This window comes from Triticum dicoccoides, chromosome 2A (genome assembly GCF_002162155.2).
Source record: "Triticum dicoccoides isolate Atlit2015 ecotype Zavitan chromosome 2A, WEW_v2.0, whole genome shotgun sequence".
NCBI lineage: Eukaryota > Viridiplantae > Streptophyta > Magnoliopsida > Poales > Poaceae > Triticum > Triticum dicoccoides.
In genome coordinates this window covers 89,160,815-89,232,168 of record NC_041382.1, presented here as the reverse complement: position 1 = coordinate 89,232,168, position 71,354 = coordinate 89,160,815, and the positions used below count along the sequence as shown (strand labels likewise).

General features: G+C 47.5%; 4 protein-coding genes across 4 annotated transcripts; 2 read left to right on the top strand and 2 right to left on the bottom strand.

Annotated features, from left to right (window-relative positions):
• Positions 1–34,705: 34,705 nt before the first annotated feature.
• LOC119353511 (beta-glucosidase 26-like) lies at positions 34,706–37,423 on the top strand. Its single transcript, XM_037620131.1, has 10 exons — positions 34,706–35,054; positions 35,170–35,245; positions 35,377–35,448; positions 35,541–35,628; positions 35,725–35,968; positions 36,070–36,185; positions 36,280–36,497; positions 36,583–36,614; positions 36,732–36,834; positions 36,942–37,423. Exons 1-10 carry the CDS (start codon positions 34,773–34,775, stop codon positions 37,220–37,222), a joined length of 1,512 nt encoding a protein of 503 aa, XP_037476028.1. The 5' UTR covers positions 34,706–34,772; the 3' UTR covers positions 37,223–37,423.
• Positions 37,424–37,474: 51 nt separating this feature from the next.
• LOC119357673 lies at positions 37,475–39,446 on the bottom strand. Its single transcript, XM_037624540.1, has 5 exons — positions 39,322–39,446; positions 39,064–39,214; positions 38,620–38,963; positions 38,437–38,506; positions 37,475–37,962 (listed from the first exon to the last, which is right to left on the bottom strand). Exons 1-5 carry the CDS (start codon positions 39,444–39,446, stop codon positions 37,951–37,953), a joined length of 702 nt encoding a protein of 233 aa, XP_037480437.1. The 3' UTR covers positions 37,475–37,950.
• A 19,309-nt stretch (positions 39,447–58,755) lies between these two features.
• LOC119353510 (probable glycosyltransferase STELLO1) lies at positions 58,756–61,482 on the top strand. The gene is made up of 3 exons (XM_037620130.1): positions 58,756–60,493; positions 60,641–60,767; positions 60,861–61,482. Exons 1-3 carry the CDS (start codon positions 58,887–58,889, stop codon positions 61,335–61,337), a joined length of 2,211 nt encoding a protein of 736 aa, XP_037476027.1. The 5' UTR covers positions 58,756–58,886; the 3' UTR covers positions 61,338–61,482.
• A 136-nt stretch (positions 61,483–61,618) lies between these two features.
• On the bottom strand, positions 61,619–67,231 carry LOC119353509 (magnesium-chelatase subunit ChlH, chloroplastic). The gene is made up of 4 exons (XM_037620129.1): positions 65,638–67,231; positions 65,447–65,529; positions 62,823–64,625; positions 61,619–62,718 (listed from the first exon to the last, which is right to left on the bottom strand). The coding sequence occupies exons 1-4, from the start codon at positions 67,028–67,030 to the stop codon at positions 61,864–61,866; spliced, it is 4,134 nt and encodes a 1,377-aa protein (XP_037476026.1). The 5' UTR covers positions 67,031–67,231; the 3' UTR covers positions 61,619–61,863.
• Positions 67,232–71,354: the final 4,123 nt, after the last annotated feature.

The following is a 71,354-nucleotide window of genomic DNA, read 5'->3' as shown; positions in this document are numbered from 1 at the left end:
ATCCAGCCATGTACACGAGCCCTGGCCGTACGTATGCGCGAGTAGGCGTTCGAGACCCCGCCTGTATGTACACATACGTGGCCATATTTTCTTTCTTGCACCCTGGCCGTTGTACGTACGTGTACATGCTACGTGCGCGCCTCTACTATGACACGTGCGCGCCTCTACATCCACCAGTATATATGTACGTACATGTCTGTGACTAGAATGACAGCGCTACATACGCTTCGACCAGGTGGGTCCCGACTGTCAGGCACTTCCTTGTGTGCGAGGATGTAGCTAGTGGGTCCCAGCAGTCAGGGCAAATGTTTTTTTCACAAAATACGGTGGCCCATCCGGTGGGTCCCCGCTGTCAGGTGGAGGAATAATTATTTTGCATGTAATAAGGAGGCACTTCCTTGCTGCGGCCGTGGACCCAGCTATCAGCCTCTCCACATACAGTCCACGTCCGATGGAAGTCGTTCCTTGACCACGTTGACCATGCCGCGCCGAGAGCACCAGGGCGGTGGACGACGGCGAGGCCTATGAAGGGGACGACGCGGAGCCGGGGAAAACGCGGCAGTGGATGCCCACGCGTAGAGGAGTACGAGGGTTCACTGGTTCGCTGCGGTGTGAGGCTGTCGTCGCCGCTGAATAACAGGGGGTGTGGGTGAGTAGAGGGATGGCCTGGCCAGCGGTGGGAGTAGTAGGGGGCGGTGAGGCCTCTGCCGCATCGCAGCCGGCCACGGGAGTCAGGAGCACGAGGCACGACCGGCGCTGGTTTGGGCGGCTGGAGCAAGAAGACTAGAGGTTGAAGAAGCACTACGGTCGTTGGATGGACATCGTACAGTCATTGGAGCTAGAATCGTGCATATTGACTAAGTTGACAAAGCCCTCCGTCCCCGTCAACTTAGTAGGCCCACAAGTCAGCCTCCCACCAAGGTGGGTCCCAGGTAGCAGGGGGTATTCATTTTTTTGTGCGTAATAAGGAGGCACTTCCGTGGGTCCGAGTTGACAGCAGGGGAACGTTTTTTCACGAAATATGGTGGCCCGTCGAGTGGGTCCCAGCAGTCAGGGGCAAACGTTTTTTTCGCGATATACTGGTGGGCGTCTGGTGGGTCCCTACTGTTAGGTGGAGGAATAATTATTTTCTGTGTAATAAGGAGGCACTTCCTTGTGGCTGTCGTGGACCCAGCTGTCAGCCTCTCCACGTACAGTATTCTTCCGATGGAATTCGGTCTTTGACCACATTAACCACGCCGCACCGACAGCACCACGGCGGTGCACAACGGCGAGGCCTAGGAAGGGGACGACACGGAGCCGGGGAAGACGCGGCAGTGGATGCCCACGCGGAGAGGAGTACGAGGGTTCACTGGTTCGGCTGCGCTACCGTCGCCGCAGAGTAACAGGGGGTGTGGGTGAGTGGAGTGGAGGGATGGCCTGGCCAGCGGTGGGAGTAGTATGGGGGCGGTGAGGGCCTCCGCGGTAGCACAGCCGGCCACGGGAGGCAGGAGCAGGCGGCACGACCGGTGCTGCTTTGGGCGGCTGGAGCAAGAAGACCAGAGGTTGAAGAAGCACTACGGCCATTGGATGGACATCGTACGGTCAATCGAGCTAGAACCGTGCATATTGACTCAGTTGACAAAGCCCTTCGTCCCCGTCAACTTAGTAGGCCCACTATACTGGGTCCCAGCTAGCAGGGGGAGTATTCATTTTTTTGTGTGTAATAAGGAGGCACTTCCTTGCGTCCGAAGATATAGCTGGTGGGTCCGAGCTGTCAGCGGTGGTAACGTTTTTTCGTGAAATACAGAGGCCGTTTCGGTGGGTCCCATATGTCAGGTGGAGGAAATCATTATTTTGCGCGTAATAAGGAGGCATTTCCTTGCGTGCGGCCGTGGACCCAGCTGTCAGCTTCTCCACGTACATTCCACTTCAGATGCATGTCGGTCGTTGACCATGTTGACCATGCCATGCCGAGAGCACCAGGGCGGTGGACGACGGCGAGGCCTAGGAAGGAAACGACGCGGAGGCAGGGAAGACTCGGCCGTTGTTTTTGTTTCCCACGCGAAGGGGAGTACGACTGTACGAGGGTTTACTAGTTCGTCTGCCATCGCCGGAGAATAACAGCAGGTGTGGGTGAGTAGAGGGATGGCTAGGCCAGCGATGGGAGTACGGTGGGGCGGTGAGGCCTGTGCGGCAGCACAGCCGGCCGCGGGGAGGAGGGAGCAGGTAGTCCCGCCGGCGCTTGTTTGAGTAGCTGGAGCAGGAAGAGCAGAGATTGAAGAAGCACGACGGCCGCTGGATGGACATCCAACAGTATACATGCCATCTATGGAAAGCCTCAAATCTGTGGAAAACAGCATACAGCCCATTTGCTAATTCTTACGGGTTTTTTTGGAGCCCATATTCTTTATGTTAGCATTACAGCCCATATTGTGGCCACGGTTAAAAAATTATACGAAATTTTGCATATGTCGGTGCGGTCTGAACTGTTTTTAATCCCGAAATTTCGAGTCACATTCAGACTGATTTTAAAAATAAATGTATATCAATATAAAATCCAATAAATTGTCCACGCATAAAAATCAATGCAATTTAAAATCTCGAAATGAAAGAAAAGATATTTGAAAATAATTGCCGGTTTGATGTGTTTTAAAAATGTACAACCCATTTCTCATTACTGATAGGCCATTTTCTCGGCCAGCCCAATGAAGCTCTCCTCGTCTTGAAAGATTTGCAGCCCAACAGGCCTGATAAAGCGACTTACTTAACAAATCACAAAAGAACTGGGCTAGCCATTTTCAGAAAGAAAAAAAACTACTGGGCTGGTCTGTGGTAAACATAAAAGAAAATGTTGTCTAGACAGGCCAGAGTGTCCCGCACAGCCCAGTTGACACCCTACTTCCGTCTCAAAAACAAATTAGATAAATGCCACTCCAATTATGGTGATTCATAAAAATGCCACTGCAATTTCCAAACTTTGAAAAATGCCACTGCAATTTTTGCAAACTTTGAAAAATGCCACTGCAGTTTGCAAACTTTGAAAAATGCCACTACAGACTTCAAAAAATGCCACTAGAAATGGCATGAAATGGCATTTTTCAAAGTTTGGAAATTGCAGTGGCATTTCTCGGATACACCAGATTTGGTGTGGCATTTATCAAATTAACCCAAAACAAAAATAACTGGGCGAGCTGTTGGGTCCCTGGTGTCAGCCACTCGTTGTGCAATTCTCTCGTTTATTGACTACGTTGACAATGGCATGGGACCGAGATGTCAGAAATCCACTAGGAGGAGCCATTTTTTATTGGCTTGAAATAAGGAGGCACTTGCTTGCGTACTGCCATGACCTTGGTGGGTCCCTGCTATCATCCTCTCCATGTACAATACCGGTTAGTCGTGCTTCAAAACTGATCGGCACGCCATTAAAAAAATAAAGGTCGATAACTAGTGCGGCACCTCGGGCCAACGCGGCCAGATCGCATTTTGCACGAGAAATTACACACCATGTTTCGTTGACATGTGGTCCCGTTCCAACATATCAGTGAGACGACGGCGAGTAGTAGGAGTATTTCCGAATGGACGTGTAGGCTGAGGCGCCTCTTCGTGAACCGTGGCAAACTCGCAACCGTCCACCAACTCTTCGCCTTTCCCTCTTGATTTGGAACTGCTGTCGCACGCTCTTCCTCTCCCTCCTCCATTTTCCTTCAGCCCTTCACCCTTTCTTCTGCCATTGTTCGATCGTCTTCTCCATGGAGGGAACAGGCCGGAAACGACCCCATTATTCTTGCCCCGATCTGAAAGATGACGTGGTGGAGGAACTCATTGATCAGTGCGACATCGTCACCTCGGCTAGCATGGCAGGTTCGTTCAAGCCCATTCTCGACTCAACTAATAACATCATTACAAAGAACCCAAGAGTCAAGGAGCGGTTTGATCTCCCCTATCTTCTTCGCCGTGACCCTGATGACTGGCGCCGGCACGACGAAGGCCTCGCCCTATGCCAGTTGATGTCGCTTGTTAATGATACGTATGATGTTAAGATGTCATCGCTTGACGGCAAGGCTTGGGCGGGCACAAATGGAGATTGGGTTGTTTACATTGGGTCCAACTGCGAGTGGGAACTTGTGAATGTGTACACTCGTCACCGGGTTCCACTTCCAAAAATCTCAGCACACTTCCCAGAGGTTGAGCACACAGGTAATGTACGCACGTTCAAATACGATCATGGTGACTGTCTTCTATGGAAGATAGCAATTTGTCGAGTTCCCAACCACTCTTGGAATTACAACAACTATCAAGTTGTTGCTATCTTCAACAAGCTTGTTTCCGTCCTTCGTGGTTCCACTCAACGGATATTGCTCAAAAATCATTTTCTATACACGGATGCGTATTGTGATGCAATTCAATACGAGGGCCTTGTGTTTGCTTCCACCACTCGTGGCACTGTTTTTGCATGGCATCCTAGTAGTTTCGGTACGTTTGTCTTCCATCGTAATTATAATTGTTTCATCCGCATGCATGCGGGTTAGCAAGTTTCCCTTTACTAATTAACCTTCTTCTTGTGTTTCCAAGGTCCTGTGAACATCCCACCACCTATACTTGAAAAAATTTATAACCAAGGGGGAGATGCCGATGGTGATGATCACGAGCAGCGCCCATATACTCTGTGGCGCCTGGCAACTAATTCTGATGGATCACCTCTTCTTGTGTGTATACAGCCCACTGATGATGTTACTGGTAAGGAAGCAGGTGTCTCCCATGGTCGCACTCTCCGGACCTATTCCAACACCCGTTGCATGGTATTCGGGATGGATACTAGTGTGCTAGCGCCAACTCCTTCTCCCTGGCACAGAATTGATAGTCTTGGAGAAAACTCACTCTTCCTTGGACAAAACTATTCGATGATGGTGAAAGGCGATCCAACTGTTGTTAACACATTTATGAGAAGTAACTGTGTCTATACCTCGGACATTTGGGTGGTTCCCTACCCTGGTACTGATATAGTAGGCCGCTTCAGCCTGGATGATCGGTCTTGCGTTGGTCTCCAGATCGACAACGGATGGCCCGTCCCAGAGAATCACTTGTGGTTCAAAGCAAGCGTTTCCAACGCCGCGGAATGGTTGAGTTGAAGTTCATTTCATGGCTTGTTATTTGTTGTGTGGTGAAAACTTTAGTATTTATAATGTATCCTCGTTGTCGATGTGGGTTGATGACCTATTGTATGTAATAAAATGATATGCCTGTGATAAACTTACTAAATTTATGAATGGCTTTCGAGTCACTTCTCTAAATTTGTACTAGCTTCACATGCTTCGCGCGTCGGGCGGGTATTTTTACTGTAGCTATATGTTAATGTGTTCGTTGTACATAACCAGCACCTCGAATCCTCGATACTAGTATACTATATACTAGTAGGAGTAAGTAGTAGGAGTAGTAGGGTGGCATGGGCCAGAACAAGCATTCATGTCCAGGAGTACGGCACACGCCACCACCACGACATCCATCTGACACCATATTATTTCTTGGAGTCCGTGCTAGAGCAATCTCTTCAACTTTGTCTTTTCTCTAACTTCAGCCATCGCGCGGCGGGCGAGGTGGGGGTTTGCCGATAGTCGGTTTCCTTAACTGCGGTCCCACTTGTAAGGCCAACTCCAACGCAGGACCCCAAACGCACCTCCGTTTTGCACGAACTCCAATGATAATTTTGACTAGAAAAGCAAGACCAAAGAAAACAAGAACCACAAGAATACATTTTACTACTCCTGTGAGTTGGATTAGTGCCTTCTCGATTGATCTGCGGAGGCTCGATCTTGCATGCTTCTTTCTTCTTCGAGTGTAAAGAAGTAGACATTGCTTCCTCGCATCTAGTCTTATGTCTAGCCTCTATTCTAGTAGGAGTATCAACAAGTGCACTAATCTCATCTCTAGCCTCTGTGCTAGCTAAAAGTGATAGAACATCTACTAAATTGCGCTCTATCAATATATGGGTGTACTCTTCTTCCCAATACAAAAACTTCCATCCATTCTACTCCCTCCATTGCACAATACATGCCTTCTATTTGTCAAAATATATATTTATCTAGACATGTCTTAGTATATAGGTACATCCATTTTCAGACAAATGGAAGTCAAGTATTTTGGAATGGAGGGAGTACACAATAAAATTTTTAAGTTAGCACAACTAGTCTAATCCGAGAGCAGAACCGAAGATTTGGTCAGGTTCTTCCTCCTTTTGCTGACACGTGGGACATCCAGCATCCAGGTCGTGTCATGAAAGAAAATAGAGTGGTAGTTGAAGCCACGAGATGTGCATCTTGAGTTAAACTATAAATAGAATCTTACTACTCTTGAGTAACTCCAAAAGCGGCCACCGAAGATCTTTATTGGATTTGTTTTTCATCACCAGCACGTCGAGGTGAAAGATGTGCAGGTTCAGTGGGTCCTCTTGCGTTTTCATTGACATGTGGGGCCGCATGTGAGAAAACAGACGATGGGCTTCGCGCGTCCGCTGGCTGGCTGAGAAGAGAGATAGAGGAGGGCTGAGCACGGACTGCAGGAAATTTGTTCTACGTACCTCAATATAGGCTCGATATAGTGGGGTGGCATGGGCCATAGCTAGCATTCACGTCTAGTAGTACGGCACATGCCACCCACACGAGTCCCATCCGACACCAATTTTCTTGAAGTCCGTGCTACAGCCATCTCTTCTCCCTCTTGTTTTCTCAGCCATCGCGCGGTGGGCAGGGTAGGGGTTTGCCGATAGTCGATTTGCTCAACTACGGTCCCACTTGTAAGTGAAAATGCAACACCGCACGCATTCCTGCTTGAGCGGTGTGCCAGACCAACCGTGTGGGGGTGCGACGCGAACACGGTAGGCTTTTCCTTTTGAACTCGTAACTTGTAAATTTTGGTTCTGCTCCATGGCGCGACCGATAGATAGAAAATAACGATTTTGCCTAGAGTAATGAGAAGTTTGGTTCTGGCGCCGTTCATGCATGGAGTACGTACGAAAATTATGAAGTTGATGCGAAAGGTAAGATAATTACTGTAGTATCATATACTACTACATGGATTTGACGGAAAGATAAAAATACATACGGATCCATCAACGTTCAACGACATCCTCACGCCCTAGTGCGCCGGGTCACCAACCGACGTGTGAGGAGCAGCGGCGTTGGCGGCGAGCTCAACGTGCTTCTGAACAGTGCCATCCAAGGTTGCCCTGCGCTCCAAGAAGGCCAGCGTCCTATCGTCCTCCTCTTGCATGTAGCAGTCCTTGTGGACGATTTGCGCGTAGACGTGGGTGATTATGTCGATGGTGTCTTGCTGCGCCAGGCGCTGCGCGGCGAGCGCGACCTCGAGGTGGACATTCTCCGACGCAACGGCGAGCAGTCGCAGGGCCACCAGTGCGTCGAAGAGGTTGTTACCATAGTGGCCGTTGAGGGTGGCGCGCATCGCAGAGGCTGGGCGCATCGGCTGGAGGCTTACATCAAAGTCGTCCGCAAGCTTCTTGACGACGGTGAACTTGTCGAGGAAACCGACGAGGACCTCGTCGAACAAGGAGACGAAGCTGTCGTCCAAGCAGCCCCTCACCCTGGCGGCCTCAAGCAATACTACCTGGAGACGTTCCTCGGTGCCGGGCCGCAGGCCGGCGTCGTGGACCATCTGGCACAGCCGGCTGATGCTCGCGCTCATCGCCTCCATGGGTCTAGCGTAGCTTCTAGTCAACTGATCTTGCGATTCGAGTGATCACTCAGCCCTTGGTTAGCCTGCATAGGTGCGTAGGATTTCGTACTACTCCTCGGCCCTCTACTGCACCTGCCTTTGGCTGAATGATAGGTGGGCCAGCCAACCCCTAGGGCCATGTGTCATTCACCCAAAGGCAGTTGTCGTAAGTTAATGAAGCTGGATCCCCCTCCGTGCCGGTGCAGTATAGTCATCTCACCGGACCTCTAGTTGGGGCCAAACGAGAGAAGTTGGATGTTTACTGGTTTATTGGTCCCCTTTGCATTTTGCGCCAAGTTTTGACCTTTGATTTAACTAATAAAATGTTAATGCATGTAAACAAAAATGTTGTGTAAGTCACCTTACGAAAACCAAATAATCCCAAAATACTTAGGCACGGTGCATTAACTCCCTCCTTGTTTCTTATTTCGTGACATATCAACCAATGAGAGATGTGGCCCGTGCATGCTTTCAATGACTTGAGACTACCAAACATGACATGCAGTGTTCAGTTCATTGCATGTAATCCTATTAGTACTCTAGTTAGGAGTAGCAAAAAAACATTAAGTTCTCTCGCCGATAGGAATAAAACACCATGTATTTATTTACAGAGGGAGTAGTACATTTTTGGTGACATGCATTACTAGATATTGCTAGTCAAATAATAAAATTCAGATGGATGTGGTAGTACTCCTAAATCCAGACGGTGGTGCTACTAGTACTAGTAGTAGTACTACCAATGTAGTAGTAGGAGTACTAGCACTGTACTACCCGTTGGTCAAATTATTACGTGTTGCTCCTCACAGTGAAGTGACAAGACCCTGCGCCGGAGATGACACCTGAGTATAGGCGTCGTGTTCGGCATACCATATTCAGCCTCACCGTCTGCAGTCACTATCATCATGGCTGTAGAGCTAGCCTGCTTACAACTAGCCATGTTCGACATAATTTCCCGTGCGTAGATGCCCGTGCATTGCACGGAACACCAAGATTGGGGGTGGACGGCTCCGGCAGCGGCCATCACGCCAGATTTTTTCACGGCCTTCTACTCCTAGATGTGGTGGGGAGGAGATGAGGCTGATTGTGAGAGGCAAGGAGTTGTTTGTAAATAGGGAACAAGTGCGGGCATCTTTTTACAAAAATGGAGAAGCTTGGTTTGTATGCGTCGGATCTAGATCCGACGGCTATTGGTGAAAGATGGGAGGCACAACATCATCACCAACTCAGGACCTGTTTGATTCGCAGGATTTTGAAAACGCAGGAATAGGACATGGAAATATTACAAGTTTCAAACTGATAATACAAATGTTAGGAGTAATGCTGCAACTACGAAGAGGGAATTACTAGGAAGTTTACGTAAGAACTTTCGTTACTTTAGGTGGATGCAGCATTATCATACAAACTAAAATCCACCGCCCTGACAAGTCACTAATGGGAAAATAAGTTTTCGAGTCTCTGGCCACTTGATGTTTCAAAAACAAATTCAGCTTCTGCGGAGAAATGAGCTCCACCGTGTACCCGCGCGGGTGTGGCTGGGCACGAAGCGTGAGTACGTGCACGGTGCACCTATTCTATTCTTGTATACGTACACCACCTACGTGGGGTTGTGTGAGAGAGATACAAACCTAGAGAGATATAGTGTGTGGGTTCTTGAGAGTTTTTTTATGGGGGGGTCAATCAAAAAATTTAACATATGCAATGTGTGTGAAATAGAGTCCTGGATATAACATATATATAGAGGGGGCGATCCACGAGAATAGAGTGGAGGTATCATCGGCTTGAGGTGTCCATAGAATCGAAGAGAGGGATGATGTGTGTGTGTGTGCACGCGCGCGATCGATAAAGAGTGCCATCGAATTTGTGTGTGCCCACGTCAAAGATATAGAGTGGCTGGCCTACTGGAACGTGAGATGGGACATGTGCGGTTTGTCTCTGTGGCATGGATACCTACCTGCAGTGCTCGACTATCAGTGTGTGGTGGGGGAAGAGGGAGGCCCAATTAACTATAGAGGTACAATGGCTGGTATATGTGTGGAGGAGGAGAGAGGCCTACCTCATGTATTAAGGAGATCGATCTGCCTCATGTATTAAGGGAGATCGATCGGCATCCATGCATATGTGCAGGAGATGAATAAGGTTGGGAGAGAGATAGAGCTAGAGTGTTGGAGGGGGTGGTAGTGGAGTTGCTTCTAACAAATGGTGGGATAGGCTTGCTAGACAAACGGAGGGCACGCCCGCAATATCAATAAGAGAGGAGATGGTTGCTTGTTGTCCATGCACATGCGTGTGAGAGACGGGTCAGGAGGCATGCACGAATGATGAGGGGGACGATGTGGCTGTGGTAAGCAGACGTAACTACATAGGAAGATCAATCGCCCTTTGTAAGAGAAAGGAGAGTCATAACTTGTGAGGTACGTCGATCGATGGGGGGTAGTTAAAGTCGATCTAGGTATATGTTGGGAGATCGATCGGTATACATGCATGTGTGTGTTAGAAGCAAATGAGGCACGAGGAGAAGGATAGAGAGAGAGGGATGCATGTAGGAGGTGGTACGAGAGGCATACTATATCGAGGGGGAGGAGTGTGCGAGTACGAGCACGATGAAAAGAGTGGTGGGAGTGAGGCATGGACGGTGACAAGAGAAGAGGGGAAGCTTGTGTTTGTGCTAGGCACACTTGGCTAGAGAGGCATATCAATCGATGTGTGCCGTAAAGAAGGAGCTGGGGGCCTACACACACCGTGGGTGAATGACCTAAAGTGAAAAGACGAATTTGCGCGATGGAGCTAGAGAATGCTGAGGGGGGGTGAGAGGGATGCGGGCGTGTGCATGCACAAGAGAAAGTTAGCGCTAGCTACAAAGATAATAGGGTTGTGTGGGTGTAAAAGACGAATAGAGATCATATATACTTCATTATAAAAAGCGAATTCGGATATTTCAAGAATTTATCATAGTGTTTCAAACCGACGGATGTGTGAATATATATAACGGTGATACACATGGTGTGGTTATGAACATGGTATACTACATTTAATATATTTTATCTCTACTCTTATAAAAAACGGAGTTGTTGATGATGGTGTGCCTGCCATCCTGCATTATAGGCCGTCTGATTTATATCTGGCGGATAGCAAGGAAATTATGATGGTTGAAGTTGGCAACAATCATGATTGTAGATTCTTATTGAAATAGAGAAATGAATTCAAATTTAGTTCGAATTGCAGCGGTAGTATAGACATTTGGAATGCCCTAAAATGTTGGTATGAGTAGGTTACATGCATTATATAGCAAGCGAAAAAATTTAATCGGACATAACATGGATTCATACTCCCTCCTTCCATCTATATAGGGCGTAATGAGATTTTTAAGACCGCCTTTGACTATTGACAAGATTAATAGTACATGACATGCACAATGTGAAAATTATATCATTGAAAGAACCTTTCACAAACGAATTTAACGGTGTGCTTTGTGTAAGTTGCATGTCATATATCATTGCTCTAATATTTGGTCAAAGTTAGCATCGAAAAACGCATTAGGCCCTATATAGATGGAATGAGGGAGTAACTTTGAATAGCATTTGTATAGTAAAACGGGGCAAGACTCTCTTTGTGTGGTGTGAATAGTTTTATTTTTTTCGTTTTCTTTTTGGTTGAGGGAAGTGCGAATTGATTTGGTACGTACAAGTACAATATTACTACACGTTAGGCTTGTCCCTAAAATTCAACCCGCGTCTTGCTATATCCCGAAAATTCAGATATCGTGCTCCCAAAACTGGTGCCTTCACAACCCGCGCCTCGCTATCCCGAAATTACAACGCGCGCAAAAACTCCCTCCAGCTGTCAAATCCCGACATGCGAAATCCCCCTTCTAACCCTGAGCCGAAAGGGCCGCTAGTTCAAATCAGTGGGGGTACTTTTATAACACACCCTACATTTTGGACAAGCACGTTCCTAAGTCATGCTTCACCCCCTCCCATCACCCCCTTTTCGCCATTCAAAATCCCAGGCCGCCATAACCTCTCCGCTCCAGCCGCGAAACCCCACCCTCCTCCGTCCGCCACGTCATCGCTGCCCAGCCGGAGCCTCTTCCCCGATGACATCGACCACCGCAACAGCTCGACGTCCCTCATCCGCCTCCCCGGATGAGGATCCGTCGTCCATCTCATCGTCCCGCCGGTTCAGCCGCCCCGTCCTCCACCTCCAAGGAGCTACTCCGACAATCGCCTCGTCTATCGTGACTGCTCCATCCCCACAGTGCTGCCTTAACCTGCTCCACCGGAACCGTAGCATCCTCACCGACTCCTCGGACGAAGTCGAGGCCTACTCGGCACCACCAAAGAGGTTGTACACTCATCGCATCGCACCTTCTCCTTAACTCGACCTCCCAGCACTGACGGTGCTCCATCCCGCACCCCCATGGAGCGGCTACCTTGAAGTCGGTGTCGCGGGCGACATCTCCACGGCGGCTCTCCCCTAGTGCAAGGCCCCTTCGGCGGCGGCGTCCATACCAGCTGGATCTGCTGCTGCTGCTCCGGCTCTCGCTCGATCGCTCACTCGCCCAGCTGCTGCTGCTGCTCTCCCCCTCGCTCGTGTTGCTGCTCTGCTCCGATTAAGCCACACTTCAGTCGACTGAATCGACTTTTGGGTCAGTCGATATTCAGGGGTTGGGGGGCTCGCCGGAGTTAAGGAAGAAGCACCCGCAGCGGGGACGGGGGCTCGCCGGAGAGGTACCCCACTATCTATCTTAGGGTTCAGGGTGGGGCGGGGGGTCTAGAGGGCTGGCCGGGGCGGCGGTGGCGAGTTGTTTCGGGGCGGCGAGGCGGCGCTGGGGCCGGCGGTTCGGCCGGTGGTGGCTGGCGGCTCAGGGGGTGCAGGTTGAAGATGATGTTGGAAATATACCCTAGAGGCAATAATAAAATGGTTATATTTCTTTGTTCATGATAATTGTCTATTGTTCATGCTATAATTGTGTTATCCGGAAATTGTAATACATGTGTGAATACATAGACCACAACACGTCCCTAGTGAGCCTCTAGTTGACTAGCTCATTGATCAAAAGATAGTCATGGTTTCCTGACTATGGGCATTGGATGTCATTGATAACGGGATCACATCATTAGGAGAATGATGTGATGGACAAGACCTAATCCTAAGCATAGCTCAAAGATCGTGTAGTTCGTTTGCTATAGCTTTTCCAAATGTCAAGTATCATTTCCTTAGACCATGAGATTGTGCAACTCCCGGATACCGTAGGAGTGCTTTGGGTGTGCCAAACGTCACAACGTAACTGGGTGACTATAAAGGTACACTACGGATATCTCCAAAAGTGTCTGTTGGGTTGGCACAAATCGAGACTGGGATTTGTCACTCCGTATGACGGAGAGGTATCTCTGGGCCCACTCGGTAATGCATCATCATAATGAGCTCAATGTGACCAAGTGGTTGATCATGGGATCATGCATTACGGTATGAGTAAAGTGACTTTCCAGTAACGAGATTGAACGAGGTATTGGGATACCGATGATCGAGTCTCGGGCAAGTAACGTACCGATTGACAAAGGGAATTGCATACGGGATTGATCGAATCCTTGAGATCGTGGTTCATCCGATGAGATCATCGAGGAACATGTGGGAGCCAACATGGGTATCCAGATCCCGCTGTTGGTTATTGAACGGAGAGTCGTCTCGGTCATGTCTGCGTGTCTCCCGAACTCGTAGGGTCTACACACTTAAGGTTCGGTGATGCTAGGGTTGTTGAGATATTAGTATACGGTAACCCGAAAGTTGTTCGGAGTCCCGGATGAGATCCCGGACGTCACGAGGAGTCCCGAATTGGTCCGAAGGTTTTCGGGGTAATCGGTATTGTACCGGGACCACCGGAAGGGTCCAGGGGGTCCACCGGGTGGGGCCACCTATCCCGGAGGGCCCCATGGGCTGAAGTGGGGGGGAACCAGCCCCAGATGGGCTGGTGCGCCCCCCCCCCCCCATGGGCCTCCCCTGCGCCTAGGGTTGGAAACCCTAGGGGTGGGGGCGCCCCACTTGGCATGGGGGGCACTCCACCCCCCTTGGCCGCCGCCCCCCCTTGGAGATTCAATCTCCTAGGGCCGGCACCCCCTAGGGGTCCTATAAATAGTGGGGGGGAGGGCAGCCGCAACCTAGCCCCTGGCGCCTCCCTCTCCCTCCCGTGACACTCCTCCCTCACCCTGAGCTTGGCGAAGCCCTGCCGAGATCACCGTTGCTTCCACCACCACACCGTCGTGCTGCTGGATCTTCATCAACCTCTCCTTCCCCCTTGCTGGATCAAGTTGGAGGAGACGTCTTCCCAACCGTACGTGTGTTGAACACGGAGGTGTTGTCCGTTCGGTGCTAGGTCATCGGTGATTTGGATCACGACGAGTACGACTCCATCAACCCCGTTCTCTTGAACGCTTCCGCGCGCGATCTACAAGGGTATGTAGATGCACTCCCCTCTCCCTCGTTGCTAGATGACTCCATAGGTTGATCTTGGTGATGCGTAGAAAATTTTAAAATTCTGCTACGTTCCCCAACAGTGGCATCATGAGCTAGGTCTATGCATAGTTTCTATGCACGAGTAGAACACAAAGCAGTTGTGGGCGTGGATATTGTCAATTTGCTTGCCATTACTAGTCTTATCTTGATTCGGTGGCATCACGGGATGAAGCGGCCCGGACCGACCTTACACGTACGCTTACGTGAGACTGGTTCCACCGATTGACATGCACTAGTTGCATAAGGTGGCTGGCGGGTGTCTGTCTCTCCCACTTTAGTCGGATCGGATTCGATGAAAAGGGTCCTTATGAAGGGTAAACAGAAATTGGCATATCACGTTGTGGTTTTGGAATAGGTAAGAAACGTTCTTGCTAGAAACCTATAGCAGCCACGTAAAAACTTGCAACAACAATTAGAGGACGTCTAACTTGTTTTTGCAGCATGTGCTGTGTGATGTGATATGGCCAAAAGGATGTGATGAATGATATATGTGATGTATGAGATTGATCATGTTCTTGTAATAGGAATCACGACTTGCATGTCGATGAGTATGAAAACCGGTAGGAGCCATAGGAGTTGTCTTTATTTATTTATGACCTGCGTGTCAACATAAACGTCATGTAATTACTTTACTTTATTGCTAAAGCACTAGCCATAGTAGTAGAAGTAATAGATGACGAGACAACTTCAAGAAGACATGATGATGGAGATCATGATGATGGAGATCATGGTGTCATGCCGGTGACAACGATGATCATGAAGCCCTGAAGATGGAGATCAAAAGGAGCAAATGATATTGGCCATATCATGTCACTATTTGATTGCATGTGATGTTTATCATGTTTTACATCTTATTTGCTTAGAACGACGGTAGCTTAAATAAGATGATCCCCCATAATAATTTCAAGAAAGTGTTCCCCCTAACTGTGCACCGTTGTGAAGGTTCGTTGTTTCGAAGCACCACGTGATGATCGGGTGTGATAGATTCTAGCATTCGAATACAACGAGTGTAAGCCAGATTTACACACGCAATACACTTAGGTTAACTTGACGAGCCTAGCATGTACAGACATGGCCTCGGAACACGGAAGACCGAAAGGTCGAGCATGAGTAGTATAGAAGATACGATCAACATGAAGATATTCACCGATGTTGACTAGTCCGTCCCACATGATGATCGGACATGGCCTAGTTGACTCGGATCATGTTTCACTTACATGACTAGAGGGATGTCTATCTAAGTGGGAGTTCATTGAATAATTTGATTAGATGAACTTAATTATCATGAACTTAGTCTAAAATCTTTACACTATGTCTTGTAGATCAAATGGCCCACGCTAATGTTGCCCTCAACTTCAACGCGTTCCTAGAGAAAACCAAGCTGAAAGATGATGGCAGCAACTATACGGACTGGGTCCGGAACCTGAGGATCATCCTCATAGCTGCCAAGAAAGATTATGTCCTAGAAGCACCGCTAGGTGATACACCCATCCCAGAGAACCAAGACGTTATCAACGCTTGGCAGTCATGTGCTGATGATTACTCCCTCGTTCAGTGCGGCATGCTTTACAGCTTAGAACCGGGGCTCCAAAAGTGTTTTAGCGACACGGAGCATATGAGATGCTCGAAGAGCTGAAAATGGTTTTCCAAGCTCATGCCCGGGTCGAGAGATATGAAGTCTCCGACAAGTTCTTCAGTTGTAAGATGGAGGAAAACAGTTCTGTCAGTGAGCACATACTCAAAATGTCTGGGTTGCATAACCGCTTGACTCAGCTGGGAGTTAATCTCCCGGATGACGTGCTCATTGACAGAATCCTTCAGTCGCTTCCACCGAGCTACAAGAGCTTTGTGATGAACTTCAATATGCAGGGGATGGAAAAGACCATTCCTGAGGTATATTCGTTGCTGAAATCAACGGAGGTGGAAATCAAAAAGGAACATCAAGTGTTGATGGTGAATAAAACCACTAAGTTCAAGAAAGGCAAGGGTAAAAAGAACTTCAAGAAGGACGGCAAGGGAGTTGTCGTGTCCGGTAAGCAAGCTGTCGGGAAGAAGCGAAAGAATGGACCCAAGCCCGAGACTTAGTGTTTTTATTGCAAGGGAAGTGGTCACTGGAAGCGGAACTGCCCCAAATACTTAGCGGAGAAGAAGGCCGGCAACACTAAAGGTATATGTGATATACATGTAATTGATGTGTACCTTACCAGTACTCGTAGTAGCTCCTGGGTATTTGATACCAGTGCGGTTGCTCACATTTGTAACTCAAAGCAAGAGCTGCGGAATAAGCGGAGACTGGCGAAGGACGAGGTGACGATGCGCGTCGGGAATGGTTCCAAGGTCGATGTGATCGCCGTCGGCACGCTACCTCTACATTTACCGACGGGATTAGTTTTAAACCTCAATAATTGTTATTTAGTGCCAGCTTTGAGCATGAACATTGTATCAGGATCTCGTTTAATTCGAGATGGCTACTCATTTAAATCCGAGAATAATGGTTGTTCTATTTATATGAGAGATATGTTTTATGGTCATGCTCCGCTGGTGAATGGTTTAGTCTTAATGAATCTCGAGCGTAATGTTACACATATTCATAGTGTGAATACCAAAAGATGTAAGGTTGATAATGATAGTCCCACATACTTGTGGCACTGCCGTCTTGGTCACATAGGTGTCAAATGCATCAAGAAGCTCCATGTAGATGGACTTTTGGAGTCTCTTGATTACGAATCATTTGACACGTGCGAACCATGCCTCATGGGTAAAATGACCAAGACTCCGTTCTCAGGAACAATGGAGCGAGCAACCAACTTATTGGAAATCATACATACTGATGTGTGCGGTCCAATGAGTGTTGAGGCTTGCGGTGGCTATCGTTATGTTCTCACCCTCACTGATGACTTGAGTAGATATGGATATGTCTACTTAATGAAACACAAGTCTGAGACCTTTGAAAAGTTCAAGGAATTTTAGAGTGAGGTCGAGAATCAACATGACAAGAAAATCAAGTTCTCGCGATCAGATCGTGGGGGAGAATACTTGAGTCACGAATTTGGCACACACTTAAGGAAATGTGGAATAGTTTCACAACTCACGCCGCCTGGAACACCTCAGCGTAATGGTGTGTCCGAACGTCGTAATCGCACTCTATTGGATATGGTGCGATCTATGATGTCTCTTACCGATCTACCGCTGTCATTTTGGGGCTATGCTTTAGAGACTGCCGCATTCACTTTAAATAGGGCTCCGTCAAATCCGTTGAGACGACACCATATGAATTATGGTTTGGGAAGAAACCTAAGATGTCGTTTCTAAAAGTTTGGGGATGCGATGCTTATGTCAAGAAACTTCAACCAGAAAAGCTCGAACCCAAATCGGAAAAATGCGTCTTCATAGGATACCCTAAAGAAACTATTGGGTATACCTTCTACCTCAGATCCGAAGGCAAGATCTTTGTTGCCAAGAATGGGTCCTTTCTAGAGAAAGAGTCTCTCTCGAAAGAAATAAGTGGGAGGAAAGTAGAACTTGATGAAGTATTACCTCTTGAACCGGTAAGTGGCGCAGCTCAAGAAAATGTTCCTGAGGTGCCTACACCGACTAGAGAGGAAGTTAATGATGATGATCATGAAACTTCAGATCAAGTTGCTACTGAACTTCGTAGGTCCACGAGGACACGTTCCGCACGAGAGTGGTATGGCAACCCTGTCTTGGAAATCATGTTGTTAGACAATGGTGAACCTTCGAACTATGAAGAAGCGATGGCGGGCCCAGATTCTGACAAATGGCTGGAAGCCATGAAATCCGAGATAGGATCCATGTATTAAAACGAAGTATGGACTTTGACTAACTTGCCCGATGATCGGCGAGCCATAGAAAATAAATGGATCTTTAAGAAGAAGACAGACGCGGATGGTAATGTGACCATCTATAAAGCTCGGCTTGTCGCTAAGGGTCATCGACAAGTTCAAGGGGTTGACTACGATAAGACTTTCTCACCCGTAGCGAAGCTGAAGTCCGTCCGAATCATGTTAGAAATTGCCGCATTCTATGATTATGAGATATGGCAAATGGACGTCAAAACGGCATTCCTTAATGGTTTCCTTAAGGAAGAATTGTATATGATGCAGCCAGAAGGTTTTGTCGATCCTAAGAATGCTGACAAGGTGTGCAAGCTCCAACGCTCGATTTATGGGCTGGTGCAAGCATCTCAGAGTTGGAACATTCGTTTTTGATGAGATGATCAAAGCGTTTGGGTTTACGCAGACTTATGGAGAAGCCTACATTTACAAGAAAGTGAGTGGGAGCTCTGTAGCATTTCTCATATTGTATGTGGATGACATACTGTTGATGGGAAATGATATAGAATTCTTGGAAAGCATAAAGGCCTACTTGAACAAGTGTTTTTCAATGAAGGATCTTGGAGAAGCTGCTTACATATTAGGCATCAAGATCTATAGAGATAGATCGAGACGCCTCATTGGTCTTTCACAGAGTACGTACCTTGACAAGATATTGAAGAAGTTCGATATGGATCAGTCAAAGAAGGGGTTCTTGCCTGTATTGCAAGGTACGAGATTGAGCACGGCTCAATGCCCGACCACGACAGAAGATAGAGAAAAGATGAGTGTCGTCCCCTATGCCTCGGCCATAGGGTCTATCATGTATGCTATGTTGTGTACCAGACCTGATGTAAACCTTGCCATAAGTTTGGTAGGAAGGTACCAAAGTAATCCCGACATGGAGCACTGGACAGCGATCAAGAATATCCTGAAGTACCTGAAGAGGACTAAGGATATGTTTCTCGTTTATGGAGGTGACGAAGAGCTCGTCGTAAAGGGTTACGTCGATGCTAGCTTCGACACAGATCTGGATGACTCTAAGTCACAAACCGGATACATGTATATTTTGAATGGTGGGGCAGTAAGCTGGTGCAGTTGCAAGCAAAGCGTTGTGGCGGGATCTACATGTGAAGCGGAGTACATGGCAGCCTCGGAGGCAGCACAAGAGGCAATCTGGGTGAAGGAGTTCATTACCGACCTAGGAGTCATACCCAATGCGTCGGGCCCGATGACTCTCTTCTGTGACAACACTGGAGCTATTGCCCTTGCCAAGGAGCCCAGGTTTCACAAGAAGACCAGGCATATCAAGTGTCGCTTCAACTCCATTCGTGAAAGTGTTCAAAATGGAGACATAGATATTTGTAAAGTACATACGGACCTGAATGTGGCAGATCCATTGACTAAACCTCTCCCTAGAGCAAAACATGATCAACACCAGAACTGCATGGGTGTTCGATTGATCACAATGTAACTAGACTATTGACTCTAGTGCAAGTGGGAGACTGTTGGAAATATGCCCTAGAGGCAATAATAAAATGGTTATATTTCTTTGTTCGTGATAATTGTCTATTGTTCATGCTATAATTGTGTTATCCGGAAACCGTAATACATGTGTGAATACATAGACCACAACACGTCCCTAGTGAGCCTCTAGTTGACTAGCTCATTGATCAAAAGATAGTCATGGTTTCTTGACTATGGGCATTGGATGTCATTGATAACGGGATCACATCATTAGGAGAATGATGTGATGGACAAGACCCAATCCTAAGCATAGCTCAAAGATCGTGTAGTTCGTTTGCTATAGCTTTTCCGAATGTCAAGTATCATTTCCTTAGACCATGAGATTGTGCAACTCCCGGATACCGTAGGAGTGCTTTGGATGTGCCAAACGTCACAAGTAACTAGGTGACTATAAAGGTACACTACAGGTATCTCCAAAAGTGTCTGTTGGGTTGGCACGAATCGAGACTGGGATTTGTCACTCCGTATGACAGAGAGGTATCTCTGGGCCCACTCGGTAATGCATCATCATAATGAGCTCAATGTGACCAAGTGGTTGATCACGGGATCATGCATTACGGTACGAGTAAAGTGACTTGCCGGTAATGAGATTGAACGAGGTATTGGGATACCGACGATCGATTCTCGGGCAAGTAACGTACCGATTGACAAAGGGAATTGCATACAGGATTGATCGAATCCTCGACATCGTGGTTCATCCGATGAGATCATCGAGGAACATGTGGGAGCCAACATGGGTATGCATATCCCGTTGTTGGTTATTGACCGGAGAGTCGTCTCGGTCATGTCTGCGTGTCTCCCGAACCCGTAGGGTCTACACACTTAAGGTTCGGTGACGCTAGGGTTGTTGAGATATTAGTATACGGTAACCCGAAAGTTTTTCGGAGTCCCGGATGAGATCCCGGACGTCACGAGAGGTTCCAGATTGGTCCGGAGGTGAAGATTTATATATAGGAAGTCAAGTTTCAGCCATCGGGAAGGTTTTCGGGGTAATCGATATTGTACCGGGACCACCGGAAGGGTCCCGGGGGTACACCGGGTGGGGCCACCTATCCCGGAGGGACCCATGGGCTGAAGTGGGAGGGGAACCAGCCCCAGATTGGCTGGTGCGCCCCCCCATGGGCCTCCCCTGTGCCTAGGGTTGGAAACCCTAGGGGTGGGGGCGCCCCACTTGGCTTGGGGGCACTCCACCCCCCTTGGCCGCCCCCTCCCCCTTGGAATTTCAATCTCCTAGGGTCGGCGCCCCCCTAGGGGTCCTATAAATAGTGGGGGAGGGAGGGCAGCCGCACCCTAGCCCCTGGCGCCTCCCTCTCCCTCCCGTGACACTCCTCCCTCTCCCTGAGCTTGGCGAAGCCCTGCCGAGATCACCGTTGCTTCCACCACCACATCGTCGTGCTACTGGATCTTCATCTACCTCTCCTTCCCCCTTGTTGGATCAAGTTGGAGGAGACATCTTCCCAACCGTACGTGTGTTGAACACGAAGGTGCCGTCCGTTCGGCGCTAGGTCATCGGTGATTTGGATCACGACGAGTACGACTCCATCAACCCCGTTCTCTTGAACGCTTCCGCACGCGATCTACAAGGGTATGTAGATGCACTCCCCTCTCCCTCGTTGCTAGATGACTCCATAGATTGATCTTGGTGATGCGTAGAAAATTTTAAAATTCTGCTACGTTTCCCAACAGATGAACTGCAGGCCCTCCCTAAACTACATGTCAAGTGCCTCTCTGCTACCATTGCATTCAGTTTCGAAAGTAGCATTCAGATTCCACAGTAAATTTCAGTTTTGACAGTTAAGTTCAGAGTCAACAGTTTTTACCTCATCTGTTGTAGTCAGGTGGTTTTTGGTGATGTTAATTTTACATCCATTTTACATCATCTATTGGAGATGCTATTAGAATCCCACTTGAGATTGACGATGTCTGTCTTGTGCTGCTTCAGCCTTGACGTCTTACGGCTCACCGGAGCTGCTCCAACGACAGAACGATCCGTCACAACAGAGCAGTGCCCTGGACGCCGTCTACAGATTCCTTAGATCTTCCTCCACACCTCCGACAGCCACCTCTGCCTCAACTGCTTCAGCGACCAACCCAATGATGTTGAGGTCAACACGGCTACAGCAAAGAGGTTGTACACTTGTTGCATCACTTATTACTATGCATTCACGTCGATCCATTAGGGCTATTTTGGTTCAACGAAAAAACATCGATCCACTGGTTGTTACCATCACTCTAAATTTTTGCATGCTCTCCTTACATAATCTCACCATATTTTCTTCGTATGCATGTCAGATATTGTACACAGTCATGCTGAACATGTAGAGCAAAAGAGAAGAGTTTTGCACGGCAATACAATGTCATTCAGACATTGCTCCATGGTGGGTTCAATGGCAAGCCCTCCCCACCCCTCTCCAGATTGTAATCCAGAGGAAGATATCTGTTCAGAGGCAGATTCGGACGCCGCTGACCACTCCTATTTACCCCCCAAGGTGTTTTCTCTACCTTGGAATGATGATGTTAGTCATATCATGCATATGTTGCCTTGCAGTGCCTACTTTTGACATCATATATGTCATCTGCTTAGTTTAGACATGTTCTGTAATGCCACCTGTTTAGTTTCTATATCATATATGGGAATTATGCAGTCTCATGTCTTTTAGCTAGCCATAATATATGTGAAATGTGCAATGCCATCCTGTTTAACCAGGCATCATATATTTGAATGATATCTTGCCCATCCTTTTCTTCATTACATTTCCATTTGTCGACAATGTTTGTACATTAAACTACTCTTCCTGTGAATCAGCCATTTGGGTGGGAGATAGAAAATCTGGAGTGAAAACAAGGCCTTCAGAGCAGACAATGCTACATGTCGAAGCAGATCTCTTGTTGGGTCCCGATAGCTCCTCAGAGATGGATTCAGAGACAGATGACCAGTCCTATTCCCCCACTGAGGTGTATGCTCTAACTTGGCACGGTTATACTGCTCATATCATGCATACGGTGTCTTGCATTGCATAGTTTAGACATCATATACACAATATTCAACACCATGTTCTTAGTTCAGACATCATATCGAATGCCCTCTGTTTAGCATATAAGTCACATATGTGAATTAAATGATGCGATCCTGATTACTTAGATAACATGTAGGTGAATTATGTCATGCGATCCTGTTTAGTTATTCATCATATCTTTGATTTATGTTATGCTATGCTATCCAGTTTAGATAGACATCATATATGTGAAATTATGTCATGCTGTCCATTTTAGTTAAACAATATACATGTCAACTATTCCATGCCCTCTTTTTTCCACACTATCTATTGCATTTGTCTCTCATACAATGTATGTACATTCAACTATATTTCCTGTTTATCAGCCATTTGAATTGGAGCGGGTGATGCCAGTATCTAGCGGACTAAAAACACGGTCTTCAAATAAAACAGTGCTACCTCTTGGTGGAGATAGCACCCCGGTTGTACATGCACAAGAACCAGCCCTACCACACATAACACAAACTCTCGCAGATTGTACCCCTACTACGATGGACAGAGAACCAGCTTCACCCAATCTAACCCAAGCCCCAGCCGATAGTAACCCAGTTCCTGTTGACACAGCACCATCTCCACCACAGAGCTCCCAAACAAGAGCAGTTAGTAAGACGGCTCCAGTGCCCAAAGGGCCAGTACTATCACGGCGAACCCCAACTCCACCAGTTAGTACGCCTATTCCTGTGGAGGAAGCACAACCAGCTAGTCGTAGTTTAGCATCTATTGCATTTGATGTTGTTAAATCGTATGTGCGTATCTTCCCATCTTGGAAATATTATACTGAATATGAAGGAAAATGCCAGTTGCAGGTGTTTGTCCAGGAGTTATGTGTAAGTAATGTTATTCATGGCAATTACTTTGCTTCGTCCCATACATCCTACCTCCATGATGGTTATAATACAACAAATTTTCCCATTTTTCTCTATAGAGAAGGATCGATTGAAACTCAGGATGAGGTAACCTGTGCTAATACCTCTGCTATCTTCAAGAATGCTTGGTGGCAGTATCGGAATTACCTGAAGAAAATGTACTTCACTGGCAAAGAAACTCATCAAATTCCCTTACGTTCTCCTGGGAAACATTTACTGGATGATGACTGGGAACTCCTTGTTCTGTACTGGTCCCGAACCAAGAATGTGGTAAGGTCTATGAGCTCATTTTCTATTTTTTAAGTATTATATTCTTGCGTCTTACTGTACTCTGTTCATGTAGAACAAGTGCCTAAACCTGAAGAACAACTGTTCTAATTTAAGATTCCATTGCTACCATAGGACATAGATATATGTTTGTTTGATGCTTTTATTATATACTAGTACTTGGCAATAGAAGACTTGGTAGTTTAATCCTGTCCACCTTACTAATGAACTGGTTCACCGAAATGAGTTTCATATACTAGTGCATGCTAAACTTGTTATGTGTATGCTTGTTTCTTCTTTTAGAATGCTGACAGAATATTGGGGAAGAGTGCCTTATTAAGCAACGGTAAAGGAAGTAATGCAGATAAGGTTCAGGATAGTAACACATCCTGTCTTGGTTTAGTGTTGGAGTTACTGGCCACTACCGCTTGCACAAGCTATTCAAACTCACTGTCTGAATCAGTTCGGTTTCTTGAGTCTCAACTACAAGCTAAAAGACATCGTCCAGCTGTGCTGCGACAAGAAGCGGAAGGACTGCGAAAGTCCCTGGAGCATTCAGATGCATACTTTCTGGTGCAACAGCAAGCGTTGGAGGATTTTAGCGCCAAACAGGACAAAGCTAATCAGCTTGCTAAGCTTATTGCCAGCATGGTGGATACCCAGGATAACATTTCTTGAGCTCTTCTGAAGTTGTTCCAGTTATGCTCTTGTTTTGCTGCCGTGTTTATTTGCACTGGTGGCCAATTTTGACGGCCAGTGTATATGATATGCTGCTTTGTTCCCTATATTTGCACTGGTGGCGAACTTTGATGCCCAGTGGATGTAATATGTGTAATAGCCGTGATAGCCTAGCGTTAGTTGCTTGCTTATTTATTTCCTTGTTGTCTTGTTTATTTGTTTGCTTGTAGTCATTGCAGTTCTTTTTCTGCGGTTAACTAGTGGCTCCAATAACCTATTTTTTAAAACTAGGCCACAATAACCATGGGCTAATATTTACTATAGTGACACTGGGCCTCCTACGGGCCGTAGAAATAGTGGGCCTTCTACGGGCAGTAGAAACAGTAGGCCTTCTATGGGCCATAGAAACAATGGGCCTTCTACGGGCCGTATCATCAATGGGCCTTATACGGGTCGTATGATCGATTGGCCAAACATGGGCCAATAACAGGTCGCATTATGGCCGTAAATGGGCTAGAGTTGGAATCGTCCGTTCATGGGCCGACCGTAACGGGCCATCGTTAATAGGCCGTATTTGATGACGCTATGAAAACGGCCCAACGTATTAACGGACCACAAACGGGCCGACTGTAACCACGGGCTGAATTTGGCCTACTAGCAGAAAATGACAGTAACGGGCCGTAAGTAAACGAATGCTGGAAATGAGCCCAAGAATAAATGGGCTCTGAGAAGGCCGAAAGATAACATGGGCTGGAAACGGCCCAACGGAATAACCGGCCGTTAATGGGTATAAAGTGATACACTGTTCATTACGGGCCAGTTTCACCACGGGTCGTTAATAGGCCAAGAGTTACATAGGGCCTCATATGGGCCGAAAGACGTCATGGGCCAAAAGTGAAAACGGGCTGGAATCATATTGGATGGCCCAGATGATGCTACTGGGCCTAATTCGGATAGGGCGTAACGGGCCTTGGGTTAGCGGGTTGTAAATGGGCTATATGCGAACAGGTCGTTAACAGGCTTTCCATGGGCCGGCCCTCCACCTTTCAACCAAGTCAAACGGGCCGGCCTTTTCACAGGAATGGGCCTCTGTTGGGCCGTGCCACGTGTCGACGTATCATAGGTGCCTTCTGTCTAATGAGTGGATGACATCTGTCCCAACGATGAGCCCACACGTGTTTCCTCCAGGTAATGATGATTTTACACGTGGAAAATCCCCATTGGTCGGGGCTGTTAACGGGTTATCGGATCCAAAACCTGACCCGATAGCTTAACGGTGTTCCGTTACGGTGGATGCCACGTGTCAGTCACCCTTGACGAAAGCACTTCTGTGACGCGCGATTTATCGTCATGGAAGTGGACACTTCCGTGATGATAATTTTGGTAATGTCATGGAACACTTCTACGACAGCATAGGTATGACTATCTTGATTCTGTCATAAATTTGTCATGGATGTACATGCATGATAAAAAACGCGACCTACTGTGACAAACACGTATCATCACGAAAGTGTATTTTTTTGTAGTGATACTTGTGGCACTGTCGTTTAGGTCATATCGGTGTAAAACGCATGAAGAAACTCCATGCAGATGGGGTTTTGGAATCACTTGATTATGATTATGAATCATTTGATGCTTGCGAACCATGCCTCATGGACAAGATGACTAAAACTCCGTTCTCCGGAACAATGGAGCGAGCCACTGACTTATTGGAAATAATACATACCGATGTATGTGGTCCGATGAGTATAAAGGCTCACGGCGGGTATCGTTATTTTCTGACCTTCACAGATGATTTGAGCAGATATGGGTATATCTACTTGATGAAACACAAGTCTGAGAAATTTGAAAAGTTCAAAGAATTTCAGAGTGAAGTGGAGAATCATTGTAACAAGAAAATAAAGTTTCTACGGTCTCATCACGGAGGCGAATATTTGAGTTACGAGTTCGGCCTTGATTTAAAACAATATGGAATAGTTTCACAAACTCACGCCACCTGGAACACCACAGCGTACTGGTGTATCCGAACGTCGTAACCGTACTTTATTAGATATGGTACGATCTATGATGTCTCTTGCCGATTTACCACTATCGTTTTGGGGTTATGCATTAGTGTTGGAGATATGCCCTAGAGGCAATCATGTATAATGATATTTCCTATGTGTTTATGAATAAAGATAGTCCTTGGACATTATCAATGATGTGTATCAGCAAGTATGTGACTTGTTTGTGGGACTATGTATTGTATGATAACTTTCCTAAAAGGTCCCTAGTCGAAAGGGTTGTGTGGACGCGCAGCCAACTAGACAAGCATATGACACGGTCGATGGCTTGGTCTCACTAGACATGGAGTATTGGATGCTAACCAGATAATATGGACTTGGAAGGATCTAGTCGGATTCGACGTAGTCGGATCCGAGTCGAGATAAGGTCCGAGTCAGACAGACCCAACTATGAGACGCAGCGATATGTCATCTGTGAGTCTCGAGTACAACATATGTTATATGTCCTAAGACCTGAGCTGACGCATGTACTCGGGATGGTGATAGACTTGCTTTGGGCCGACCAAACGCTACTCCATAACTGGGTAGTTATAAAGGTAGGTTTCAGGTTTGTCCAGAACCATGCTGCGAGACGTGGTCGAGCAAGATGGGATTTGCCCCTTTGATCAGGAGAGATATACTCTGGGCCCCTCGTGTGATCCGACCAGGATAAGCATGGCCATGCGATGAGGATTATGAAATAATCCGGTTTGTGGTCGGCATCACTGGAACGAGAAAGAGGTCGGGCTAGCACAAGGATGACAGACTCGCCTTGAGCCCGACAACATATATCGTGTGGCAAAAAGAATGGAATTATGATGTACAGGTTCACCTAACCAGCTTCATAGTCTGTTTGGTGTTCGGCATGCCTAGAGGCCGCTACTAACTATGCAGTTCGGAGGTGATCCGAACTGCGACCAAGCCGGCTTGAACCTAAGGGGTCATGCGCTTAAGGGAAGGAACCTACGAGGTCGGATCCGAGGACACTGGTTGAATGTGATCCAAGTTGTATTCGGATTGTGGCCGAGTAGACTTATGGGCTTTACGGTCCGTGCAAGGCCCAAGTGTTGAGCCTGTGACAAACGCCTATATAAAGTGGAGGTGCTGCACACTCACGCGATTGATCGCTTCGGCGCTGTCACTAGGGTTTGCATGTGTTGCGAATAGACACCTCCACTCGCCGCCGGTTGTGTGATCGGACCTAGCAGTCCGCGCACGATGTTCCTCCTGCACGAGTGGATACCGTTAGAGGCGATGCACTTGCGCCGCTCCGGCGAACCTGTACGTGGGGACCGACTACCGGCTGTACAAGGGAGATCGGATGAGGAGGAGACGATCCACGCGGACACGCTGCCCCAACTCTTCTTCCGCTGCACGGCACTACGCGTCTAGTGGTAACGAACTATGATCCATCTCCCGTAGCATGTTCTTGGTTGTTCTGCGTGTAGGAAAATTTTAATTTGCAGTCGACGTACCCTACCGTAGAACCCAACAATTAGAGACAGCTGCATTCATGTTAAATAGGGCGCCACCTAAATCTGTTGAGATGACACTGTATGAACTATGGTTTGGCAAGAAACCTAAATTGTCGTTTCTTAAAGTTTGGCATTGCGATGCTTATGTGAAAAAGTTTCAGTCGGATAAGCTTGAACCCAAATCAGAGAAGTGCATCTTCATAGGATACCCAAAAGAATATGTTCGGTATACCTTCTATCACATATCCGAAGGCAAAATCTTTGTTGCTAAGAATGGATCATTTCTAGAGAAGGAGTTTCTCTCGAAAGAGGTGAGTGGGAGGAAAGTAGAACTTGATGAGGTAATTGTACCTTCTCTCGAATTGGAAAGTTGCTCATCATAGAAAACCATTTCTGTGATGCCTACACCAACAAGAGAGGAAGCTAATGATAATGATCATGAAACTTCAGATCAAGTTACTACTGAACCTCGTAGGTCAACCAGAGCACGTTCCGCACCAGAGTGGTATGGTAATCCTCTTCTGAAAGTCATGTTACTAGACCATGACGAACCTATGAACTATGAGGAAGTAATGATGAGCCCAGATTCCGATAAATGGATTGAGGCCATGAAGTCTGAGATAGGATCCATGTATGAGCACAAAGTGTGGACTTTGGTGGACTTGCCCGATGATCGGCAAGCCATTAAGAATAAATGGATCTTCAAGAGGAAGTTAGATGCTGATGATAGTGTTGCTATCTACAAAGCTCGACTTGTCGCAAAAAATGTTTTCAACAAGTTCAAGGTGTTGACTACGATGAGATTTTCTCAATCGTAGAGATGCTTAAATATGTCCGAATCATGTTAGAAATTGCCGCATTTTATGAAATCTGGCAAATGGATGTCAAAATTGCATTCCTTAATGGATATCTTAAAGAAAAGTTGTATATGATGCAACCAGAAGGTTTTGTCGATCCTAAAGGTGCTAACAAGGTGTATAAGCTCCAGTGATCCATTTATAGACTGGTGCAAGTATCTCGGAGTTGGAATATATGCTTTGATGAGGTGATCAAAGCATATGGTTTTATACAAACTTTCAGAGAAGCCTGTATTTACAAGAAAGTGAGTGGGAGCTCTGTAGCATTTCTGATATTATATGTGGATGACATATTGTTGATCAGGAACGATATATAATTACTGGATAGCATAAAAGGATACTTGAATAAGATTTTTTTTCAATAAAAGACCTCGGTGAAGCTGCTTATATGTTGAGCATTAAGATCTATAAAGATAGATTAAGACGCTTGATATGACTTTCACAAAGCACATACCTTGACAAGATTTTGAAGGAGTTCAAAATGGATCAGTCAAAGAAAGGGTTCTTACCTGTGTTACAAGGTGTGAAGTTGAGTAAGACTCAAAACTCGACCATGATAGAATATATAGAGAGAATGAAAGTCATTCCCTATGCCTCAGCCATAGGTTCTATAAATTATGCTATGATGTGTAGCAGACCTATTGTGTACCTTACCATGAGTTTGTCAAGGGGGTACGATAGTGATCCAGGAGTCGATCACCGGACTGCGGTCAAAGTTATCCTTAGTTACCTAAGAGGACTAAGGAAATATTTCTTCGTCGTAAAGAGTTATGTCGATGCAAGCTTTGACACTAATCCAGATGACTCCGAGTCTCGATCTGGATACATATTGAAAGTGGGAGAAATTAGCTAGAGTAACTCCATGTAGAGCACTATAGACATAGAAAATTTGCTAAATACATATGGATCTGAATGTGGTAGACCCGTTGACTAAACTTCTCTCACAAGCAAAACATGATCACACCTTGGTACTCTTTGGGTGTTAATCACATAGCGATGTGAACTAGATTATTGACTCTAGTAAACCCTTTGGGTGTTGGTCACATGGCGATGTGAACTATGGGTATTAATCACATAAAGATGTGAACTATTGGTGTTAAATCACATGGCGATGTGAACTAGATTATTGACTCTAGTGCAAGTGGGAGAGTGAAGGAAATATGCCCTAGAGGCAATAATGAAGTTGTTATTTTATATTTCCTTATATCATGATAAATTTTTATTATTCATGCTAGAATTGTATTAACCGGAAACTTGATACATGTGTGGATACATAGACAAAACACCGTGTCCCTAGTAAGCCTCTACTAAACTAGCTCGTTAATCAAAGATGATTAAGTTTCCTAACCATAGACATGTGTTGTCATTTGATGAACCAGATCACATCACTAGGAGAATGATGTGATGGACAAGACCCATTCGTTAGCTTAGCATAATGATCGTTAAGTTTTATTGCTATTGCTTTCTTCATGTCATATACATATTCCTTTGACTATGAGATTATGCAACTCCCGGATACCGGAGGAATACCCTGTGTGCTATCAAACATCACAACGTAACTGGGTGATTATAAAGATGCTCTGCAGGTATCTCCGAAGGTGTTTGTTGGGTTGGCATAGATCGAGATTAGGATTTGTCACTCCGAGTATTGGAGAGGTATCTCTGGGCCCTCTCGGTAATGCACATCATAATAAGCCTTGCAAACAATGTGACTAATGAGTTAGTTGCGGGATGATGCATTACGGAACGAGTAAAGAGACTTGCCAGTAACGAGATTGAACTAGGTATGGAGATACCGACGATCGAATTTCGGGCAAGTAACATACCGATGACAAAGGGAATACCGTATGTTGTCATTACGGTATGACCGATAAAGATCTTCGTAGAATATGTGGGAACCAATATGAGCATCCAGGTTCCGCTGTTGGTTATTGACCGAAGAGGTGTCTCGGTCATGTCTACATAGTTCTCGAACCCGTAGGGTCCGCACGCTTAACATTCGATGACGATTTTGTATTATATGAGCTATGTGATTTGGTGACTGAATGTTGTTCGGAGTCCCGGATGAGATCACGGACATGGCGAGGAGTCTCTAAATGTTCGAGAGGTAAAGATTCATATATTGGACGATGATATTCGGACACCGGAAGTGTTTCGGGGGTACCGGGTGCATATCGGGTCACCAAAAGGGGTTCCGAACATCCCCCGGCAACTACATGGGCCTTAATGGGCCAAGAGGGGGACAGACAAGCCCCTAAGGGGCTGGTGCGCCTCTCCCATATGGGCTGGCCAAATTGGAGTAGAAAAAGGGGAAGGAGGAAAGGAAAAAGGGAATAGGATCCCCCCTTCCCCCTCTTCCCTTCCTACTCCGAATAGGAATAGGAAAGGGGGGAGGCCGAATTGGGAGGACCCCAAGTAGGATTCCTCCTACTTGGGGCGCCCCCTTGGCTGCCTCTCCTCCCCTCCAACCTATATATATGAAGGGGGGCACCGCTAGAATAGACAACAAACATTTTTAGCCGTGTGTGGCGCCCCCCTCCACAGTTTACGCCTCCGGTCATATTCATGTAATGCTTAGGCGAAGCCCTACGCGGATCACTTCACCATCACCGTCACCATGCCGTCGTGCTGACGGAACTCTCCCTGACACTTTGTTGGATCAAGAGTTCGAGGGACGTCATCGAGCTGAACGTGTGCAGAACTCGGAGGTGCCGGATGTTCGGTGCTTGATCGGTTGAATCGAGAAGATGTTTGACTACATCAACCGCGTTAAGCTAAAGCTTCCGCTTTCGGTCTACGACGATACGTGGACACACTCTCCCCCTCTCGTTGCTATGCATCTCCTAGATAGATCTTGCGTGATCGTAGAAATTCTTTGAAATTGCATGCTACGTTCCCCAATAGCAGCCACGTAAAACTTGCAACAACAAAGTAGACTACGTCTAACTTGTTTTTGCAGGGCATGTTGTGATGTGATATGGTCAATACATGATGTGATATATGTTATTGTATGAGATCAAAAGCACAAGATGATGATGGCCATATCATGTCACATATTTGATTGCATGTGATGTTATCTTTTATGCATCTTATTTTGCTTCGTACGGCGGTAGCATTATAAGATGATCCCCCTTCACTAAATTTCAATGTAAAAGTATTCTCTCTGAGTATGCACCGTTGCTACAGTTCGTCGTGTTGAGACACCACGTGATGATCGGGTGTGATGGACTCTACGTTCACATATAACGGGTGCAAGACAGTTTTGCACATGCGGAATACTTGGGTTAAACTTGACAAGCCTAACATGTACAGACATGGCCTCAGAACACTGGAGACCGAAAGGTCGAACATAAATCATATAGTAGATATGATCAACATAGAGATGTTCACCATTGAAGACTACTCCATCTCACGTGATGATCGAAAATGGTTTAGTTGATTTGGATCACGTAATCATTTAGATGACTCGAGGGATGTCAATCTAAGTGGGAGTTCTTAAGTAATATGATTAATTAAGATTAATTTATCATGAACTTAGTCCTGATAGTATTTGCATATCTATGTTGTAGATCAATAGCTCGCGTATAGCTTCCCTATTTTATTTTTGATATGTTCCTAGAGAAAACTAAGTTTAAAGATGAGAGTAGCAATGATGCGGACTGGGTCCGTGACCTGAGGATTATCCTCATTGTTGCACAAAAGAATTATGTCCTTGATGCACCACTAGGTGACAGACCTATTGCAAGAGAAGATACAGACATTATGAACGTTTGACAAGCTCGGTATGATGACTACTTGATCGTTTAGTGCACCATACTTTACGGCTTAGAACCGAGACTTCAAAAATGTTTTGAACACCATGAAACATATGAGATGTTCCAAGAGCTGAAAATGATATTTCAGACTCATGCCCATGTTAAAGGTATGAAACCTCTAACAAAGTACTTTGCCTATAAAATGAAGGAGAATATCTCAGCCACTGAGCATGTGCTCAGAATATGTGGGTACTACAATCGCTTGAATCAAGTGGGAGTTAATCTTCCAGATAAGATAGTGATTGACAGAGTTCCGAAAGCCCCAAAATAAGCCCGAACAAGACATAAATTATTATTTTAAGAGAAGTATAGGTATAATGTATATTTTAGATACCTCAAAAATTATTATTTTAATAAAAAAGGCATTGTTCATGTGTTTCGGGGTGGGCCGAGCTCAAGCTTGAGATTTTGAGGTCGGGGTTTACAAAGCCCATTCCGATGAATGCCTAGGTCTAGTTTGACCTACTAGCTGATGTGGCTCGTTTCTTTGCCACATGTGCACTTACATGGGAACCCACTCATCAAAAATCACATCAACATATCTAAACAATGAATTAGACCTAGTTGTAACGAATTACGTCAATATGTGATGTTTTGTCAACTCTCTTGGTTTCAATCAGATTGAAGCGGAAGCAAATTCACTTCAAGTAATTAATTTTTGTTCCGGTCATACAGGATGGTGGGATGAAGCTGCGGCACTATTTGCAAAATGTGTGGACATAGATACTGCAATTGGGGAGGTCGTTTCTAAGCATTGTTTTCGCTCATGTAATCAAGCGGCTCATGTGGTAGCTAACTATGGTTTTTGTAATAAGCCTATTCTTACTTGGTTGGACGAGCCTCCTGATTTATTGTCAGCACGCTCGTAGACCATGTAAACGTTTCGTGATTTAATAAAACCAGCCATGATGGCCTTTTTCTCAAAATAAAAATATGTGATGTTTTGTGCAACAAGTCCGTAAAGTAGACGTTCTGTGCACCATCTGCACCGATAGTTGGTGGTTTGTGAGTCGTAATTTCCTCCGCGAACAAAACCCAACATGATGGATCGTGTCCCATCATCGCACATGCCGCTGCCGGAGGCCTTTCACCCCATCTCCCGTCACTGACAAGCGAACCGGCAGCGCGTGCAACGAAGATCTCTCCACCCAGCAGCGAATGCATCCCGGCGGAGAGATGAGGCGTACGTTCGCACCCACGGGCGTCGGTGCCCTGCCAGCGCCCGCGCCGCGAAGCCTGCCAAAACCGACGACAGGAAACCCGGCCGGCCGGCCGCGACGCCGTGCGAGCAACCGCGAGCGGCTCACCACGCACACGCCTCGTGCCGCCGTTGCCGTCGCACGGCAGCACGGCCCCGGGGAAACGAAAGGGTTTATTAGGGGGGGAGGCCCCAGGAAGCTTGCACGCGTCGGCGGTGCCGGTGGTCGCGCAAGAGACCACCATTCCACCGGAGAACGCACCCGTCGGTGCGCACGTTATCTTCTCTTCCCCTGTCGTGGCGCCCATACCGCTCCGGCCTAGGTACGTGTGCTAATCCATCCCATCTTATCTGATTATCTCCCACACGAAAATTGTTGCGTAGCGCAGTTCAAGTCCAACGAGTCACACATCCGGCCATGCGTGTGCGTAGGTACTAGGTAGGCACCGTGTACGTACTCTTGTACTCTAGCCACCAAACCAGCTGAACCAGGAGTAACTATACACCACCAAAGCTAGCACGGCAGGCATGCTCCAAGTGTAGCGCGTGCCCTACATACATTCACTCCCTTGCCTTACCGTACTATATATGCTTGCACCTTGCAACCTGTCACCGTCGCCGTTGCGTTCAGTGGCTTGGAGCCTTGGAGAATGGCATTTACGTACCACTGATAGTAACACCTGGGAACGTGTCAGCATCAAGGCCACGTCGCATCATAGTCGAGGCGGTCCATCAGAACCGTGACCAAGATACCAAGATGCGGGTTGCGATCGTGACAACCTTTGCTTCGAACCGAGCTGCACGAAAGGTGCGATGCAGTGCAGCGAAGACAACTAGTCAGTAATCCAGCAGGAGCCTCCTTCCTTTATAAAGCCCGGAAGGCAGGGCTCGTGTCGCCGTCCTTCCTCCCTCCTTCCTCCTTCCTCGGTGCACGGGCAGACATGAGGACCTCCGCGGCACTGCTGCTGGTGGTAGCTCACCTGCTGCCGCTGGCGCAATGCGACGGGCCCAACCCGGAGATCCGCAACACCGGCGGGCTGAGCCGGCAGGGCTTCCCGGCGGGGTTCGTGTTCGGGACGGCCGCGTCGGCGTACCAGGTGGAGGGCATGGCGAGGCAGGGCGGGCGCGGGCCCAGCATCTGGGACGCCTTCGCGGCCATACCGGGGACCATCGCCGGCAATGGCTCCGCCGACGTGACGGTCGACGAGTACCATAGGTACAAGGTGTGTGTATTATACTGAATGAACAATCCTCCTGACTGCTATGTGTTTTCTCTTCTGGTGTTTCTTGGTGGTGTCCTCATGTTTCACAGAGGTCTTCATTCTGAGGTGTGTGTAGGAGGATGTGGGCATAATGAAGGACATGGGATTCGACGCGTACCGGTTCTCGATCTCCTGGTCCAGGATTTTCCCAGGTATATGTGACATGTGTGTCCTGAACTCCTGATCCCTCCAACTAAAGCACTTTGCTAATTTTCGATCCAATTTTTTTTCCCCTGGATCAAATGTAGTTTATGATGTAGAGTTGTGTATGATAAAATTGTAGATGGGACTGGGAAGGTGAACCAAGAAGGAGTGGACTACTACAACAGGCTCATAGACTACATGCTCCTGCAAGGTAACTGAATTTTCTGCACCTAGGCAAGCAGCTCTCGGCATCAGGGCCCGGACTTCTGAGCTAATTAAACCTTGTATATAATGGTGGATTAGGCATCGCCCCGTATGCAAACCTCTACCACTATGACCTCCCGCTGGCGCTCCACCAGCAGTACCTAGGCTGGCTGAGCCCAAAGATTGTGTAAGCATTTCAGCATTTCAGACAGTGGTTTCCACATTTCAGAGCTGAATGTGAGCATGTCTTTGATGCAGTTTCCTTCTTTTTTGTATATAAAAGGGGCGCGTTTGCGGACTATGCCGAGTTCTGCTTCAAGGTGTTCGGAGACAGGGTGAAGAACTGGTTCACCTTCAACGAGCCGAGGGTCGTCGCCGCGCTGGGGTACGACAATGGCCTCCATGCGCCGGGGAGGTGCACCAAGTGCCCTGCAGGAGGCGACTCCAGGACGGAGCCGTACATTGCCACGCACAATATCATCCTTTCGCACGCCGCAGCGGTGCAGCTATACCGTGAGAAGTATCAGGTAGACTTAACCTTCAAGTCATTTTTCACTTGAATGCCCATAGATTCAGTGGGAGTGCCCAGGAGTGAATTTGAACTGTGTTCATTCTATTTATTTAACAGCCTCACCAAAAGGGGAGGATTGGAATTCTCTTGGATTTCGTGTGGTACGAACCTCACAGCGACAGCAATGCGGATCAAGCTGCGGCGCAGAGGGCAAGGGACTTCCACATTGGATGGTAAAACCCATTTCACCCAGGATAATTTTTTTCCTTCAGAAGTTCAGGTTGCAACACAGGGTCTACCCACCAACTGTCACTACTTCGTTTGCAGGTTCCTTGACCCCATAACCAATGGATGCTATCCATCGTCGATGCTCAAGATTGTCGGGAACAGGTTGCCGGGCTTCAGTGCCGACGAGGCCAGGATGGTGAAAGGCTCCATTGACTATGTTGGTATCAACCAATACACTTCTTACTACATGAAGGACCCTGGGGCGTGGAACCAGACGCCGGTCAGTTACCAGGATGATTGGCATGTTGGATTTGTCTGTGAGATCTTGCCCCTTCACTCCAAATCCTTCTGCTGTATACTTTACATTTTTCAGATCCTCATGATGTGTGTGTGCCTTTGCAGATGAACGAAATCGTGTGCCTATTGGACCTCGCGTAAGTGCGTTTTAGGTTTATCTTGTGTAGTATGAGTATACTGTAGTACTCCGTACATGGAGTAGTGCAGAGCCTCTGAGGAATTTTTGTAACTGTAAATTGGTTGAATCTATGCAGGCAAACTCCGACTGGCTTTACATTGTGCCATGGGGAATGAACAAGGCTGTGACCTATGTTAAAGAAAGATATGGAAATCCTACGATGATACTTTCTGAAAACGGTACTGATGATCTCAAATGATAACTGTTTCTTCCAATTAAACAACAAATTGAAACTTAGGTGTTTTCACTGACAAGGAAACGAATGATCAATGTTATGATCTGACAGGAATGGACCAGCCGGGCAACGTCAGCATCGCTGACGGTGTTCACGACACAATCAGGATCCGGTACTACAGAGACTACATAACCGAGCTCAAGAAGGCGATAGACAATGGCGCCCGAGTGGTTGGATACTTTGCTTGGTCTCTGCTTGACAACTTCGAGTGGAGACTCGGCTACACTGCCCGTTTCGGCATCGTCTACGTGGACTTCAATACTCTGAAGAGGTACCCCAAGGACTCAGCCTTGTGGTTCAAGAACATGCTCTCTGAGAAGAAGAGGAGCTAGGATTGCAAACAGGATCAGGGAGGATCAGTTGCTCACTTGCTCCAGCTTTCAGAATAAAATCATAACGTAGTGTATGTTTATCATAGCACCTCAGACTTTTAAGAAACTTAAAATAAAAGGCCATTGAGATTGTGGCTTTGCCCGCCCTTATATATAATACAGTGGGAAGCAAAGACATGTCTTCTAAGTCTTGTTTCCCAAGAGTCAAAACACCACAAGCAGATCAGTTTAGGTAAACTGAAGCACATGAAATAACTGAATATCATAATATCAAATGAGACAATTTCAACAGCATACGCATGACCTCACAGAGGAAAGCCAGATGAGCAATTCGCTGCAAACCAGTACCCCAAAACTGAACTCATCATATTTTATTATACTGATTCCAACAGTATCAATTATTTCTCGTGCTTCTTGCAAGGATTATACTGATTCTCAACATACATGAATAATGACTTCATGATCATGAAACTGCTATCTATACGACTACCCATTTATCTTTCTATCCAAGAGCTTTTCACCAGTGCTTTGCAAGCTATTGCGAATACGTAAATATCTATTCCTATCCTATATTTCTTATCTGCGGGGAGGCTAGGCAAAACTGGATCGATTAAACAGCAGGTGCCAGAAATTACTAAATACTCTTCAAAAGCTAACTTGACCTTTCCAGTAGATATATATAGGTGCCAACTCCTTCGCTATAACACGGCTTACTTAACTTCACCATTTCAGCCTGCAATCTGAAAATTCATAGAAACAATCAGTATACATGAGAAGCCTGGGAATTGGTAAGTACAGTATGCATGCAGCTAAGTTAGAAAGTCTCAGAATGTGATCAAAATAATTACTTAAGGATCTGGGCTACCAAGTTGATCGTCAGACATCAAGGTTGCCACAAAATTTGCAGTGTTCAGGGTTCAACTAATGGGGCTTCCAGGATTATAGAACTGAGGCTGTGAGTGGAACTAGGACAAGTTAATCAGATTTAACATTGCTTTCAGATTCCACTTACTCTCTACTGGGTAACTGGAAATTACTACTCCAATAAGTAACAACTCCCTAACTGCATCTAAAGGTTGCATTGTGACAGTGAGTTATACTGATTGCAAGTTTTATTCAGCTACCTTGAGCAATCATCATCCAAACATACATAGTATATTTTGAAATCCACATTTCCATTCCAACGCAAACTGTGTGGCATAAATTTCACGTACCATGTACACATACGGATCCGGGCGGCCACCAGTGCCTGCACGACGCAACCCTCTCTTCTGCTTCAGCAACCTGCGAATTCCGAACAGAGAGACGCACGGACAAACAGAGATGGGTCAGTCAGGCAACAAATTTCAGAACATCTTCAGAGATGATAGCTGGATTGGAGGAAGTGTCCTACTCACCAGCGCAGAGCCTTGCTGGTCACAGCGTTGTCGCCGACGGCGGCGCGGATGGCCGTCTCCGTGGCCGGCCCAGCCTTCGGCCGTGAGAGCCACTTCATGATCGAGTCCGCTCTCCGCAGCAGAGCGTCACCACCACCGCTCGCCAGCGGAGGTCGGCGGCATCTCCCCGACGTGGCCGTGGACCGGGAGGACGCGGCTCCCGTGATGGTGCTCCCCTCGCTGGCCACCACGCTGCCCCTCTCGCTCTCCTCCCCCTCCTCGCAGTTGCTGATCTCGATCCAAATTCCCTTCCGCCTCTTCGCCGGCTCGCCCTGGAACAGCTTGCTGGTCGCCTGCGCCAGCACCTAGAGCCACCGACCAGAACCATCGATCAGCGCTGCGCATCGCCACAGAAGACAGGCACGACGGACAAACCGCGAACTAGCAGGCGAGGAGGTTGGTTACCTTGGGGTCGACGCGGCGGAGGGAGGCGATGACGGCGAGCACGCGGAGGGGGTCGATGGGGCGGCTGCGGCGCGCCGCGTCGGACACGCACGACCTCGCCGAGGTGACGGAGTAGGAGGAAGAGGAGCCGGAGTAGGAGGGGAGCTCGTCGCTGCAATTGCGGAGACGCGCACGCGGCGGTGAGCGCCCCGCGCGGAACGGAAAGCGGGTGCGGGCAGAAACCAGAAACCAGCAGCGGTACGGCGGATTCGCGGTTACCTGAGGGTGGGGAGGAGCGGCGCGGGCGGGGAGTCGGCGAGGCAGAGCAGCGCGCCGGCGAGGGCGACGTCGGCGGGGGTGGGGAAGGCCGCGGCGCGGGACGCGGTGGCGGGGGCCGCTCTCATGTCGCCGGCAAGGGGGCAGGCCGTGGTGATGTGGGAGAGGAGGCAGTGGCGGTGCTGGATTTTGTTGGGGAATTGTTGAGAAGTTTTGGGGGAGGATGGTAGCAGTAGCGGTGCCATTTTGAAATTTCAAAGCGTGTAGCGCCCGTGTAGGGAGGCGTGCGGCGCGGCGGGGGTTCAGGGAGGCTGACATGCGGGGTAGCCGCTGGCCATGGCAACTCTTTCTGTTGCATAACTTTCATTTGCCTATCATTTTTTGTAAGTATCCGTCTTAAAATGTAATCCCTCGGTTCATAAATATAAGATGTTGGATATTTCAATATGAACTGCATACGGACTGAAATAAGTGGACTAACAAACTAAAATATGTTTATATATACATCTAATTCAGAAAAAGAGTAGGAAACAATATTTTATATTTATGAACGGAGAGAGTAACTCCGTACTAGGTGTCAAAAACGCTCTTATATTAAGTCACGGAGGGAGTATAATAGTACTAATGCCTGTTGTTGGCACCCAAACTCCATGAGTTCTTATCAACGAGTGTGTAAGATTGGCATGTTGTAGCAGTAGGTCTGAGGCAGAAGATCGAGGATTCCAGGAATGCGGTTGTCCTAGGAATGGGGACCTCCCCGCCATTACTACTATTAGGAACATTTGTGTTGATTTTAAGCTATGAAAATATTCGGTTTAGAGAACATGTTGATAAGGAATCCTGTTGAGGCGATTACGGCTTCTCACGATTTGTCATGATCTTGTAATTTTAGCCTCAAGCTAAGATTTAAGTAAAATATATACATGTGGGGATGGCGGTTGGTGACGCCCCCCTAGCCTTCACATACCTCCGCCACTTCGATTTTCATGCATAAGTCCACAACACATGGATCATGATCCGATTTTTCAAGAGAGATTCTCGTAATTTCATTTAGAATCGTGGGTGAGATTTTTTGTTTAATTTATGAATATCTCATCTCCCTCTCTGTGTACCTAAAAGTTCATAAACCACACTTGCATTGGCTCCTTCCTTCCTACAAATAGGTTTTTCATGTGGTACAGATGAATAGAACGGTCATTGTTGGGGAACGTAGCAGAAATTCAAAAAATTTCTATGCATCACCAAGATCAATCTATGGAGTAATCTAGCAACAAGGGAAAGGAGAGTGCATCTACATACCCTTGTAGATTGCTAAGCGGAAGCGTTCAAGTGAACGGGGTTGATGGAGTTGTACTCGTCGTGATCCAAATCACCGATGATCCTAGTGCCGAACGGACGGCACCTCCGTGTTCAACACACATGCAGCCCGGTGACGTCTCCCACGCCTTGATCCAGCAAGGGGAGAAGGAGAGGTTGGGGAAGACTCCGTCCAGCAGCAGCACGACGGCATGGTGGTGGTGGAGGAGCGCGGAACTCTAGCAGGGCTTCGCCAAGCACTACGAGAGACGAGGAGGAGAGAGGTAGGGCTGCGCCTTGGGAGAGTTCATCTCGTGTCTTGGGGAGCCCCAAAATCTCCACTATATATAAGGGCAAGGGGGAGGGGGAGGCGCCCTAGGGTTTCCCCTAGGGGGTGGCGGCCAGGGCAGATGGGATCTCCCCCTTGGGTGACTTGGCCCCCAAGCCAGGAGGTGGGAACCCTAGATGGGGCGCCCAAACCCCCTGGTTATGTGGGAATAGGTGAGGGGGGCCCACAGCCCCTTAGTTGGCTGGCTTGCCCCCTTCCCTTGGCCCATGAAGCCCCCCCAACACTTGTCGGGGCTCCCGAAACACCTTTCGGTCATGCTGGTCATCACCCGGTACCTCCGGAACACTCCCGGACTCAAAAACCCTTAGTCCAATATATCAATCTTTACCTCCGGACCATTTTGGAACTCCTCGTAACGTCCGGGATCTCATCCGGGACTCCAAACAACATTCGGTAACCGCGTACATACTTTCCCTATAACCCTAGCGTCACCTAACGTTAAGTGTGTAGACCCTACGGGTTCGGGAACCATGTAGACATGACCGAGACACCTCTCCGGCCAATAACCAACAGCGGGATCTGGATACCCATGTTGGCTCCCACATGTTCCACGATGATCTCATCGGATGAACCACGATGTCGAGGATTTAATCAATCTCGTATTCAATTCCCTTTGTCTAGCGGTATTGTACTTGCCCGAGATTCGATCGTCGGTATCCGATACCTTGTTCAATCTCGTTACCGGCAAGTCTCTTTACTCGTTCCGTAACACATCATCCCGTGATCAACTCCTTGGTCACGTTGCGCATATGATGATGTCCTACCGAGTGGGCCAAGAGATACCTCTCCGTCACACGGAGTGACAAATCCCAGTCTCGATTCGTGCCAACCCAACAGACACTTTCGGAGATACCCGTAGTGTACCTTTATAGCCACCCAGTTACGTTGTGACGTTTGGCACACCCAAAGCATTCCTACGGTATCCGGGAGTTGCACAATTTCATGGTCTAAGGAAATGATACTTGACATTAGAAAAGCTTTAGCATACGAACTACACGATCTTTGTGCTAGGCTTAGGATTGGGTCTTGTCCATCACATGATTCTCCTAATGATGTGATCCCGTTATCAACGACATCCAATGTCCATGGTCAGGAAACCGTAACCATCTATTGATCAACGAGCTAGTCAACTAGAGGCTTACTAGGGACATGGTGTTGTCTATGTATCCACACATGTATCTGAGTTTCCTATCAATACAATTATAGCATGGATAATAAACGATTATCATGAACAAGGAAATATAATAATAACTAATTTGTTATTGCCTCTAGAGCATATTTCCAACAGTCTCCCACTTGCACTAGAGTCAATAATCTAGTTCACATCATCATGTGATTAACACTCACAGGTCACATCGCCATGTGACCAACATCCAAAGAGTTTACTAGAGTCAATAATCTAGTTCACATCACTATGTGATTAACACTCAATGAGTTCTGGGTTTGATCATGTTGCTTGTGAGAGAGGTTTTAGTCAACGGGTCTGCAACATTCAGATCCGTACATACTTCGCAAATCTCTATGCTATATTTGGAGCCATTTCAAATAACTGTTCTACTTGGAGCTATTATAAATTGTTGCTCCATTATACGTATCCGATATCTCTACTCAGAGCTATCCGGATAGGTTTTAAGCTTGCATCGACGTAACTCTTTATGTCGAACTCTTTATCACCTCCATAACTGAGAAACATATCCTTATTCCTCTAAGGATAATTTTGACCGCTATCTGGTGATCTACTCCTAGATCACCTTTGTACCCTCTTGCCAGACATGTGGCAAGGCACACATCAGGTGCGGTACTCAGCATGGCATATCGTATAGAGCCCATGACAAGAGCATAGGGGACGACCTTCGTCCTTCCTCTTTCTTCTGCCGTGGTCGAGCTTTAACTCTTAACTTCATACCTTACAACTCAGGCAAGAACTCCTTCTTTGGCTGATCCATCTTGAACACCTTCAAGATCATGTCAAGGTATGTGCTCATTTGAAAGTACCATTAAGCGTTTTTGATCTATCCTTATAGATCTTGATGCTCAATGTTCAAGTAACCTAATCCAGGTTTTCCATTGAAAAACACCTTTTCAAATAACCCTATATGCTTTCCAGAAATTCTACATCATTTCGGATCAACAATATGTCATTCACATATACTTATCAGAAATGTCGTAGTGCTCCCACTCACTTTATTGTAAATACAAGTTTCTAACAAACTTTGTATAAACCCATAAACTTTGATTACTCCATCAAAGTGTATATTCCGACTCCGAGATGCTTACTCCAGTCCTTTGAAGGATTGCTGGAGCTTTGCATACTTGTTAGCATCTTTCAGGATCGACAAAATCTTCTGGTTGTATCACATACAACCTTTCCTCAAGAAAATCATCAAGGAAACAATATTTTGACATCTTATCTACAAGATTTCATAAATAATGCAGTACCTGCTAATTCCAACAGACTCTTAGCATCGCTACGAGTGAGAAAGTCTCATCGTAGTCAACTCCTTGAACTTGTCGGAAAACATCTTAACGACAAGTCGAGCTTTCTTAATGGTGATACTTACCATCATTGTCAGTCTTTCTTTTAAAATCCACATGTACCTAACAGCCTTACGACCATCAAGTAGTTCTTCCAAAGTCTACACTTTGTTTTCATACATGGATGTTCTCTCGGATTTTATGGCCTCGAGCCAATTTTCGGAATCTGGGCCCACCATCGCTTCTCCATAGCTCGTAGGTTCATTGTTGTCTAGCAACATGACTTCCAAGACAGGATTACGTACCACTCTGAAGTAGTACGCATACTTGTCGTCCTACGAGATTTTGGTAGTGACTTGATCCGAAGTTTCATGATCACTATCATAAACTTCCACTTCAATTGGTGTAGGTGCCACAGGAACAACTCCTTGTGCCCTGCTATACACTAGTTGAAGTGACGGTTCAATAACCTCATCAAGTCTCCACCATCCTCCCACTCAATTCTTTCGAGAGAAACTTTTCCTCGAGAAAGGACCCGATTCTAGAAATAATCCCTATTGCTTTCGAATCTGAGACAGGAGGTATACCCAACTGTTTTGGGTATCCTATGAAGATGCATTTATCCATTTTGGGTTCGAGCTTATCAGCCTGAAACTTTTTCACATAAGCGTCGCAGCCCCAAACTTTTAAGAAACGACAGCTTAGGTTTCTCTGAACCATAGTTCATACGGTGTCGACTCAAACGGAACTGCGTGGTGCCCTATTTAAAGTGAATGTGGTTGTCTCTAATGCCCAAACCCATAAACTATAGTGGTAATTCGATAAGAGACATCATGGTATGCATCATATCCAATAGGGTGCAGTTATGACGTTCAGACACACCATCACACTATGGTGTTCCACGCTGTATCAGTTGTGAAACCATTTCCACAATGTCTTAATTCTGTGCCAAACTCGTAATTCATATATTCATCTCTATGATCATATCATAGATATTTCATCCTCTTGTCACGACGATCTTTCAACTTCACCCTGAAATTACTTGAACCTTTCAATATTTCAGACTCTGTGAAGTAAGAACATAACAATATCCACTACATGCCTCAGCACTCATTGGACTGTATACATCAAGATGTATTACTTCCAACAAGTTGTTTTCTTGTTCCATCTTACTGAAAACGAGGCCTTTCAGTCATCTTGCCCATGTGGTATGATTTGCATGTCTCAAGTGATTCAAAATCAAGTGAGTCCAAAGATCCATCAACATGGAGCTTTTTCATGCGTTTTATACCAATATAACTCAAATTGCAGTGCCATAAGTATGTGGTAATATCATTACTATCTTATATCTTTTGGCATGAACATGTGTATCACTACGATCGGATTCAATAAACCATTCATTTTAGGCGCAAGACCATTGAAGGTATTATTCAAATAAACAGAGCAACCATTATTCTCCTTAAATGAACAACCGTATTGCGATAGACATAATCCAATCATGTCTATGCTCAACGCAAACACCAAATAACAATTATTTAGGTTTAACACCAATCCCGATGGTAGACGGAGCGTGCGATGTTTAATCACATCAACCTTGGAAACTCTTCCAACACACATCGTCATCTCACCTTTGGCTAGTCTCCGTTTATTCTGTAGTCTTTTATTTCGAGTTACTAACACTTAGCAACCGAATCGGTATCTTATACCCTGCTGCTACTAGGAGTACTAGTAAAGTACACATTTAATATAATGTATGTCCAATACATACTTCTTTCAACCTTGCCAGCCTTCTCATCTACCAAGTATCCAGGGTGGTTTTGCTTTAGTGACCGTTCCCCTTATTACAGAAGCACTTAGTCTCGCGCTTGGGTTCAACTTTGGGTTTCTTCACTAGAGCAGCAACTGATTTGTTGTTTCATGAAGTATCCCTTTCTTGCCCTTGCCCTTCTTGAAACTTAGTGGTTCTACTAACCATCAACAATTGATGCTCCCTTTTGATTTCTACTTTCGCGGTGTCGCGAATAGCTCAAGGATCATATCTATCCCTGATATGTTATAGTTCATCACGAAGCTCCAGTAGCTTGGTGACAGTGACTTTGGAGAACCATCACTATCTCATTTGGAAGATCAACTCCCACTCGATTCAAGCGATTGTTGTACTCATACAATCTGAGCACATGCTCAACGATTGAGCTTTTCTCCTTAGTTTGCAGGCTTAGGAAACTTGTCAGAGGTCTCATACCTCTTGACGTGGGCACTAGCCTGAAATCCCAATTTCAGTCCTTGGAACATCTCATATGTTCTGCGATGTTTCAAAAACGTCTTTGGTGCCTCAATTCTAAACCATTTAGCATTACGCACTGAACTATCATGTAGTCATCAAAACGTGTATGTCAGATGTTCGCAACATCTACAACTGACGTTCGAGGTTCATCTCACTGAGCGGTGCATTAAGGACATAATCCTTCTGCGCAGCAATGAGCACAATCCTCAGTATACGGACCCAGTCCGCATAATTGCTACTATTAACTTTCAACTAAATTTTCTCTAGGAACACATCTAAAATAGTAGAACTAAAGCGTAAGCTATGACATAATTTGCAAAGTCCTTTTGACTATGTTCATGATAATTGAGTTCATCTGATTATTTCATGAACTCCCACTCAGATAGACATCCCTCTAGTCATCTAAGTGATACATGATCCGAATCAACTAGGCCGTGTCCGATCATCACGTGAGACGGACTAGTCATCATCGGTGAACATCTCATGTTGATCGCATCTTCTATACGACTCATGTTCGACCTTTCGGTCCTCCGTGTTCCGAAGCCATGTATGTACATGCTAGGCTCGTCAAGTTAACCTAAGTGTTTCGCATGTGTTCCGAGGCCATGTCTGTACATGCTAGGCTCGTCAACACCCGTTGTATTCGAACGTAAGAATCTATCACACCTGATCATCACGTGGTGCTTCAAAACGACGAACCTTCGTAACGGTGCACAGTTAGGGGGAACACTTTTCTTGAAATTTTAGTGAGGGATCGTCTTATTTAAGCTACCGTCATTCTAAGCAAATAAGATGTAAAACATGATAAACATCACATGCAATCAAATAGTGACATGATATGGCCAATATCATTTTGCTCCTTTTGATCTCCATCTTCGGGGCTCCATGATCATCATCGTCACCGGCATGACACCATGATCTCCATCATCATGATCTCCATCATCGTGTCTTCATGAAGTTGTCTCGCCAACTATTACTTCTACTACAGCTAACGGTTAGCAATAAAGTAAAGTAATTACATGACGTTTATGTTGACACGCAGGTCATAAATAAATTAAGACAACTCCTATGGCTCCTGCCGGTTGTCATACTCATCAACATGCAAGTCGTGATTCCTATTACAAGAACATGATCATCTCATACATCACATATATCATTCATCACATCCTTTGGCCATATCACATCACAAAACACTTGCTGCAAAAACAAGTTAGACGTCCTCTAATTGTTGTTGCAAGTTTTTACGTGGCTGCTATAGGTTGCTAGCAAAAACGTTTCTTACCTACGCCAAAACCACAACGTGAATTGCCAATTTCTATTTACCCTTCATAAGGACCCTGTTCATCGAATCCGATCCAACTAAAGTGGGAGAGACAGACACCCGCCAGCCACCTTATGCAACTAGTGCATGTCAGTCGGTGGAACCGGTCTCACGTAAGCGTACGTGTAAGGTTGGTCCGGGCCGCTTCATCCCACAATGCCGCCCAATCAAGATAAGACTAGTAACAGCAAGATAATTGACAATATCGACGCCCACAACTGCTTTGTGTTCTACTCGTGCATAGAAACTACGCATAGACCTAGCTCATGATGCCACTATTGGGGAACGTAGCAGAAATTCAAAAAAATTCTACGCATCACCAAGACGAATCTATGGAGTAATCTAGCAACGAGGGGAAGGAGAGTGCATCTACATACCCTTGTAGATCACTAAGCGGAAGCGTTCAAGTGAACGGGGTTGATGGAGTCGTACTCGTCGTGATCCAAATCACAGATGATCCTAGTGCCGAACGAACGGCACCTTCGTGTTCAACACACATGCAGCCCGGTGACGTCTCCCATGCCTTGATCCAGCAAGGGGAGAAGGAGAGGTTGGGGAAGACTTCGTCCAGCAGCAGCATGACGGCGTGATGGTGGTGGAGGAGCGCGGAACTCTAGCAGGGCTTCGCCAAGCACTACGAGAGACGAGGAGGAGAGAGGTAGGGCTGCGCCTTGGGAGAGTTCATCTCGTGTCTTGGGCAGCCCCAAAACCTCCACTATATATAGGGGCAAGGGGGAGGGTGAGGCGCCCTAGGGTTTCCCCTAGGGGGGCGGCGGCCAGGGCAGATGGGATCTCCCCCTTGGGTGACTTGGCCCCCAAGCCAGGAGGTGGGAACCCTAGATGGGGCGCCCCAAACCCCCTGGTTACGTGGGAATAGGTGAGGGGGGCGCACAGCTCCTTAGTAGGCTGGTTTGCCCCCTTCCCTTGGCCCATGAAGCCCCCCAACACTTGCCGGGGCTCCCGAAACACCTTTCAGTCATGCTGGTCATCACCCGGTACCTCCGGAACACTCCCGGACTCAAAAACCCTTAGTCCAATATATCAATCTTTACCTCCGGACCATTCCGGAACTCCTCGTAATGTCCGGGATCTCATCCGGGACTCCGAACAACATTCGGTAACCACGTACATACTTTCCCTATAACCCTAGCGTCACCGAACCTTAAGTGTGTAGACCCTACGGGTTCGGGAACCATGTAGACATGACCAAGACACCTCTCCGGCCAATAACCAACAACGGGATCTGGATACCCATGTTGGCTCCCACATGTTCCACGATGATCTCATCGGATGAACCATGATGTCGAGGATTTAATCAATCCCGTATTCAATTCCCTTTGTCTAGCGGTATTGTACTTGCCCGAGATTCGATCGTCGGTATCCGATACCTTGTTCAATCTCATTACCGGCAAGTCTCTTTACTCGTTCCGTAACACATCATCCCATGATCAAGTCCTTGGTCACATTGCGCATATGATGATGTCCTACCGAGTGGGCCCAGAGATACCTCTCCGTCACACGGAGTGACAAATCCCAGTCTCGATTCGTGCCAACCCAACAGACACTTTCGGAGATACCCGTAGTGTACCTTTATAGCCACCCAGTTACGTTGTGACGTTTGGCACACCCAAAGTATTCCTACGGTATCCAGGAGTTGCACAATCTCATGGTCTAAGGAAATGATACTTGACATTAGAAAAGCTTTAGCAAACGAACTACACGATCTTTGTGCCAGGCTTAGGATTGGCTCTTGTCCATCACATGATTCTCCTAATGATGTGATCTCGTTATCAACGACATCCAATGTCCATGATCAGAAAACCGTAACCATCTATTGATCAACGAGCTAGTCAACTAGAGGCTTACTAGGGACATGGTGTTGTCTATGTATCCACACATGTATCTGAGTTTTCTATCAATACAATTATAGCATGGATAATAAACGATTATCATGAACAAGGAAATATAATAATAACTAATTTGTTATTGCCTCTAGAGCATATTTCCAACAGTCATGCCATATGGCCGCTTTGTCTCATAGCCAATTCTTTTTATTAGTCCTAAGTGTAGTGCATATATTCCTTGTAAATAACTTGTCACTGTTGGGGAATGTAGTAATTTTAAAAAAAATCCTATGCACTCGCAAGATCATGGTGATGCATAGCAACGAGAGGGGAGAGTGTTGTCCACGTACCCTCATAGACCGTTAAGCGAAAGCGTTATAACAACGCGGTTGATGTAGTCGTACGTCTTCACGATTGACCGATCCTCAGTACCGAACGTACGGCACCTCCACGTTCAGCACATGTTCAGCTCGGTGACGTCCTGCAAACTCACGATCCAGTAGAGCTCGGAGAAGAGTTTCATCAGCACGACGGCGTGGTGATGATGTTGATGAAGCTACCGACGCAGAGCTTCGCCTAAGAACTGCTACGATATGACCGAGGTGGATTATGGTGGAGGTGGGCACCGCACACGGCTAAGAGATCAAAATATCAATTATTGTGTCTATGGGGTGCCCCTGCCCCCGTATATAAAGGAGCTAGGGAGGAGGCGGCCGGCCAAGGAGGAGGGCGCGCCAGGGGGGGTCCTACTCCCCCTCTTTTCCTAGTTGGAGTATGAGAGGAGAAGGAAGGGAGAGGGGAAGAGAAGGAAAGGAGCCCCCCTCCTTGTCCAATTCGGACTAGAGGGGGAGGGGGCGCGCGGCTGCCCTTGGCCGCCCCTCCTCTTCTCCCACTAAGGCCCATTAGGCCCAATATACTCCCCGGGGGGTTCTGGTAACCCTCGGTACTCCGGTAAATGTTTGAAACCTCCCGAAACACTTTCGGTGTCTGAACATAGTCATCCAATATATTGATCTTTACGTCTCGACCATTTCGAGACTCCTCGTCATGTCCGTGATCATATCCGGGACTCCGAACTACCTTCGGTACATCAAAACACAAAAACTCATAATATCGATTGCCACAAAACTTTAAGCGTGCAGACTCTGCGGGTTCGAGAACTATGTAGATATGACCGAGACACGTCTTCAGTCAATAACCAATAGCGGAACTTGGATGCTCATATTGGTTCCTACATATTCTACAAAGATCTTTATCGGTCAAACAGCATAACAACATACGTTGTTCCCTTTGTCATCGGTTTGTTACTTGCCCGAGATTCGATCGTCGGTATCTCAACACCTAGTTCAATCTCGTTACCGACAAGTCTCTTTACTCGTTCCGTAATGCATCATCCCGCAACTAACTCGTTAGTTGCATTTCTTGCAAGGCTTATAGTGATGTGCATTACCGAGAGGGCCCAGAGATACCTCTCCAACAATTGGAGTGACAAATCCTATTCTTGATCTATGCCAACTCCACGAACACCATCGGAGACACCTGTAGAGCACCTTTATAATCACCCAGTTACGTTGTGATGTTTGGTAGCACACAAAGTGTTCCTCCGATATTCGGGAGTTGCACAATCTCATAGTCATAGGAACATGTATAAGTCATGAAGAAAGCAATAACAGTAAACTTAAACGATCAAGTGCTAAGCTAACAAAATGGGTCAAGTCAATCACATCATTCTCCTAATGATGTGATCCCGTTGATCAAATAACAACTCATGTCTATGGCTAGGAAACTCAACCATCTTTGATCAACGAGCTAGTCAAGTAGAGGCATACTAGTGACACTTTGTTTGTCTATGTGTTCACACATGTATTATGTTTCCGGTTAATACAATTCTAGCATGAATAATAAACATTTATCATGATATGAGGAAATAAAAAATAACTTTATTATTGCCTCTAGGGCATATTTCCTTCAGTCACACCCGAGAATTATTATTCTCCTTTGAGATCTCAAACATGAAGTAAGTATATGAGGAGAAAAACTTCCATTGCCCTTGCACATAATGAATTTGGGTTTGTCATTAACCTCATCCCTTGATTTCCTAACATTGATATGTTGAGAAGATGAGTAGTATATCTTAAGCCATGCCTTAAGCCTTCTTCAGTTGTGCTATTTCTTCCCATTTGTTCCAATACACATTTTGTTTATCATAATCTCCCCACGGTAGGATATTGCCATTCTTGTGGTTAACCTCTTAGGATAAAACAACTAATTTAATATGTTTGAACTACCTGCATTGCAACTTTTATCAAAACTTCTTGGCATGATGAACCATAAAAAACTCCTACATCAAGGTTGTTAACTCTTGCACATAGTTTCTCAAAAAATTATGTGCCACTTCTCCCCAGGGTTGTTGGCAGTCCTAGGTATTTTTCTTCAAGTGCCTATGTTCTAATCCCCAAGGCTCGCTACATTTCATCTTTGATCCCTTCACTGCTATTTGGACTTAATATAGCTGATTTATCTTTGTTTACCAAATAGCCTGATCCCTTGTTGCATATTTCTAAGAAATCCCACAATCCTTAGGCTCCTTTTCTTGATGCTTGTGCAAAAACCATACAATCATCAGTAGATAACAGGTGGGATATCCCAGGGAGCATCGATATCCACTCTAATTCCCTTAGACAAATTTTGAGACCCCCCACATTCCAGATTGGATAAGCACTCGTGACACAGTGAAGAAGGCAAGGAGAGATGTCAGATCAGGTGAAATGACTCTATCTCAAGAAAATTAGACTAAAACTCATGTTCCACATGAATTAGGTTAATTTTGGTATATAGAACCCGAGTTTTAGTATAATTAGACATTAGTCATGTCTATCTTTTATTGCACTACCTTGAGTTTCCCCTTTGTTCCCCTTACAATGTAGTGAATACATTCATAGGTAATAATCACATTATTTTTCCCAATCTAAACCACTTAATTTTCCAATCTAAGCCCCCACCTAGTCTTCACATAGCTTTGCCACTTGGATGTTTAATGCACAATTCCACACCACATATATTAGCTATATGGACTATGCAAAAGGTAAAAAAAAAGAGGGGGAATTGCACATCTCGAAGATGGTGATCATGCCTTCAAAGGGACAGCCAAAGCAACGTCATGGACATGAGTGTTCAACAACAATAATACGCCACGACCACAATGACGACGTCCATCAAGATGACGTCAACATCGATGGCAATCTACATGCAGTATGAAGGTTGGGAGTTGAGACTGCCATTCTAGGCCAACATCGGGATGGCGACCATACTAGCTAGCGATGCCACCTTCGGAGACCCCCCGACACGTCGTAGGGTATTGCCATTCTCGACTACCTTCCTTGTGCAAATATGCTAGCATAGCGTGTTTAGAATTATAGTCACAAAAACTAAAAAAAGGAAGTAATTATAAGTGAAAATGAGCCATGGAATTGTGTGTTTACAAGAGAAAAAATGTTTTTATTTGCAAGCACGTGATCTATAACTGTGGACATTACTATGAATGGTGCGTTTTAATCACCATTCTGTCAATTTTATTTGTGCATGCCAAGTTTGAATTTATTTCCTCATAAAATCTAGCAAACTATAGTGCACTCAAACATAAAAATAACAACATTCTTATTTAAAAAAATGTAGAGCATACTTTTTTGGGGGTTACCAAGGGTTGAAAATTATTATTATTATGTAATACACTATAATTGTACATTGCATCACATGTTTTTGGGAAAAGCCATAATCACAAAAAAAATGGGGCATCTCACAACTGAATCTGAGTTGAGGTCTAAATTAACGAAACAATACCATTCATGCACTTCACATGAGACACATGAAAATAGGATTATATCTCCATCGCGCTATCTGCACAAAGAGTCAATGACAAGGTTCCCTTTAATCAAAGCATTCCAATTTAAATTTAAGAGGATGATAATCATTAGGGAAAAATTACGTGGTGTTCATAGTAGGATTGAATCCTATGGATTTATGTTTATTTTAAAGAATCCTATGGATTTCTTTTATTTCCCTAGAATTTTTCTACTACATTTCATTGTGAATTTCACCTCCACTCAAACCTCTTGAAAAATCATCTTTTTCATGTAATACAATCAAACATAAAAAATTAAGTAGGATTAATATAGACATGACACGACAATTATGTATTTTTTTTTACCATTTCTACAGTCTAAGAATCATACAAATCAAAGAAATCCTAAAAACGATAAGGTGCAATGGTATCTAGTCGGAACTAGAGCTTCGAGTCTTCTTGAAGAGTTACTTTGTTCTCAAATAATAAGACTAAGAGTACGTTGACAATGAGTCCCTATTTTTTCTGTAACCACCACTTTAAACCCTAGTGTGGCTCCGAAGATCTAATCCCTCTCTTCCACCTTCGGCCACCGCTTTGGTGCCGTGGGGAGGATGTGGCGATTTCTCGGCCTTTATTCTCGTGCATGCAAGAACCTTTCTTATGTTTGATTATGCTTTGATAATAATGTTATTTTCAACAAATATCTCCTAGCTGCAATCCTCTATCTCGGCGGCACTTGCTTCGGTCACCAAAGATCATGAGAGTTTGTGTCCGTGTCGACCACTACAGACATGCATAGGATGCTCACTTGCAATTAACTACTCTTCCCATAATGTAAGAGTGTCAAAAACGAGAGCGGCGGTAGAGCACACGAGCTCGCCTGCTCCCGCTACTTGTACCAATGGGACAAAGACGTGTTGGTATGCGTATTAAATGCAACAGTAGAGAGCAGAGAAAGATATGCAACGTCCAACACTATCAAACGGTGACAGCGCCGTCTGAAATGACGACACCACGGCGGTGCAAAATTCTAACCTGGAAAGTAAAAAAAACTCATTGTCATGATGTGTTTGTGTTTTTGTGTACGCCACATATAAAACTGTAAAAAAAAGATCATTTTGATGGTATACATCTATATGTATCGTGTACTTTTTCAGAATTTTGAGATGTGAATCTCAAAAAAGAAATTGATATGTGAAAGTACAATTTTAGAAATAAAAATGGGCTTGAAGGAACCCATCATACGGATGCCCTTTTCGTGGTGATTTTTTTTGTCGAACTTGGAGAGCTTTATTCAACAAAACCACGATGAATTCAGAAAGAATGTCCATCGTGTACTTGAACGGAAGTTTCACCGTGTATTAAAAAATGGCCATGATGAATTCAAAAAGGTTCATCATGCACTTTTTGTTCAATGGATATTTTCTAAAGCAATTTACGATCTATTAGAAAAATGTTCATCACATTACAAGAAATATTCTAACTTGTTTAGAAAACTAATTCTATTTTTAAATGTGGGAACAAGTCTAGTTTAACATCATGATTAGTGTGTTTTTAAAATACGGGAACGCCATAAAATGGTAGTAACACTTTTCTGGAACAATGTTTATCGTGTTTTCAGAAAAGAGCACCATGATTTCAAAAAATCATCATGTTTTAAAAATGTACCACATTTTTAAAAATATGAGAAGACTTTTATTTTTACATCATGATTAACGTGTTTTTAAAATATGGGAACACTACAAAAATGTTAATGGTATTTTTAGAAAATCACATCAAGATTAAAAAATATTCATCATTTTTAATGAATTGTTCATTTTTCTTAACATGATAACACTTTTATATTTACATGATTTTTTTATAAATATAATATTTTTAATTGCTCAATGATTAAGGTTGTAGTGCAACTAATACTTTCTAAAACACGATGTTATTTTGGGAAACAAATGAAACAATAATAATACACGATGAGTATTTTTAAAATATATGATGAATATATTTTCAAGTACACGATGAACATCTCGCTGTTGAGGGACGGCGGAGATGCATGGCGGCTGGATCTGGTCATCCTAGGTCGGATCCGGCGTGGCTTCACCTAAGCGGGAGCGGTGCGAGATGAGCTACTGCGTGCAGCGTCCGCAACGGTTCCTTGGTTGAGCTGCGAGCTCCGAAGGGCAGCGTGGTTGGGGATCAAATGGTGGACGGTGCAGCGTGGGAGTGTGTGTGCTGGGAGGCGCATGCGCGCAAGGGGCTGGGCGCTCTCCTGTTGCTCTGTTGGCCGGGTGGCGCAGCTGGGTGCGTGGGTCTGGTGAGGTGGCTCTGGTCCCCTAGGTAGGGTTGGCGTGTACGAGCAGAGCAGCCTCGAGTGTCGATTGCGGTTTGCTCGGGTGATGAAGAGGTGGCTCGCCTGGTGTGGGGCCTCGGGGTCGGTGTGTGTTGATGGTGCCATGTTGTTGGTTTGTTGTAACAGTTTTCACCCGGGTTTTCTTTAATTAATCAGGCAACTCTTTTCTACACTTTAATGAATCGAGCCCTAAGGGACCTTGTTTTAAAAAGACAAAACATTTAACGAATTTTCCAATACACGACTAATATTATGAACATGTGTATAAGGACCTTTTTTTTTATTATACATGAATATTCTTGTAGAAAAAGTGTTCCCATACCGTGGAAGTACATAGCTACACTCTCCTGAGGCTATGACTCGACGGCGACCACATGACGGATGAAGTCCTCTAGCAACCTAACGACGTTACAACGCTTGGTGGGCCAATAAATGCATTACAGCAGCGTACTATGTCCCACCAGCATTTGGCGTGTCAGATCTTTGTGGCGTGTACGGTGTAGGATACTATGAGCAGGCGAGGACATGCACTCCTTTGAATTTTCGTGTCAAAAACGCTCTTCAAAAGAATGCTCTCTTATATTATGGGAAAGAAGGCGTAGTCAATCATTTTTATCTCACAAGAAGTTACTTTTTTCAAAAGGAATTCTAGAAACAAATCAACGTCTTACTTTAGGAGAGGGATTCAAACGAGTCAAGTCGTGAGAGTCTCACAGATCTCGCACATCCAGGCCACAGGTTGAGGCCTTTCTGCCCACTCCACCCAGCAGCACAGCTCAGCAGAGGCCCGGTCCGAAACGGCAAAAATCCCCTCCTCCGACAGAGAGCTTTTTTATGGTACGCTATACTGCTAGAAGAAAGGAGGAGTATATATTTAATTTCACCGTTGATTTTTTGAGGGTAGTTTAGACCCTAATTTTCACATTAAAACTCTTCGTTTGTATCTATTAAGAGAAAACGCCGCCGCCTAGCAATCTCACCTCACGCCACGGCCCCAAGCAGTCACGCTTCACCTCAATCCCAACTCGTCGTCCCCGTGCGCCCAGCCAGCCGTCCAACTCCCCTCGGCCCCCTTGCTGCGGCCGCTGCCGCTGCCACTGCGTTAGTTGCCTCCGTCCAATCGCCATGCTTCTCTTGTAGACCTTGCAAGCTCGCACATATCGGTGACCTTGAGGCAGGCCTCGACATCCGCTGCCTTCTTATGGATTAGAAGTTCAGTTATCCATGATTGGGTATATCCGTATTGTTGGGGAACGTTGTAGAAAACAAAAATTTTCCTACGGTTTCACCAAGATCCATCTAGGAGTTCATCTAGCAACGAGTGATTGGATTGCATCTACATACCTTTGTAGATCACGCGCGGAAGCGTTCAAAGAACGGGGATGAGGAAGGCGTACTCGACGTGATCCAAATCACCGGAGATCCTAGCGCCGAACGGACGGCACCTCCGCGTTCAACACACGTACGGTCAGCGTAACGTCTCCTCCTTCTTGGTCCAGCAAGGGGGAAGGAGAGGTTGAGGAAGATGGCTCCAGCAGCAGCACGACGGCGTGGGGGGGATGGAGCTGCAGTACTCCGGCAGGGCTTCGCCAAGCACTATGGAGGAGGAGGAGGTGTTGGAGAGGGAAAGGGAGGCACCAAAGGCAAAAGGTAAGAAGTCCTCCATCTCCCCACTATATATAGGAGGGCCAAGGGGGGGGGGGGAGGGCGCCGGCCCTAGGAGATCTAATCTCCTAGGGGGGTGCGGCCAAGGGGAGGAATCCCTCCTCCCCAATGCACCTAGGGGTGCCTTCCCCCTTTGGGACTCTTCCCTCCTTGAAACCCTAGGCGCATGGGCATCTTGGGGCTGGTGCCCTTGGCCCATGTAGGCCAAGGCGCACCCCCTACAGCCCATGTGCCCCCCCGGGACAGGTGGCCCTATCCGGTGGACCCCCGGGACCCTTTCGGTGGTCCCAGTACAATACCGGTGACCCCGAAACTTGTCCCGATGCCCGAAATAGCACTTCCTATATATAATTCTTTACCTCCGGACCATTCCGGAACTCCTCGTGACGTCCAGGATCTCATCCGGGACTCCGAACAACATTCGGGTTACTGCATATACATATCCCTACAACCCTAGCGTCACTGAACCTTAAGTGTGTAGACCCTACGGGTTCGGAAGACATGTAGACATGACCGAGATCGCTCTCCGGTCAATAACCAACAGCGGGATCTGGATACCCATGTTGGTTCCCACATGCTCCTCGATGATCTCATCGGATGAACCACGATGTAGAGGATTCAAGCAACCCCGTATACAATTCCCTTTGTCAATCGGTATGTTACTTGCCCGGGATTCGATCGTCGATATCCCAATACCTCGTTCAATCTCGTTACCGGCAAGTCACTTTACTCGTACCGTAATGCATGATCCCGTTACTAGACACTTGGTCACTTTGAACTCATTATGATGATGCATTACCGAGTGGGCCCAGTGATACCTCTCCGTCGTACGGAGTGACAAATCCCAATCTTGATCCGTGTCAACCCAACAGACACTTTCGGAGATACCCGTAGTATACCTTTATAGTCACCCAGTTACATTGTGACGTTTGGTATACCCAAAGCACTCCTACGGTATCCGGGAGTTACACGATCTCATGGTCTAAGGAAAGGATACTTGACATTGGAAAACTCTAGCAAACGAACTATACGATCTTGTGCTATGTTTAGGATTGGGTCTTGTCCATCACATCATTCTCCTAATGATGTGATCTCGTTATCAATGACATCCAATGTCCATAGTCAGGAAACCATGACTATCTGTTGATTAACAAACTAGTCAACTAGAGGCTTACCAGGGACATGTTGGTGTCTATTATTCACACATGTATTACGATTTCCGGATAACACAACTATAACATGAATAAAGACAATTATCATGAACAAGGAAATGTAATAATAATGCTTTTATTATTGCCTCTAGGGCATATTTCCAACACGTATATGTGATATGCTTGCATCATAAAATTTTCTTGCAGGTGTTAACTCCCGCTCCTAGGAAATAACCGAGCATCACTCGATTGCCAACAGACTGAACTAATATACTTTACAACTTAAAACCTGAATTTGCGTTGGACATGGACAACTCTGCGAAGGTGAATACTAAACTATCCGTGAGCACCTGTCGCCTACATACTGCTGCCTGGGAGCCGAGGCGGGGGATGATGTATTTCTGTATGGCCTTCTCTTCGACGGCGGCAAGCTCTTCAGCGGCGTCCGGTGTTTTTGCCACCACCGCCATGAATCAGGCCACGATGAGCAGCCTAAGCCAGCTCTCCTCACATACGGCCAGGCGATGAAGAGGAGGACGGGTAGAAGACGTCAGGTGAGACCTGCTCCAAGCCACCGAGCGTCTGGTCGACGAGCACGGGTTGATCGAGGAAGGGACGGGAGATGGGCCCGCGGAGATGCATGTGTGCGACGGCGGAACAGAATGAGAGGGAGAACGAGTGGGTCGCAACAATCCATCGGACGAGCTGAAAATATCTTCCCAAATTGCCCTTGGATCTCGTATACTGCTCGGATTAAACAACCAGTGCACGCTGTACTGCTAGCGCAATCCAATCCATCGGCCTTTGGGACGTTAGATCTTCAGGAATAAAAGGCCAATATTCATTTCACGGTACCATAAAAGAGCTCCCGGCAGAACCACCCCCACCGGCTGCGCGACCCCGCGTCGCTCGCCGGCGTTGACTCCCACGCCACTGCCGACCCACCAACCAGCGCCACCAAGCCACCGCGAGCTCCTCCCCTCCGCCGCGCCCAAATGCCGCCGCCCGCCGCCCCCGTCGCCACCACCGGCTCCAGGCGCGCCGTCTACCTCCTCCTCGCAGCGCTCGCGGCGGCCCCCTTCCTCCTCCTCCTCTTCTTCAACGGCGGCGCCTCCCCGTCCGCGCTCTGCCGCTCCTCCCCCGCCCCCCGCCGCATCCCGTACCCGTCCGTCCTCTGGTCCCGCGTGCCGCCCCTCCCGGGGCTCCCCTCCTCCCCGCTCCCCGACCTCCGCGCCTCCCACTGGATCGTCTTCTCCGCGTCGCCCCACCACCAGCGCCACCGCCCGCTGGCCGCCGCCCCCGGCTGGCAGCTCCTCGCCGTCGCGGACGAGGCCACCCCGCCCGGCTGGTCCCACCCGGGCGCCGCGCTGCTCACCCTCGCCGACCAGGCCCGCCTCGGCTTCCGCTCCGTCGAGTTCCTGCCCGCCCGCGGCCACGCCCGCAAGGCCGCCGCGTACCTCTTCGCCGTGCAGCGCGGCGCGCGCGTCGTCTACGACGCCGACGCCCGCAACGCCGTGACCGGCAACAACCTCACCAGGCACTTCGATGTCGATCTGGACCAGCGCCAGGGGGGCGGCTCCGTTCTGCTGCAGTACAGCCACGCCGATCCCAACCGCACGGTGGTGAACCCGTACGTGCACTTCGGGCAGCCGTCGGTCTGGCCGCGGGGGCTGCCGCTGGAGAAGGCCGGGGAGGTGGGCGCCGAGGAATTCTACACGATGGTGTACGGCGGTGGGCAGTTCATACAGCAGGGGCTGTGCAATGGCCTTCCAGATGTTGACGCTGTGTTCTACCTCACACGAAAGTCACTGGAAATGGAGGCTTTCGATGTTCAGTTTGATGCAGACGCACCCAAGGTAGCATTGCCACAGGGCGTGATGGCGCCAGTCAACTCACTGAACACAATGTTCCATGCACCGGCGTTCTGGGGTCTTGCATTGCCGGTCTCGGTGAGTCCGATGGCGTCCGATGTTATCCGTGGGTATTGGGCGCAGAGGATACTATGGGAGATTGGGGGCCAACTAGTTGTGTACCCACCGACTGTGCATCGCACTGATAATGTGCATGCTCATCCATTCGACGAGGAGAAGGATATCCATGTCAATGTAGGGAGGCTGATAAATTTCCTGATGGAGTGGCGGTCGACGAAACCGACACTCTTTGAGCGGATTCTTGATTTGAGTTATGCGATGACGGAGGAGGGTTTCTGGTGGGAGAAGGATTTGCATTTCATGGCTGCGTGGCTGCAAGATCTGGTCGCTGTCGGGTACAGGCAGCCAAGGTTGATGTCATTGGAGATCGACCGCCCGAGAGCGGCCATTGGTCATGGGGATAAGCAGGAGTTTGTCCCCAAGAAGCAGCCTTCTGTCCATCTTGGGGTTGAGGAGATTGGGGAAGTAAGCACTGAGATTGGCAATCTCATAAAATGGAGGAAGCACTTTGGTGATGTTGTGCTTATAGTGCATTGCACCGGACCTGTGGACCGGACTGCACTAGAGTGGAGGCTTCTTTATGGCCGGATATTCCGGGCAGTGGTTATTCTTTCAGAGCATGGCAATTCAGATCTTGCTGTCGAATCCAGCAACTTTGCACATGCATACAAGTGAGTTCAATCAGCTTGATCTGTAACCTTGCAGTTTTCTTCATGTTTCCATAAATCCTACTGTTGCTTCATCCAGTGAGGCTTCATTTGCTTGGATACCAAAATTGTAGAATTGATTAACCACTTACTGATAAGTTCCCATCACAGGTACTTGCCCAAGGTGTTTGATCGGTTTGCAGGCGCTGAAGGATTTGTATTCCTTCAGGATCATATGGTCCTAAATTATTGGAACCTATTGGATGCTGATAAATCCAAGCTCTGGATAACCAACAAGGTGCGTACCCTTTTCCTGGTTTGTGAAATTTGTGAATTATAGAACATTCAAATATTCTGATCTGTCAAAACTAACTTCTCTGGTTCTCACCAGGTGAAGGAATCATGGTCCGATGTCCCTCTACCGGGAAATAACAATGAATGGTTTATGAACCAAGGAAATATGGTAAAAAAGGCGGTTGACAGTTTTCCAGTTCACCATCAAGCCAATTACAAAAGAAGCATAGGTGAAGATAAGATAATTCATTGCAGCAGTGAGATATTCTACATACCTCGACGGTACACCGGTGACTTCTCCTACCTCGTTAAAGTTATCGGAAACCTAGACATCCATCACACCATTGGAGTCCCCATGTTGTTCCTTGCAATGGATGTACCGAGCAATTTTGAACCCAAAGCTTTGGGAAAACTTGCTTATCGGACAAACTTGCCATCAGATACCACTTTCTCGGCGATATATACTCCTGAAGCACATGCTGTGTACCCTATGAAGGTTGAGAATGAAATTGATTTTGTAAAACTAATCAGAGTCATGGCTTCAGGAGATCCTTTTCTTCTGGAGTTGGTCTGATCCAGGAGACTAGAGTCCACTAAAATTGTATAATTTGGGTTGAGAAGGGGAAACAAAACTACGATCGTTAAAGTTATTGTTTTGTTCCTCTTCATCCTCCCTTTCAGTTGTAAGTTCAATTTAACAAGATACTTTTACCTTATCACTAGTCTCACATGATCACATTAACACCATTGTTTCCTAGTGTGAAATCTTTACCTATTGGACTGTTGCAGTTCAATGTAAAGATAACAATGAAGAATGCTAAACTTCAAATGTTATTTTGTTAAAACAGTTAAAAATGACACTCCATTCTCTGTTACTATATCTGTAGATGAACATGTGACAGCAAAGTACCAATATTCCCCAAAAAAGAACTTCTACTCATGCTTCCTTTTTACATTCACAACGAACCACCCTCTTTGTTAAAGGTCTGTATTGCATGTTACAACTTTTATAAATCACAAATTATACAAGTTTCAACTCAGCAAGGCAGAAGAATTTCTTCTTGGTCAAATGCTGGAACTGGTTGATCAGTGAAATGAGTTCACCGGTCAATTCCTTCGATCTTGTCTTCAACCTCCGAGTAGAGCTCCCTGAGCCTTTCCAAGTTATCCTCTGATGTCTCCCAGTAGCCTCTGCCATTTGCTTCTAGGAAGGTTTGAAGCAGCTTCCTGAACGAATTGGGATTTGTGTCCATCAGCCTCTTCCTCATCTCTTCATCTTCGATGAATGTGGTGTTTGCTTCCTCGTAAACCCAGTTGTCCACCTGCCCGGATGTTGCACTCCATCCAACAGTATTCGTCAGCCGCTTCTCGATCTCTCTAACTCCCTCATAGCCACTCTTCATCATCCCCTCGTACCACCTAGGGTTCAGTAGCTTTGTCCTTGCATCAAGACGCACCGTCTCCGACAATGTCCGCACCTGTGCATTTGCTGTGGTTGTGTCTGCTATGTACGATGAAGGTGCCCGCCCATCCTTCCGCAGCCCTTGCACCAGCTTCGTCGGGTCTGAGTCGAAGTAGTGGCTGACATCTGTCAGTGAGATCTCCGAGGAGTCCAGGTTTTGGAATGTGGCATCTGCTGTTGCTAGAGCAAGCTCAAACGTCTTGCGTTTCTCTAGCATGCCTACCCCTGGAGCATCACTGTCGAATGCAAAAGATTTGCGGCTCAGGTACATGTCCTGGAGCTGCTTCTCATCTGTCCATGATGCATTCTCCACTGCTAAGTTCACATTCGACGAATAAGAGCCTGATGCATTTGAGAAGATCCTTGTTGCCGCCTCTCTTACCGAGACACCGAGCTCCTCTGCCTGCTCCTGGGCATGCTTGCGCACATAGTTCATCTCAATTGGCTCATCTAGTTCAGCAACCATCTTTACTGCCCGGTCCAGCAGATTCATCTGCATTGGTCAGGTGTGTAACGTTAGTGCATGAGTTAAGTGATGAATAATTTAGTTATCTGCAAAATATACAAATCAAATGCAGAGGCGGTATTAGTTCGTACCTGGTTGATGAAAAGATCTCTGAACACACCCGAGCAGTTGACGACGACATCAATCCTAGGGCGTCCAAGCTCCTCAATGCTGACGGGCTCCACACGGTTGACACGGCCAAGCCCATCAGTAACCGGCTCCACACCAAGCATCCACATCACCTGGGCCAGCGACTCGCCGTAGGTCTTGATGTTGTCGGTGCCCCACAAGACAAGTGCAATTGTCTCAGGATACTTGCCACCATTGTCAGCCTTTTGCCGCTCCAGCAGACGTTCCACAACAATCTTGGCACTCTTCATGGCAGCTGCAGTCGGGATAGACTGCGGGTCGAGAGCATGGATGTTCTTCCCTGTTGGGAGAACCTTCGGGTTACGGATGGGATCACCACCAGGGCCTGGCTCAACATAGCTTCCCTCAAGGGCAGTCTTCAAGGCTCCCAGCTCATTGTCTGCCACAATCAGCTTCAGGCACTCTCCCAAGAATCCAAACAAGGTCCTCAGCTTATCTCTGTCCGCCCTGATGAACTTGGTTTGGGACAGGTACTCCACCCATGGCTCTGAGAGACTAAAGCCAAGGATGGAACTGAGTTTGTTTGTAACATCAACAACTTGCCCTTTGCTGTTTGTGGTCTTCTCAACAAAGGCACTTACGGCACCTCGTGAAGCTTCAGTGATCTGCTTCAGGAGTTCAACATCAGCCAGTATGCCCTTGTCACTACCCCTGTAGACATCTTCAATGGTCCTGCCCACCGTCGCAGCAAGAATGCCGGGCAGCGAGAATATGTTCTCCTCTGGGCGGTCAAGAGCAGCTATGTTCACCAATGTGGCCACAGCTTCGACGGCAGTTGGTGGCTCACCTATCACATGCAGACCACATGGCAGTAGCCGTGACTCTATCTCCATGAGCTTTCCATACACCTTCCCGACGACGAGGTCACGCTCATTGGCTGGGAGCTCCTCGCCTTCATCGGGCAAGTCAACATCCTTGTCCAGGTTACACTGTTTTGCAGTGCTGATGATTGAGCTCACAATCTGGTTGCCACGGCCCGTGTCCTTGAGAGACTGGTAAGAGGCGATGAGCTCTGACAGCTGCTTCAGCCCCTTGTACAGACCGGCATTCTCAGCTGGTGGTGTCAGGTAGCTTATAGTGTTTGCATAGCTTCGGCGCTTGGCCACTGTTGCCTCTGAAGGGTTGTTTGCTGCATAGTAGTAGATGTTGGGGATGTTACCAATCAGACTATCAGGGAAGCATGCATCACTCATCCCAACTTGTTTCCCGGGCATGAACTCAAGGGACCCGTGTGTGCCGAAGTGCAGAACAGCATCTGCCTTGAAGATCTTCTCAACAAAAGTGTAGTATGCTGCAAACCCATGGTGAGGGCTGGCAGACTTTGAGAACAGAAGCCGCATTGGGTCACCTTCATAGCCAAAAGTGGGCTGCACTCCGATGAAGATGTTGCCATACTGCTTCCCATAGACAAGGAGGTTCTCACCATCAGAGTTGAGATGCCCAGGTGGCTTGCCCCAGTTCTCCTCCAGCATGTTGGCGTAGGGGGTGAGTGCTTGGTACTCCCGCACATTCATGCGGTAAACAACATTGAGGTTGGGGCTGTTGAACTGGGCCTCCTTATCATGAATAACCTCCTCAATGAGTTCTTCAGGTGTCTCTGGAAGGCCCTCGACATTGTAGCCATCCTTCTTGAGGTCCTTGAGGACAGAATAGATGGAGCTGAAGACATTCAGGTATGCTGCAGTGCCAACATTGCCCTTGTCTGGTGGGAAGCTGAAAACGGTGATGGCTAGTTTCTTGTCCATCTACAACAAACAAGTAAAAAAGGTAATTAATTTATGGTTTAGTTTTTGCAAACCTGTGCATACAAGAACCGAGCAACATGTATAATGTTTTCGGCCATGAGGAGTTTCACTACCCCGAAAATTAATTATCAGGAATTTGACATGAAAGTGGAAAGTAGATCACATAACTGAAGTTTAAGATTCCGCAGTGAAGTATTAAATTTTGTCCTCACATGATCTTTTGTTTCATTTTGAAGGAGTAAGTAGAAGTTCAGTCAGTTAGCATTTGCTAGCTTAACCTTGCGACGTGCTGTTACTATTCATTGAACTTTGACTTGATGATAGATAGGCATAATCAGGATGCACTGGACTTTTCATCATTTATTTAACATCTCATTCTCATAGCAGATTAGCAGGCTTACGGCGTTGATATACACAACAAACTGTTCAGTGGGTGAATGGTTCAAGATACAGGAGTTAATCGATCAACTGAGCGAGTAGTTTCAGTTTTCAGCATGACAGTTACGTTAGTTGAGCTAACATTTTGATTAGTTTGTCTGTTCCTAAGGGGACTCAAATTTTCTTAAAACATTTTTTTTGACATTCAATTTTTTTCTTAAACATGGTTGAAGGTTTGATGCACAAATTGAATAAGCAGTCCCAGTTTTCAGCTTGACAGTAAACTAGTAGTAGTTGAGCTAATATGTCGATGAGTTCATCTATTTACACCTCAAGAAGAGATGGGCGTCAGAACTCAGAAGTACCTATAAGCTAGCTTTTGCTCCTTAGCATTGACAGTACAATATGGACAACAGCCGTGTGGATCGATGTGAGATGCATACCTTAGTTTTCCTCTTGAGTTCTGCCCATCTGATTGCTCTGGTGCAGAGCTGCTCCACCCTCTTGTGCAATGCATGCGACTTCCCTGCATCAAACACAAGAAACAGCATTCCCAGTTCAGCCCAAAGTACATTGATCAAGCAAATCAGAGCAACAGGCCAATGAGTTATAATGGGATGTAGAAGTGGCTTGCCTGATCTCGGGTCCCGGCCGGCGAACACGATGGGCTCCATGCCGCCGTCGAGCTCCGGAAGCGCGACCTGCAGCGCGACCTGGATGGGGTGAAGGCCCAAGGTGCTGTTGAGCCACTCCTCCGTGGTCTGGAACACGAGCGGCAGCGCGACGATGTAGGGCACGTCGAGCTTCATCAGCGACGCGATGGCCTTGGGGTGGTCCTGCCTGGCCGGCCCGCCGACGAGCGCGAACCCGGTGAGCGACACCACGGCGTTCACGAACGGCTTCTTGGTGATTGGGTCGACGAGGTATCGCTCGATGGGGCCCGAGAAGTCGAGCCCGCCGGCGAAGATGGGGATGACCTTGGCGCCCCTGGCCTCGAGCTCCATGATCACGGCGACGTAGTGGCCGTCGTCGCCGGTGACAATGTGGCTCCGCTGGAGGACGAGGCCGATGACGGGCGCCTCGGGGTTCTTGAGCCTGTCGTTGGCGTCGCGGCGGGTGCCGTACCAGTTGAGGTACTCCTTGACGTCGTCGAACATGGCGGGCGCGAGCGGGTGCCAGATGCCGGTGTCGAGGAAGAGCACGGGGTCGCTGTACTTGATGTCGGCGCCCTTGAGCGCCGGCACGTAGGAGACGGCGATCATCTTGAGGAAGTTCTGGAGGTTGTCCGGCGAGCCGCCGAGCCAGAACTGGAGGCTGAGGATGTAGAGGCGCGCGTCCTGCGCCTTGTCGGAGGGCAGGTACTTGAGCACCTTGGGCAGCGTGCGCACCAGCTTGAGCATGCTGTCGGCGAAGCCGCTCGAGTCCTTCTTGTTGCGCTTGAAGAGCTGGAAGAAGGGGCTCTTGGACTGGCCCAGCTGCGCCATGCTGAAGGACCCCAGCTTGTTGAGCCGCATGACCTCCGGCATGGACGGGAAGACGAGCACGGCGTCCATCCGGTCCCGGTGCGCCGCCACGGCGTCCCGCACCTTGAGCGCCAGCTCCTCCACGAAGATGAGCGAGCCGATGAAGACGTTGGCGGCGGCCACGTCGTCGCAGAAGGCGGCGTACGTGTCCGCGTCCCGCAGCTCCTCCACCAGGTACCCCACCACCTCGAACTCGGCGGCGCGGCGCGGGTCGGCGTTGAGCTGCATCACCGCCGCGGTGACCGAGGACTGGTACTGCGCCTCCAGCACGACGTAGACCACCCTGACCCGCGGCAGGCCGCGCTCCGCCGGCACCACGCGGCGCACGTCCGGGTTGGTCTGCGTGAACAGCCCGTTCCCGGCCACGGCGCACCGTATCGTCGCCGCCGCCGCGCGCCGCCCCCGCCGGCCGGCGAGCAGGAACGAGTGCAGCGGCGCGGGCGCGCGCGCCTTCTTCCGCGCCCCGGTGGCCGTGGCGAACGGCGCGGACACCAGCGACGACATCTTTATCCCCTCCCGGCTAAAATAATACGGGCCCTCACACCCCCCCAAGCCAATAAAAAACTACCACTAGGAGTGTATGTTATTCAACAATGGAGCGGCAATCCGACTGAGAGGGTGGCTCTCCGTTCTTGGATTCTGTTGTCGTGTCCCTCAGAGGCAGGGGAGGAGGGGGAGGAGGAGGCGAGGAGCGAGCTGGGGAGTGTGCCAGCTCGGGAATGTATAGGTTTGTTGGCAAGTATGGAGGGTGGCCGGCAAGCGGCGGCCGGGGGCATCCGGTGGCGGGAGGCGGCACACGTTGGCGGGTGACGGGGCGGTGGGGGTGCGGGGGTGAGAAAAGCGGATCGCGATCGGGGCTGCGCGCGCTGCGATTGGCCGCGCCGGATTCCCTGGGCGCGCCCCGCCGGGGGATGCCGATGAGGCGGGCGGATAGCCCGCGGTCGCTGTTCGCGGCCTGCGCGTGGCACACACCCCGGCCGCAAAGGGCACCCCCCAACCTCCTGCCTTCCCGTGCGTTGGCGGATTCCGTTTCTCCTTCCTTTGTTTTTCCGATCTTGGGCCGTGCATTCTCGTTTGATGCTCTCCAGTTTGGTGGTGCCCGTCCGTCCGTGTGTGTGATGTTTGTGGGGCCTTTTGCTTTGTGGTTCGTGGAAGGGGTTCGTTTGGTGGTTTGCTGGGCCTGATGGTCCGAAGCTCTGGACGACGCGTCCGTGAGGCATGGGGACAAGGGTTGTGATCTCTGCCTTTCTGCCGTGGGAATGGGATTGTTGCCCTGCAGCTGCAGCCGCTCTCGTGTTATGAATCTTAGTCGACGTCAGCCACGCATGGCCGCAGGTTGTGCCTTTTCTTCGATTGTTGGCGATATTCTAAGGTCTCTGCCAAGATTTTCATGCTGCATTGCGGTTTAGGGTGGTAGATGAAACGTGCCAAGTGTCCCGAGCCTTGCCTTTCTTCGGTCGGTTGTGTCTTTAGGTGAAGGTATAAGCATGGGAGGATATAACCTGCACCAATCTCTACGATTTGCGACCTGAGAACAGGGTAAGAGTCGATACCCTATCTGATCCGTACATAACTGTTAGTGATCCATGCTGCATACCAGTATATCTATTGCACAGATTTTTACTGGACCATCTGAGCTCGGGATTAGAAGGACACTTTCGTGTATGAACACTCCAAAAAGCTCGTGATAACTACCACCGTTTCACCAGCGAATAACACTGTGGTTCCCCGTCGAAAAAAAGAAAACTCTGTGGTTCTAGAAGGGTCCAGTGATGCGTACGCAGCGAGTGCAGACAAATGCTCTCGACAGGTTGACTGATGGGCTTGCTATTGAGGAATTCTTTCTTTTCATCGTTGGGCCCCGACCCAAGTTGAATGGTCTACTTTCACAACCCTGAACATCCCAAGTCCAGTGCTTGGATTAGAAGATTGGGGACTGAGAACTGGGCCGAATATGAATATGAATATGAATATGAATGAACGACAAAAGCCAAAGTTCAGTTTTTATATTAGCACCTTTTATCTTTTGTAGTTTTCTGTGCTATAAACATTTTGTAATATATGGTGAACACTTTTCAGATACACACCGAACTTTTTCTATAGAGTGAGTTTTAATGTACGTGATTTTTTTAATATACTCCGACATTTGTTTAACACGCATTGAACTCTTCTAAACACACACAGATTTTTGAAATATATTTATCTTTCTAAATATGTTTTAATTGCTTAGCTTTGTAAAAAGAACCCAACAACAGGATACAAAAAGCAACCTAAGAAAAAGTAAAACAACAAAAACAACAACAACAAAGAAAACCACTCACGTGAACTCCTTAGATAGGGCTGGCCCATTTGCCCATCGCTTCAGGCGTGTTCTCCACTGTTTGACGCTCACTTGCACCAAATATGAGGTCTCATTTTTATCACTACACAAAGCAGTTATAGTGCTGCAAACACTTTGGATGCTACCGTGCTACCCATAACCTAAAATGCAGTGATTTTTTTGAAGTTTTTTAGAATCAATGATAGATGTGACTAGAATTTCCAAAAAAAAAAAGAATTTTGGCTAGCACATGGAAGTCAAATGTCCACAACTTCTAAGTCAACCACCCCAATCCCATTGGCTTCAAGGTTTTTTTGAACACAGTATAACGCAAGCGCTCATACATACGCGCATGCAGTCACCCATGTGAACGCACACACGCACACCCTACCCATATGAGCATCTTCGAGAGATCGAGCCGGCTTATCATCTTGAGATTTACGAAGTCACCGTAGGCGCCTTGTCGTCGACAGGAACGTCTCCTCCCAGTGAAAACGCATCGACCATTAGCCTCGAGGTTGACAGATAGTTGTCCAGTTAACCAAATGATCTTTTCCCGCAAAGGAAAACTAAATGATGCTTCATAGCCTCAAGTTAATCTTTGCCAAAGTTAACTAGAGTGTCCACAACCATGACACCCGAGATGCTGCAAGGACTTGGGGTTGCCGTTGCAGTGGGCCGACCGGGAGCCGTCGCTTGCATGCGACACGCAAGGTCAGGCACCGGGCGTTGGAGGCGGGGGACCGGGCGTTGCATACCAATGCGCCAATGCCGCAAGCACAACTTCGACCACCGTGCACTGCAAGGTTACGATATTGCACGGCGGGGCATCAAGGTGTTGCATGCCGGGCCACCAGGCTGCTCAAGGCATGGGCTTCCGAGCCCATCGATGATGTAGGCATGCACCGACTATTGCAAATAGGTGTGCTGATGTGCAAGGACGTACCGGTGCGGGGAGCCTCAATGCCGGTGCTGAAGGGAGAGAGGGGAGGGAATATCAGACGCTTAAAAGGGCTGCACGACTACATTGTTGCAGGTGCAACGACCAACGGTGCAACACTGCGGTGTAACGCTCCGAGACCGTTGCGCCAGGTGTCTTCCAGTTATTCGCTATTGTTGCCTTGTCATTTGTTTGCGTGTCATGCATTTCATATCATGTCATCATGTGCATCGCATTTGCATACGTGTTCGTCTCATGCATCCGAGCATTTTCCCCGTTGCCCGTTTTGCAATCCGGCACTCCTATGTCCTCCGGCGTCCCCTTTTGCCTCTTTTCATGTGCGGGTGCTAAACGTTCTCGGATTGGACCGAGATTTTCCAAGCGACCTTGGTTCACTACCGGTAGACCACCTGTCAAGTTTCGTGCCATTTGGAGTCCGTTTGATACTCCAACAGTTAACCGGGGAACCATAAAGGCCTCATGTGTGTTGCAGCCCAACACCCCTCCAAAGTGGCCCAATAACCCATCCAAACACCCTCCATCCTCTCGGCCGTTCGATCACGATCGCGTGGCCGAAAACCGCACCTCATTTGGACTCTCCTAGCTCCCTCTACCTATAAATATGTGTCCCTCTCCAAAATTCACGGTCTAACCCTAGATCTTTCCCCTCTCGCCCGCAGGACATGTCCGTCCCGGACCGGACGAATTGCGCCGCCGCTCCCAGCCTCTCCCGCGCCGCCACGTGGCTCTGTCACGCCTCCCACCGCGCCGGCCCGCCGAGCCCGTGCGGCCCGCGTGAGCCCATCCGGCGCCGCCTCGCGCCCGCGCGCCCTCCGCCGCTACGCGCCTCGCTCCCACCGCCGACGAGCGCCCCGCTCGCCGGACTTCGCCGCCACCTCGCCGGCGCATCGCAGGACGCCGCCCCAGGTCTCGCCGGACTTCGTCTCGGCTTCTACGCCGCCTGTCTTCGCCGCTGCACGCCGCTCCTCCGTCGCCGGCCTCCACCGCCTCCTTGAACCGCTCGCCAGAGCGTCGCACGGACCACCCTTCGCCTGCGCCGCCGCCCTCTTCACCGGGGTTCACCGGAGTGCGCTTCCCCGCGCCATGGCGTCCCTGTCCGGCCTCGCTATCGCCGGATCCGGGGATCCCGCGCCCGGATCAGCCCATTCCTGCTCGCGGCCGGCTCTCCCCTCACCGGAGTGCCGCTCGGATCCCGCCGGCCGCGCCCGCCACCTTCGTCGGCCTCGTCCCGCTCGGAGACGACGACGGCCACGTCGACCCTCCGCGTGGGCCTCACAAGCCGCGACCTCGCTGAGGCCCATCATCGCCGGCCCGCCACCGCCTCCTCTTTTGGGCCAAGTCCACGTGGTGAGCTACCCCCCCTAACCTCTGCCCCGAGCGAACTTTTTTTCCCACTAAGTCCCCAGATCTGTGATATTTTCTAGCCCTGTTCATCACTTCATAACTCCTCATCCGTAGCTCCGTTTCATGCATATAATATATCGAAATGTTCATCATGATGTGCTCTTCATTTCATTCCATTGCACCATGCTTGTTTGAGTCCATCT

Bases quoted from the DNA above. Each gene is read 5' to 3' on its own strand.
- LOC119357673 (XM_037624540.1), bottom strand. From the start codon at position 39,446: ATGAGAGCGGCCCCCGCCACCGCGTCCCGCGCCGCGGCCTTCCCCACC. The intron at 39,215-39,321 runs GTAACCGCGAAT...CCGCAATTGCAG, and splicing joins CCGCTCCTCCCCACCCTCAG to CGACGAGCTCCCCTCCTACT. The intron at 38,964-39,063 runs GTAACCAACCTC...CGGTGGCTCTAG, and splicing joins TCCGCCGCGTCGACCCCAAG to GTGCTGGCGCAGGCGACCAG.
- LOC119353510 (XM_037620130.1), top strand. From the start codon at position 58,887: ATGCCGCCGCCCGCCGCCCCCGTCGCCACCACCGGCTCCAGGCGCGCC. The intron at 60,494-60,640 runs GTGAGTTCAATC...TTCCCATCACAG, and splicing joins AACTTTGCACATGCATACAA to GTACTTGCCCAAGGTGTTTG. The intron at 60,768-60,860 runs GTGCGTACCCTT...GGTTCTCACCAG, and splicing joins AGCTCTGGATAACCAACAAG to GTGAAGGAATCATGGTCCGA.
- LOC119353511 (XM_037620131.1), top strand. From the start codon at position 34,773: ATGAGGACCTCCGCGGCACTGCTGCTGGTGGTAGCTCACCTGCTGCCG. The intron at 36,498-36,582 runs GTGAGATCTTGC...GTGCCTTTGCAG, and splicing joins TTGGCATGTTGGATTTGTCT to ATGAACGAAATCGTGTGCCT. The intron at 36,615-36,731 runs GTAAGTGCGTTT...GAATCTATGCAG, and splicing joins GTGTGCCTATTGGACCTCGC to GCAAACTCCGACTGGCTTTA.
- LOC119353509 (XM_037620129.1), bottom strand. From the start codon at position 67,030: ATGTCGTCGCTGGTGTCCGCGCCGTTCGCCACGGCCACCGGGGCGCGG. The intron at 65,530-65,637 runs GCAAGCCACTTC...TGTTTGATGCAG, and splicing joins CGGCCGGGACCCGAGATCAG to GGAAGTCGCATGCATTGCAC. The intron at 62,719-62,822 runs GTACGAACTAAT...TGACCAATGCAG, and splicing joins GAGATCTTTTCATCAACCAG to ATGAATCTGCTGGACCGGGC.